Source organism: Pagrus major, chromosome 14, assembly GCF_040436345.1.
Source record: "Pagrus major chromosome 14, Pma_NU_1.0".
Classification (NCBI taxonomy): domain Eukaryota; kingdom Metazoa; phylum Chordata; class Actinopteri; order Spariformes; family Sparidae; genus Pagrus; species Pagrus major.
The window spans coordinates 13,095,823-13,167,911 of NC_133228.1; the positions used below are offsets into that span (position 1 = coordinate 13,095,823).

Below are 72,089 nucleotides of genomic sequence, written 5' to 3' on the forward strand. Positions count from 1 at the left end.
ATTTTTCATGTTTTCTTGAAAGCACTGGTGTACATGACACAGTGGATGTCAGGGTGACACGTGCACAAACATTCAGAGGTCCTCCACATCGCTCCAGTGTCCTGTTCTGTCGCTCGGTGCCTCAAACAACATCATCCAATACTCTGCAAACTTGTTCCGGATGGAGAAGCCTCTCTTGGAGGAGTTGTAGCTCCCCAGCCGGTAGCCAGAAACCCGGAACTATCCAGGCAGAGTTCACTGCGCTTATTGCTGCGTTGCTCGATTTGGTCTGAATGAGGCCTTAGTGCATCTGTTAAATAAATCACTTATATAAATACCTGCAGTTTAAGTGTAGGAGTTCTTAAGAAAACAACTGGAACTACTAAAGGCTAAACAGAGCATATTCACATTAATGTGGGAGCGTCAAAGTAGAAAGGCACATACTGTAACTATTTCCTTTGCCTCCATCCAGCCTCTCTTGACGGTGCTCAGCCACCTTGTGTTCGCAGACTGTCACATCTCGCTCCTTTTTGCTTTCTCTTTTGCAAAAACACACACGTGCACATACGTTTGCAAAAAACTCCCACATGCACGGTCCCATATCAGCGTCTGCGCCAGTGAAAACACGGCGAACCACTTGCCAATCAAGTGACTGGAGGACAGGCAGCTCAGGCGGGTCAAAGGCCGCTGGAATGTTTATACGTCTAATCACGAACGAGGAACTGTGTCTGTGTATGAACCTCTGGCATTACCATAAGCCTCAAACAGGCTGATCAGCCCAGAACAGAGGTAACGGTCATTCCTTCATCAGTCTGAAATTGAGCCGTCTCTCTCCTTTCATTAGTTTCTTTTTCCCATCTCCTCTATCCTTCTTCTACCTCAGTGTCACAGGTGTTTCCAAGACCACGAGCAGCTGAAAAAGTTGGTTTTGAATGTTAAAGGGACAGTTCAACCCAAAATCAAAAATGGCGCTATGGTAGGTTGGTAGGTTAGGATGTGGTTTGATCGGCTTCGACAGTGCTGGCAAAATTAGCAAACAAGGTGTCGAAACAAAAAACTGCCATCAGATTAAATTCAGATTGTTATTCTTGTTGGTGCACAGACATATGTGTCACATAGAAATCTCTTAACTGTTCATCTTTGGCAGAACACTTTGTTTTTATGTGGGCTCCATAGCTCATAGTAAGAAGCTGATTGAGAAAATATGTTTCCAGGGCCTTTAAAGTGCTGTAAAAAAGGGCAAATGGCCGGAAATAGACATACCGTTCCTCATTGCTTGGTAAGTGTCTTTAATAACCCCAGGCTTCCTCCCCTTACTCCGTCCCTCTCTGTGAGAAGTATATCACTCTGTGTCCTTGGTTAATGTCTTTCATAACCCCTGACCTCCTTTCTCATTCTCAAGCCTTTGCTCCGCTTGTCGGCTAAGCGAGACGAGTAGTGAAGTTGTCATCTTCGCTGCTGAAATGGGTCAACATTTATCTGCAGCCGGCTGGAGCGGGATTCGGCCCGAGGACGCGGAGAAATCACTGACTCACCCATCTCCGTCTGCGTGGAGGAAGCAAGAAGTAGCCCTGTTCTCACTATCTGTACCGTAGATCAGAACAATTACACTCACTAATGCTTTTCTTCAACTGTGCGTGCACCGGCCCTTTGCAGAAAGGGTCTCATCTTTAAAGGTGCTATATGTAAGAAATGGCCACCTGTTGAATTCATACTCCCAACAAACTGGGGCAGCATATCACTCACTGCTAACTGTACTTTATTCTGACTGTAGCTGCCATTAGGTTGTTAGCTCAGGTAGCCGTGCAGCTAGCTGGACTACTGGGTGAGTCTTGAGACTGACGTTTTCAGGCTTGGGGCTAGCTGGTTAGCATGCTAATTCAGTAGAAATCTCTGCCACACAGTACATAGCTGTCCAAACTGTTTTTTCCTCACATTCTGTTGATAATTTTAGTTAATTTCTGAATGTTTTAAAAGGTGCAATATGTAAGAACTTTCAAAAGTGTTGGTTGATGGTCTTGTCAGTCAACATCTGCAGGTGAGGCTAGGTGAACCATTGCTGAAAGGTCAGAAAGCACCACACTTGAATATGCAGCCTGTATGCCACCTAGGGGGATTCACTGAACACATGACTCCGATTAAATCTCATTTGACGTCAATTTGAGCTATTTATAACAAAAAAACACTTATTGTGAGTGAAAGAATTTGCACGTTATCTGTCAAGATTAAGTTTGACTCCCAAGGCAAGTTACATTAAAACTCTCGACACACAGTATAGGATTCAGTCTGTAAGTGTTACTACAAGGATCTTAATCATCCCACCTCTTCTCTGCTGGATTGTATGTCATTCTGTAACAAAACTCTTCAAACAATGAAGAAACTCATTACTGCTAATGCGTCTCTTTGGCAGACAGTTTAGCTCACAGGCAGGTACTTTATCAACCGGTGCGATGGCTCGATGACAGGCTGCGTGTCAGAACCCACCTCCAACTGAAACATCCATACAGTCAGTCACTTTTCACATTGCTTACAGTAACTGGTATTAAAAAACAGCCCAGAGGTACATCCGACGCAAGTTATTTATGATGGAGGTTTTTATACGCGGCTGTCGTTAAACATTCTCATCAAAATTGCATGAATTAGTCACAGGAGGCGAAGCTGGCTCGATTTTTAATACAGATCGGATGCTGCCCCTCAGCAGTGTAATTACACCAGGGTTTTTATGCTTCATTATATTTTATATTGGTTAAGAAATGCCTCTCCTGCTCATGTACAGCTGTTTTAAATGTGGAAGTGGACTTGCATGATGGATTTGGCCTCAGATTAGCAGTGTGATGTACTCATTAACAACACTGTGTGGTGCAGGAGCTGTTTTCTGTTTTCTCTCAGATAAGGAACTCAAAGTCAAAACATGGCTGAAGGTAATATGGTGGATGCTTATAAAAAAAACTAATCATTCTGCTTTAACTAATTAGTGGAAACCATCTCTTTACATTACACTGAGAGGAGTAGGAGTTAAGGGACTGTCACTGTGTGTTGGCTCCATCTAGTGGTGATCAGTGGTCAGTACAATAACAGAAAAGAGAAAAGTCTCAGTCCCATACTAAAGATTAATTCTAATTGATAGCATACAATGTGTTCAAAATGTAAAGTCACAGAATTAAATTTATTGAGATCAGACAGTAGGCTATGCACACGACAGTTGCCAGTTGTGGAATGTAACTGAGTACATCTACTCAACTGCTATACAAGTACAAATTTGAGGCTCTTGTACTCGAGCATTTCCTTTTATGTAACTTTAAAATTAAAACTACTTGACTTCATCTCAGAAACAAATATTGTAATTTATACTCCACTACATTTGTCCAGAGTTGGCAAAAGTACACACACTGTTTACTCGAGTAGAAGTACAGATACTGACACCGATACTGATTAATATATTTGGAAATGATATACATTTGCAGTGAAACTAACTGAATCTCAGTACAATTTATTCAAGTACTGTTCTTAAGAACAATTTTGAGGTACTTTACTTGCGTATTTCCCTTTTCTACTTCTTTATACTTCCTCTTAACTACATTTATTTGACACATTTAGTTACTAGTTACTTTGCAGATTCAGATTACTCAGTGTTTGGAGCCTAACAATTGTGACATGTAACCAATCAGTTAGTGTTTTAGGTGGGGCATTGTATGAGAGGGTCCTACATCAGAGCCAAAGAAGCACATTTTTAGATTTAGTTTATTTTATCAGCAATCTGACAGAAAAATCACAGATACTGATAATCGGAAAAATGTTGAATATTGGCTCCAATAATCGGCCAGGCAAATGAGCGGTGTACCCCGATTTAAACCAGTGCAAGTATGCCAGTGGTTTCTTTGATTAAAACGTAAAAGAAAAGTTGGATAAACATAGAAAGGAAAACAAAGTTTATAAAAAGTCTGGCAGAATATGATACAGAAAATTATAAAACAACAAAATACATACATTAAAGCTCTTACACATCCATAATATGAATATTGCAGCTAATGTATCTTTTGTTTCATCATCTTCTTTTGCTTTATCACAAACAAAGGGGAGTCCCCTGCTTGTTCACAGTATGTTTAGGAAATTTCCCATTCTAAGACAAAAATGTGTGGAACATTTAAGGACGAAAGAAAAACCCACTGATGTAACTTTCACTCATCTTCACTTATTTCATCATAAATACACTTCATATCTTTGCACCAATCCCCATGTTTTTCTACACTTTGATGAAATATGCTGACATGATGAACTCCACCACAGAGAAGAGCAACCAAAAATAAAAACAAAAACAAAAATCAGGTGTACTCTGCAGGGTCTGAAAGAACGGTGTAGTTGCCTGCCTTTGCCTCCGGACTGTAAACCACCGTAGGGATATCTTCCTTCCGATTCAGCCGACACAAGATGGCGATACACAAAGCAACTGACAAGACCTAAAAGACAGTGAGACAGTTCTTACTTCCTATGTCTCTTGTTATTTGATCCTTTGACAATACAGAGCTGCAACTTCAGAAAGAGACAGAGGGTGGCAGAAAAGACAAAGTGTTGACAGATTCTTTCTTATAGCCCAAACAACTGTGAAGCTGTGAATTAAGTGTAAATGAGAGCTTAAGTGCACAGTGGAATAAAAGGAGCAGATGAGAGCAGTTTAGTAAGATGGCGGGTAGGTGGGAACAATCATGATAGACACATATAGACTGACAGTACATACCCAGAGTAATATGATGCCCGCCATTACGACCAGTGCAAAATTTATGATAATCATCACTTGCCCAATCAAGTGTGGAAGGCATGGCTGAAAAAGGAGAGCGGATCAATCAGTGTAATGTTTTATACAGATATACAAACTTGTAAATACAGATATGAACATCTTAGTTAAAAAGGTTTTTATTACCTCCTCATAAATCATCATGGGCCCATACTTGTTCAGGCTGCTCATTCTCGGAGCTAAAACCTAGAAATCATAAGACATTCATCATTAGGTGCATGACTACCAAACAGGTACTACTGTTACCATTTAAAGGGTTTGGTACAGAAGTTAAGAAGCGATCACACTCACACATGGATTAGTGGACTCGTCATGGCAAATGCAGTGTATCGAGATGTTGTAGCCCCAATCCTGGTAGCCCTGCTCCATTCCACAACACTGCAACTGAGAAGCAAGGTGAAAGGAAGAGAAGAAAATGAAAATACATAGAGGGACTTTTTCACTGCAAAACATATACTGACCCCACCTCCTGAGTCCTCTTACTAATAATCTGTTTTAAACTTGAACTTAAACGCACATACACACTCACACCAGGTTACTTACTTCGGTCTGCAATTCCTCGAATTCTTTCAAAAAAGCCTCACTAGCATTTGCCAGTGGCAGCATTTCCCTGTAGTGCATCTTTACTCCTTCAGCCATCTGCACAACAACACAAAGTGATATTAAAGTGAGACAACTGACGATTCATAAAATGTTAGCGCTTTCTTTTTTTTTTAAGAAGCGCATTTGTGATTCACAAAATGCATTCAGTCCAAATAAAAATGAGCAGCAGCTGTAAATGTCACATATTACATAAGTCAGCTTGAGTGTTCAACCAGCTCACACAGGTAGGCTAGTTTAAGCGTTAGCATTTGCTTACGCTAGCTCAAATCAGCCAGCAACAGCAGGCGTTTCAGCTGAAAAAAATCCACGTAGTTTTGTTTATTGCTTGTTACCCGATATGAATTTTGAGGGCTAAATCTGCCTCCGGTATTAGTGTGAATCATAAATGTGACATGAGAGAAATGCAGCTTTAGTGGCACGTTCTTTAAGCATCATGTATTTTGCCATTATGTGCATATTTCGAGAACATTCTGTGGTCTTTTCCTTGAAAAACATATCATCTGTAAACATTAAAAAGTCAGCTAGGGTGTTCAACTAGCTCACACAGTTAGTTTAAATGTTATCATTTGCTTTCGCTAGATATGATTTAAGCCTGTTTATTTCTTGTTACCCGATGTGTGAATTTCGTCACCACGTCTTTAAGCATAATGTATTTAGCCACCATATGCATATTTAAGGCCATTCTACAGGCTTTTCCTTTAAAACCACTCAGCTGTAAACATTAAAAAGTCAGCTTGAGTGCGTAACTAGCTCACACAGTTAGTTTTAGCTACAGCTAAACTAACTCGGCTAGCAACAGGCGTCATTTCAGGTGAAAAAATCCACACCATCAGCTCCAAAAAAGACGCCTGCTTTTGTTTACGTCTTGTTCCTGCCTAAACCTGTCTCCTTCATTACTGTAAACCTTAAGTATGTCATGTGGGAATGGAAAACAGGTGTGGCAACCTTAACGGTAAGCAGGGTGGCATTTAGCCAACCTTTTACTCCACCTTTGCCCCTGCCTATAGCGCTCTGAAGTACTTCAAGAAGCTTTCTATAAAATCAATAAAGCCATTTCCTGATGGCTGATCCTGCTAGCTTACATAGTATGTATGAGTTCTTGTGAGTGCAAATATGCCCTAGTTCACAAAGAAATTTCACAAAAGAGCAACACAAATCGAAGTGTACTTTGAAATACCTTTGGTAGCACCACCAGTCCTCCAATTTCACTTACAATCAAGTACAGACTGCTCAGGATCATTGCAACAGCAAACTGAGACACACGCACAAACATACAGGATACATGCATGAGCAATCAGATTCTGGGAAAAATACTTTGTTGTTTGATTATTGCTACAAGAACTAGAACTACTAAAATGAATAATAACATGTGTTTTTCTTTACCCACCACTATTAGCGCCCACTTCTTCTCTTTGCAGGCACCGTACAGGCCAATGCTGGCGACAAGAAGAGTTCCAATGGAAAAAATATACATGGCACGTATGCCTGGAAGCATGTTCTCTACCTGCAGAGAGAACAAAGAGAACCATGACAGCACAATGGATGGATGGATGGATGGGTTAGATACTGATTTAGGTGCCTTCATTTACTGTTGATGCATGTGTTACCTCTTCATCATCGTGGAACTTTCCGTGGCTGAACAGAGTCAGTGCCAACAGCAAGGCACTCATGATCTGCAACAGCACACACACACATACAGCCCAAATTACTCACTGTTAAAAGGGGCATAACCCCCTAACCCTAACCCATGCTAACCAGCTAGCCCCTGCCTGTCCTTTCCCGTAATACCTCTTCCGAGCTCCCAGTCGGGACCACTAGCTGCACGGCTAGCTGAGCTAACTAGCTCACGGCAGCTACAGTTTTCAGCAGTTAGCAGTTGCTCTGGTGATATGCTGCCCCCCCATTTTGTTTGTAGCACTTATTCAAGAAGTAGCCAGTTCTTACATTGCACCTTAAGTATGAACATGAGTTAGTATGAAGATTTGATTGGCCAAGACGCACAGGCGACACATTAAAGGATAAAACCTAAATAAAAGAGAAACATGAAAAAAAAAATGAAAGTAAGATGTCACCTCAGTCACTGGTTGAGCAGGTGACATCTGCGTTTAGATCTTTGGGAAAGACGTCAGTGAATAGGGTCAGAAATTGTGCATGGTTGACTTAATCACTTGTTGAGAAATTGACTTATTGCTCATTGATTCAGCTGACCTAGCCAAGATGACTGTGCTGACCCTCCACGTCGGCTGCTACAGGCTCAATACCTGTGTTAATCTTACTGAGGCATTACAAAGTCTGTTTCTGTTGTAAGAGCTCCGGGAAAAATCGTCAGAGCGTGTTGCTCCCACAGCTTGTGAAGCGTCAAACTGTATAATGAATCAATGAGCAGTAAACAACAGGGAGGTAACCACCAGCCTCCCAGAACAACAGTGACAGTTAGAAAACACCTGGAGGGACACATGAACAGGCAAAACCACATGTTGCATAATTCAGTTCCCATCTGCTTGGGGTGCATGGGAACTGATAGTTTTCACCTTGTGAATCTGTGTGTGCGCATGTGTCATCACGGCAAAATGAGGTCCTGAAAACACCCAACTACCACAGAAGTAGTTTTAAGTGTTTTGCCAGATGTTTGTTTTATAAAAGAGTTACTTAAGTTTCCTTGGGCAGTTACAGGATTGTACAGAATTTAGAAATATGGCAGAACGTAGTAAAATGATCCTCTAAGACTGAGTCATTGAGATTGTGCCAATAATATGTTGTGTTTGTGAACATTATGGTTCCTTGATTAACACACTGCTCAGCGTGATGTTGCTCACAAATAGCAACTAGACAGATCAATGACTGTAGTTGTGTTGAGGTATCAGATTATTGACATTTAGAATGAGCAACAAAGTTTTCCTCTTCACATACAACAAGATGAAATTTCCCTGTGCACTGTCGATCATACTCACATTACCACACACACACACACCTAAACACAGGCAACTATGTGCGGGACAGCACTCATGAGCGTGTGCACACACACACACACAGTATATTTTGTATTGCTTACTACTTTACCACTTTTCCAACATTTTACACTAAATTGAAGCCTTTTTTGGCTGCAGAAGAAGCCGCATGTAACTTGATAAATTGCATCCAGTGATTCAGGGACCCTAGCAAAGACTCAGCCGGATGGACCAGTCCATTCTGCATACTCTCAGCTAAGGGAAAAAAGTTGGTCTATCAATCACTAAAAGGAATGCGGAACAAAAGTGAAATGGAAACAAACTTTGCAAGAAAATCATGACTATATGAAGCATATGACTTAATTGTCACTCAGGTTTCCACTCCATCGAAAAGTCAAGCATATCAGATCTATGTGGAGTGGTGAGGAGACTGTAAACGTCCTCAGTCCAGAAATAAAATGATGCTAAACCTCGCTGCAGTGCTACTTTGATGGCTGTGCATGTTGCACCTTCTCCTCCACTACTCCTCCACTAAATTTAATAATTATTTCACTTTACCCTTGTCCACTGCAAAGCTTTAGAAAAACAGATTACAACATAAATGTAAATGTTATGCTAATTTTTATTTTTCAGATTTATTAAATATTTGTTGATGTGGGAAAACTGGAGCACCCGGAGGAAACCCACGCAAGCATTGGGAGAACATCCATTGTCCACATGGCCCTGGGACCACTGAGCCACCATGCTGCCCTACTGAATGTCAATGACATTTGTTTTTTTTCTCAATATTTATTGAAATTGGAGAAACCGGAGTACCCGGGGTAAACCAAGGGAAGCATTGGGAGAACATCCATTGTCCACATGGCCCTGGGACCACTAAGCTACCATGCAGCCCTACTGAATGTCAATGACATTTGTTTTTTTTCTCAATATTTATTGAAGTTGGAGAAACCGGAGCACCCGGGGTAAACCAAGGGAAGCATTGGGAGAACATCCATTGTCCACACGGCCCTGGGACCACTGAGCCACCATGCTGCCCTACTGAATGTCAATGACATTTGTTTTTTTTCTCAATATTTATTGAAGTTGGAGAAACCGGAGTACCCGGGGTAAACCAAGGGAAGCATTGGGAGAACATCCATTGTCCACACGGCCCTGGGACCACTGAGCCACCAAGCTGCCCTACTGAATGAGGATAACATTCATTCTCCATGCTGAAAGGGAGAAGGGCACCCAGGGGGGTGTGGACACTGAAAACCATGCTCGCTTTCAAACTCTGCTGCAGACTCTACAGGTGTTCTGAAACAGAATCTGCTTTTTTCTCGTCCTGACATCTTCAACACCAAGTGGTCGAATGGCAGTTGCAAAAGAGTATCAAGTCCATCGCTGAAGTCACAAGGCTGGTCATGTCTGAGCTCCATGTCAGTTCTAATGCAGGTGAGAGGATCACCTGGTTCATCTGAATGACATATGGAGCAAACAGCCATGAGCTGATGGGCCTCACCTGCATATGAGTTAGTGTCTTTCTCATTTACCAGGTGAGTCATCGTAATGAAGGGGTGTTTCAGGGCTTGCTTTGGTGTGATTCTTTTGCTAGGATCCAGATGTAGACATGATTTTAGGAGGCTTAAAAATGCCATTGTATCTCCATTCCCAAGAGTATGTAAGTCTCTGCTTGGTTGGCATTTATGTACTGCATCCTCCAAATCCGTGAACATGTCGGAAAAATAGCAAGAAAGCTGGGGTTGGAGACCTGTTGCCTTCTCGTATTCCTTTGGTGATTTCAGTCTCCACCCTGGACTGCCGGAGCCCTCCACCCTGCTGAAATACTGCAAACTGTATATTCCAGCACTCAGCAAGTGGTCCTCTGGCTGACCCAGCAGCTGCACCATGGTTTTCATCAAATCATATGGACACTCTTTATGGGAGAGGGGCTGACCAAAGCACAGACATGCCATGACACATCCGACTCCCCACATATCAATAGCTTCAGACAATGGGAGACCCAACATGACCTCTGGAGCCCTGAATCCAAAAGGCTGCACTATTTCCCCAACCTCCAACGCGTTCACTGGACAGGCCACACCAAAGTCAATCAGCTTCACCCTGTAGGGCTGATCTTTGTGATTGACAAGCATTATGTTGTCAGGTTTCAAGTCTGTGTGAAGCATGCCGATACCCTTCAGGGCATCAAATGCTACTAGAAGCTGGTGAATCACAGGGCGAATCTCATTAAGTCTAAATGGGTTCTTGTACCTCTCAACCATCAAGTCAAAAAGGCTCCTGTCCAGCATCTCAAAGGCCAGGCAAGAGAGGTTGTTGAACCTGAAACTTTCCAGGAACCGTATGATGTTGTTTTTCTCTGGATCAAGAGCTCTGATTTCTTCTAGCATATGCACCTCATTCTGATTGAAATCTTCGTCATCCTCTGTGTGGATCTTAACTGCTACACTTTCGTTCGTTGTTAAATTGAGACACTTGGCAACTTTGCCAAAACATCCCTCTCCAATTAAGTCCATTACCAGGTAACTGGTTGAGTTGCTGACGAGTATACTATTCTTCTGTACCTGAAATGTCCAGCTCGGCTCAATATTGTCTGCCTCACTGTTATTTATATTGTGAGATCCAGTGACTGAATCTCTAGTGTCAGTGGCTTCATTTCTACCACTGAAATGCTCAGTAAATGAATCTTCTTCCCAGAGACTGGCAGGAGATGGATCTCTCTGTGTTTTGATAAAAACGTCTCTTTCATAGGCATCCATGGTGGCTGGTCCTGACTCAATGTTTGCATTGTTACGACTGGAACACCTAGTGCCTAAATGTTGACCAGTGTAACTGTCCATGTCTGAAGATATATCACTGAGACTCTCAAGCTTTGTATTGTTACCACCGGAACACCTAGTGCCTAAATGTCGACCAGTGTAACTGTCCATGTCCGAAAATATATCACTGAGACTCTCAAGCTTTGCATTGTTACCACCGGAACACCTAGTGCCTAAATGTCGACCAGTGTAACTGTCCATGTCCAAAAATATATCACTGAGACTCTCAAGCTTTGCATTGTTACCACCGGAACACCTAGTGCCTAAATGTCGACCAGTGTAACTGTCCATGTCCGAAAATATATCACTGAGACTCTCAAGCTTTGCATCGTTACCACCGGAACACCTAGTGCCTGAATGTCGACCAGTGTAACTCTCAATGTCTGCATCGTTACCACCGGAACACCTAGTGCCTGAATGTCGACCAGTGTAACTTTCAATGTCTGCATCGTTACCACCGGAACACCTAGTGCCTGAATGTCGACCAGTGTAACTCTCAATGTCTGCATCGTTACCACCGGAACGCCTAGTGCCTGAATGTCGACCAGTGTAACTCTCAATGTCTGCATCGTTACCACCGGAACACCTAGTGCCTGAATGTCGACCAGTGTAACTGTCCATGTCTGAAGATTCATCACTGAAACTCTCAATGTCTGCATCGTTACCACCGGAACACCTAGTGCCTAAATGTCGACCAGTGTAACTGTCCATGTCTGAGTATTCATCACTGAAACTCTCAATGTCGGCGTCATCAACACTGAAACTCTCAGATGATGAATCGTTTTCACAGACGCTGGCAGAAGATGAATCTCTCTGTAAATCTGTTTTGAAAGCTCTAGGGTCTGACTCCATGTCAGTTTTAGAGTGGATGAGGGAATCGCCTGCTCCTTCTGGATCCTGCATGCAGCAAACAGCCATGAGCTGATGGGCCTCACCTGCATATGAGTTAGTGTCTTTCTCATTTTCCAGGTGATTCATCGTAAAGAAGGGATGTTTTAGGGCTTGCTTGGGTGTGATTCTCTTGCTAGGATCCAGATGTAGACACGATTTTAGGAAGCTTGAAAAAGCCATCAAATCTTCAGGCTCAAGAGCATATCTTTGAGATGCATTCTTTGAGTATCCCTGTACTGCATCTTCCAAATTCTTGCCGGAAAACCTCTGTGATACTATGGGGACAACACCTTCTGCCATCAGGTATTCCGCTGGTGATTTCAGTCTCCACCCTGGACTGCCGGAGCCCTCCTCCTTGCTGAAATATTTCAAGCTGCCTATTCCAGCACTCAGTAAGTGGTCCTCTGGCTGACCAAGCAGCTGCACCATCATTTTCATCCGATAGTATTCACAGTTTCCAGGGAAGAGGTTCATACCGAAATACAGAAATGCCATGACACATCCGACTCCCCACATATCAGCAGCTTCAGACAATGGGAGGCCCAAAATGACCTCTGGAGCCCTGTATGAACGAGCTTGCATTGCCATCCCAGCCTTCAGTTGGCTCACTGGACAGGCCAGACCAAAGTCAATCAGCTTCACCTTGTAGGGCTGATACTTGTGATTGACAAGCATTACGTTGTCAGGTTTCAAGTCTGCATGAAGCACGCCGATATCCTTCAGGGCATCAAATGCTACTAGAAGCTGGTAAATCACAGGGCGAATTTCGTTGAGACTCAACGGTGTACTTTTTCTCTCCTTCATCAGGTCAAAAAGGCTCTTGTCCAGCATCTCAAAGGCCAGGCAAGAGAGACTGTTGAACCTGAAACTTTCCATGAATCTCACAATGTTGTTTTTATCTGGATCAAGAGCTTTGATTGCTTCGAGCATTTCCACCTCCCTTTGATTGATGTCATCAGTGTCGTGCAAGTGGACCTTTACTGCTTCTGTATTGCAAGTTGTTAAATTGAGACACTTTAGAACTTGGCCAAAAGATCCCTCTCCATTAGAGTCCATTATCAGGTAACGGGTTGAGTTGCTGACAAGGATGTCATTCTCCGGAAATCCATTGTCACTTGTGTCTGATGATGGAGTTGACAAAGACATTTTTCAGTCAAATGTTTCCAAATACTGCAATTATAAGAAATACTTATCTGAATACGTTTCACAAAAAACTTGTGTCCTCAATGTGATCGTGATCCAAATGTTATTGACTGAATTCAGATGCAGTCTTCTTAATATGTAATTCCCTTTCATCTTGAAGATGAAAGCAATCTTGAAGATGAAAGCAATTTTGAAGATGAAAGACATTCTGGAAGTTGATGTTCCAGAATGTCTGCCATCATGAAAAGGACAAACATTCTGGAACTTTATGAAATCAGGAATACGTCACGTTGTGATGTCAGCAGCGATGTCAACTGTGATGTCATACTGACAACTGAGTAAATTCAGAAAAAAATATAGTTCATATTATGTGGAACTCTCATGTTATACTGACTACAGTAAAAGTAGAACTACTGATTCAACTTCTTTACTCAAGTAATAGTGAGTAAGTACAGGCTCTAAAATATATTCAAAGTATTAAAGTAAAAAGTATCCCTCTGAAGAACATTTCTACTGGCCATTTTCTGTGCTAAGCTAACTGAACCTTTGTCACTACACACCTTTTCTCCCGATTCGAGTCTCCCTCACTCAAAAAAAATGAATGAGGTGGGTTATGCACATAATGTTAATTTTTTTATTTTCAGTTAACACAAAATACATGTCTTTGATAAGTTAAAATATTTTTTCAATTTAAGTCCATGTAATTGTGTCTCTCGTTATCTCTAATATTGATTTTACTTTTTGAGTTTGGATAAAATTTCTTTTCACCTGCACCTGTTTTTGAAGTATTTTCATATTGAGCATGACCATATTTTGTGTTTGTGGTACATCTTCTATATTTGTGACGTGCTTGTGTAGTTTGAGCAGGTGGGTCTTGCATATCTTAGCTAACGTAAGGCATGAACCAGGTCAGTTTGTTTTTTCTACCCCCAAGCCCAAACCGTAAACATATGTTAAAGCTGTGAAACCATACCACAGTCTGTCAAAATCAATCTATAACGTAATATTCAGTCTATGAACATTCTCTCACTGCAGGTGATAGCAGCACTATTCCCAGACAAACACACCTGAGTCTGTTCTGGCAACCCCTGACCACAAAGAAAGCTGTTTTTAAAATGACATGTCTGCAATTGACTTAAAAAAGGCTGCTTCACATCTTGGTCATCTTTTATTGGGCCATAACGTACGTTTGCAGTATTAACCAACTTGACCGAACAGGTATTAGCCTAAATTAGTGTGAGCTATTTGGTAACATAGAGGAAAAAATGACTGCTGCGTCCCCAGAGCTGTGCTATGCTAAGTTGTGAGATTTAGTGTGCCTTTTTACCCAGTCAAAATTTCCGAAATGAAATCACACACTCTTCCCTTTAGGTGATTAAGAAGGTATCTTAAGGCAGCTCTTTTCAACCTTATATTCATTTTTGAGTTTATGACTGGCCATAACATTATATGCAGGTATATTAACTGTAAACTAACCTTTTGATTTTTGTGTCACATTCTCTTAGCGGTGCAACACACATTTCTTTGTACAGTACTCAGCTAAATGGGCTTATTTTTCAAGTTTTTCCAAGTGTGACGGACAGTCAATGCCTTAATGAGAAGCTATGTATTGTGGTCCTACAATGTTGTGCTGTCAGTAAAGATTATAAATACATATTGTTACATTTCAACATTGGTATGGATTTTGTTTTTAATTACACCTACAGAAGTCAAGTGCCTACATTAATGTCGAAGTGACCGCAACAATAAAGAGCCACTGTACATTTAGCCTGCAAGTGTTGTTTCTCACATTGCTGAGTTGCATTTGTGGTGAATTTATGATTTGCAGTTCAAAAGAATGTGTTTAGTGGCACTTCTATGATATACTGTGTTGAACTTACTGTGATATTGTATTATGCTTGCTCTATATGGATGGAATCAGTGAATCTTTAGCCCAAAAGACACTGGGAAATGAGACTATTTCAAAACGGAAGGAACCATCCATATATTTGTGGTCAACTTAAAAGTTTACTTTATTACTTTATACTTGAAATATGAAGTGCCCCAGCCCAGAACAGCTCAGTACAACTTAAAAAACAATATAACTGGCTAGAATGCATAGAAGTCATGATAAGGAATGAGGCAGGTTAAAGGAAATGCATCTATTGTATCTGGTGAGGATGCTGTAATAAGTGCACCAATAATTATTTAATGCACATCATTAAAAATGTATTTTGGTCAATTTTCTATCTCTTTCTGTAATTATCATGTTGTAACATTTCAGGTCCTGAATGAAAGTTTATTGCTGATACGCATAACAGGTATGAGTCATGAAATTTTACAAGTGTGTAGTTGAGATCAAAATGTGGGCCAAGTCCGAGGCGAGGAAGGGGGCAGGAAGTAGGGACTGTGGACAGATTTTGTCACCGCGATAGTGTCACAACTACGCAAGACCTTACAGTTGTTTAGTTGAGATTAAAGTGCAGGAGTTTGAAAATGGGTGTGGTCCCATACATGAGTACTCGTGTAGTAATGTAGTAATCACTACTGAGTAGCCATGGGTCGGAATGTCAACACGTTGATGGTGGTGTTATCCCAATGGTCTCAAGTTAAATCCATGTGCACGTTAAGATTTTGTTTACATTCCTTGTTCTGGTTTAGTTTTGCTTTTGGTTTTAAAGAGGCACTGTATAGTTTTGGAAAGCAATTCAGAAACTCAGAGATGTAATATTTACAATACAACAATGTAATAGTTAATTAGTTAATCAATGAAGACTTTTCTCTTCTGATTAAAATGTCATCCTTAAAACTACATAGTGCTCCTTTAAAGATGAAGTTGATATATAATCAGAAAATATCTTTGTGGTGCTACAAAAACAGCGAAAACTAAACAATTTATCAATTCTTTATTCAGTCAATCAGTAGAGATTCTCAGCAAATACTGTGACAATGGATTCATCTTTGAAGTCATTCTTCAAGAGAAATGAATAAGAAAGAGATAAGGTGAGATAGAACCGACTGATTGATTTATCCTGAGGGCAATTGTTGCGCAACAGCTGCAGCCTACAATAAATAAATAGTAAGATAAATAAACAGGTTAAGAATAAGGGTCATAAAAATATGAAAAGGTTCAAACATGTCAAAACAAATGCCACACATATTTCTAGCTTCCCAATTTTGAGGATTTCCTTCTTTCCTTTTTCATATATGATAGTAAACTCAATATCTTTGGGTTTTACACTGTTGTACAAACAAACGAACCAATTGGATTTGGGGGCCATATTTAACTATTTTCATTATTATTATTATTACTTTTACATTTAAGGTGTACCAAACAATGTGTCAACTACATAGGCTTATACTCAGCAGATGAATTAATAATGAAAATAATAGATAACTGCAGAGTTTCTTTGCAACTTGGTGAAAACATCATAGTTGCGACATAATAACGCGTAATAGGCATAATATAATATTATGAGTTACCAACAAGCAGTCATACACACATAGTCCAAGTCACTGTCACACCACATGATCAAATGTTACTTTACTAATGAAACTGTATTAATTATAACACATTTCCTTGTCCTGCAGCAGTTTGTTTTTCTACACCACCATGCGTCGTGCGTTTTTCCAAAATGTCTATTCCACGAATACGAAAAACAACTTACCGCGATCAAACTTGTCACGATGATGTAGCTCCGCTTCAAACATACGTTCACTTTCCCCATTTTGTTTGTGGCGACAGATATGTGCAGCACAGTTCAGAGGTTTCCAACAGAACAAACCGACATGCCACGGAGAGAGACAGCCCAGAGATTGACAGAGACAAAACGCACTCCTTGCTGCGTACTGTAGCCTGGTGTTTATGAGTGTCCGTGGAGTTAAGAGGGGGGGTTCCCCCATGTTGTGAAGGCCCTCCCTTCCCATCTGGAAAGGAGGGCTGGGTATGTGTGTGGGTGGGTGGAGTTGGAGAGGCAGGGGTGAATGGTTTTTGTGCAATCTGCTCAGAAATAGTTGAACTTTATTTAACTTTTTTGTGTGTGTGTCTTAGGGGCACCTTATGGCCCTTGTCTGCAGATTAAAGTTTTTAAAGTAAAAAAAAAACAAAAAGCAGAAATCAGTTAACATTCTTACACTTCAGGTTGCAAAACTATCTTTCTCCACAATCGCTTAACTGGGAGGGCCAGGTTGTTGAGTCTCATTCCCAGGTCGATGAATACTAACGCTTGCATTAAGGAATGTAAAGGACTGAGTTGAATGTTGTTCCAAAGAAACTGTCATGCCAAGTTCTGTTATGTTTGAACCATTAGACAGTCATGTTATGTTCAACTATTCTACTGCTGTATACTGTTGGTGAAATAGATTAGATATGTGGTATTTTCTGATATTTTCCCTCGTCTCAAAGTTTATGTTATTTTTTTTATGGGTTTTGGGTTAAATGCCTGAAAGTCTGTGGTTATCACAGGTTGAAGATATTAAGATATACACGTTTTGCTCTTCAGCATAAAATACGTCATTAATCAATCAACCAATTAGCGCCAACTCACAACAAAAGTCATCTCATGACTCAATGGTGGGCAGACATCTGTCTGGACCGGTTGAGTGACAGAGAGAGAGAGAGAGAGAGACCTACAATTTGATTATAAAGCGCTTACAGAAGTTGTCACAGACATTAAACATCATCACACTGAACACAGAGACTCATCTACTCACTAGTCCGTCTTAACAGGCCGACTTTAATTACAAAATATTTTAACTTTAACTTAACAACTTGTAGATTGATCAATTTATATAAAACATCTACAGTAATTGTGTAGTAAGATCCTTAGTGGTGGTGACATTTAAGCCATGCAACCGCAATGTCGTCTGTTTATAGCCGAACAGGAATGATCACAAAAGTGGTGTTCATCTATGATGATTATCTTGCTGAACAAAGTGCAACTATCATAAAGTTGTGTTTACAACAGAGCTTATTTTTGGCAATAATCCAAGATCCAATTGAAAAATCCCATAGGGTTTTTGTCGAGGGAACCAGAATGTTGAGGAATCTGTCTGGCAGCAACAGATAATGTGGGCCCATGTGCACATATGCAATAAATGTGTTCTTGAAGGGCTGTTAGTGTGCTGATTTAACTAATTTCAGCTCTTAAAAGGAACTGAAAGAAAGTACAAAACCTGAAGGCGGGGCATCACATTTTTTTTATTTGTGTGTGTGCGACTGAACTTGCCTTCTGTTCAATCCCCATAAAGCACTTTTTGTCTGCTGTTGTCTTGGATGAACAAAGGAACTAGTGAGTGGCTGCATCCCATGACCTTTTCTGAGTGTGCCCCACATGCATACGAAAGATGCTCACACTATCCATCTATCTATCTATCTATCTATCTATCTATCTATCTATCTATCTATCTATCTATCTATCTATCTATCTATCTAGCTATCTAGCTATCTATCAAAACAGACACAGATGCAGATTGCTGAAACCTTATTAGTCCCTGGGGTTCCTCCAAAAACAGTTTCCATTGTTCAGAGTGGAGCATTTCCTGATGGAGAAAAGAAACATCTGGAGAAAATGATCAACACACACGCCAATGCTGACAACACACACACAGCTTTCTTAGTCCTAAAGGTTCAGTCACCATTGTATGTCCACAAAATCTTTGGCAGACACGTGTGTTCGTTGGTCCGCGTTCACACATCTGCAGGACATGAAAACACAAAGACATTCTGTGACGCAAAGGATGTTGGTGGGCAGGGAGGATACAAAGTGCGGAAAAAGCACTTTACTGGAGGTGCTAGGACCAGTTCTGCTGTCTGGAGATTAATGTTGCGCAACTATATTAACATTGAGCAACATTTTTGAGAAAATGTGGGAACGCTTCAAGACTTAAATGATACAGATTTGAAATGTAGAGTGTTCTGAGAGAATGTTGTTGACGTTGTTACGAGAAAAGACCCACACTGCAGATGATCTTTAAAGAAGTATTTCATTGCACAAAACAGGGCTGTCTATGCAGTAGAAAGATATAAGAATATTTTTTAAATTGGTGCTACATGACCGGTGAAAACAGAGAGAAAGAGCTGTAGTATTCCTGTTTGCTTAAAAGGTAGAAAACCTACAACTACCAGAACGTACTGTGCTGCACTGGACCAATAAAGACACTCTGATGGGTGACGTACTGCAGGCTGGGTGGTGCTTCGTATTCACCTGTTTGAAACAGTGGGCAAACAATGGGCCCTATCTTACGCCCAGCGTAAAACGGCGCACAGCGCAACAGACCCTTGCTTTGAATGGACTAAGAAGCTGACCGCAATTTTAATGAACTGAAACCCCCTTCCTGCTTGACAATCAAGTGCTTGAACTATTTGACCCCTCCCTTCGAAACTTCATGACAACAGACGCATTCCAACTACAGAGTGGGAGACTTGCTGACCTTGGTACACCCAGATAGAAAGAAAAAATCATATCTCTTGGTCTGGTGCTTTACATTAAGGATAGACCGCCAGGGACTGGACATGTTGCTTGCCACCAAGGGGACTGGCCAGGCAGGCATGAGATTGGAGTCTACTTGGGATTTGGGACAGAGAACCAGGCTGCTGACTGTCTGTCACATCTGCCACTCCCTACTGATACAGCTGCAGTGGAGGGACCTAATATGGTGGTGTCTGTACTACCAGCTCTATGTGAGTGACTTCACTTTTTTTCTCAAAGCAATGCCCTGCACTCACTCTCTTGCTTGGCAAGACTGTAAGGAGATGGAGGAAAAAAGGACGCAGATCCAACGCTGGCACCATACTTCCTGTATGCTCCTCCACAAGCTCTACCCCTCAGATGCCCCTGTGAAGAGAGGTGAGCATCGCTACATTGTCTCTGTTTCTCTGCGTGCTACGGTGAACCACATAGCGCATGACCCCAAACACCCCTGTCTTTAGGCTTAAACTTAGGGAAGGCGATTCTGGAGAAAGATAGTTGATTGTTGAGCCTCATTCCCAGGTCAATGAATACTGAATATTTGACAACCAGGGACAACAGTCAACTATCTTTCCCCAGAATCGCCTTCCCTATCTTCAAGGTAAAAGGTCCTAATCTTTTGGACACTGGTTCACCTCTGTGTCTCCTACGAATGACTGGTTAGGGCAGCTGTCCAGATAAAGCCACCTCTGTCTCCAAGGCAACCAAGGCCAATAGATATGATGCCTTGGACTCTTACAGACAGACTGTCTCTGGATTGTGTTACATATGACCGCAGGATCACACAACGTGACTTAGGACAACGTAGGTAAACATAGTTTCTTGTTTAGATTTGTGTACCCAATAGAGTCCTTACATCTGTGAAGATAAGTGAAGAGTAACCTTATTTGGACACTAAGCAAGTCTCTGGGGTCTCTCGGGGGTGAAATACTCTCTGTTCAGGATGAACAGGAAATGAGTTGTCCAGTTCCTAAGAATATGTTGATTTGTGGTATTTTCTGATTGTATGTGTATCCCTCTGGTTCCAGTCTTTATGCTAAGCTAAGCTAACCTGCTGCTCTTAGCAAGACAGTCAATCAGCATCACACTCTATCCCTCACATTTTCATGTTTATGGGAGGTGTGTGCCTGGGTGAAGTTTTATACTGTACATTTTGTAATTCAAGTATTTGTAGATAGAAAACGGGGCGAGCACTCTGTTCCGTCACTTGCTCCCATTGTTTTTGATTACTTTGGCACTGCTGACACTCCAGCTGTGCGTTAACTGCTGCGGGGGGAACAAATCCTTTTACAGAAATACATTGACATCATCACTAAAGCATGGTATTTAAGAACCTAATTTGTAAAATAGCAATAAAAACATCACAACATGGTAAAGAAGGTATTTTCCCTTCCTCAAAATTATCAGCAGATGTAATATCCTCCCTCAGTCCCAAGCGGGGACAATTTCAGGGCCCTTGTCCAGAGCAGCTGAGAAGCAGCAGCATCAGTATTAAAAACATAACACGGTAGAGGATCATCTTGCTGTTTTCTCTCTCTAAGGTTTACAGAGTTATGTAACTCATCTGTATCTACAATAAGAGCTGAGAAATAGTGTATGTGCTTACATATGTTGCTCAAAATTCCCAGCATTAACTTCTGTATTCTAGATATGCTTACATGCTAAGACAAGAATATACAGTCAACAATATATCACATCACTCAGCGGGTGACGATTTGATTATTTTGTCAGTACAAGATGAATCATTTCCAGCAATTTCTCAAGTTATTTTAAGGAATTGCTGAAATTCAATAACCAGCTCTTCTCAGAAAGAAGAAGATGTGTAAAATCCCCCAGTTCCAGTGAACTAAACCAACTCGGTGACTAATTTTCCTTGCAGCTTTTTCCGTCAAGTTTCTCCACTTATCATTTTCTCATTTCAACTCTTATGTCTCATATGTTTAACGGTAATACTGTTTGGGAAGTGAAGTCCCTCCCTATCTGACCTGTTTAAAGTTCATGGTGTCTAGTCTGGGCTGAGAGCCATCCTCCATAAATCCTAATTATAATAATTGTTTCCCATCAATGACTGTGATCTCAGCAGATCGAGTTTCGATTGCCATCAAATTCAGTTGGCTGGAATTTTGTCTGAGCACTTTAATATAAATCATATGAAATGATTGAAAGCTCAAGAACAACTGCTATCACATCAATTGTAGTAGTAGTAGTAATAATAATAATAATAATAGTATTATTATTATTATTATTATTATTATTATAATTATTATATTAATAATAATAATAATTATTATCAGTAATAATAATTATTAATGTTATTATTATTATTATTATTATAACCCCATCATTTTCTAATCATTTTACTTTAAAATGGTTAGATAATAATAAGGCTAGTAGATAAAGTAGTATGAATAATTCAATGTTATTATTTAATAAGGTTACTAAGGTTAATAAAGTTATTATTATTATTATTATTATTATTATGTACTTTGATCAGCATTTATAGCACTATTAATATTATTGTCAAAGGTTAACTTTAACTGAGTGTCTGTCCCTTTAAGAGAAATCACGTGACGGTCACATGACCCGGAAGAAGACTGATTTGTTTCAGCGTTGTTGTGTTTACATCAACCGCCTCTCGTTTACACACCGCATGCAGCTTCGCTGGGTGAATGAGTAGCATAAAAACGGTTAAGTCTTTGTTATTTCTTCAAAGCAAACTCATGTTCCCGTTTAAAGACACTTACGTGCGTTACTTTCTTTGTTAGAGCAGGTACAGCTCTCTGTATCCACAGACGAGGTAGGATATATGTGTATGATATTATTGTAAACAAATGGGCTATTAAGCATGTATAACCTATGCGTAAGCGGAAATAAAGCTCCTCTCATCTTTTTAAGCCTTCTGACATTGCTTTTGAAGGTGTGCCCAACCCTCACTGCCTTTAACATTTTCTTTCTGTCCTTCTCAGCAACAAGAATAAGTGACAACTCTGCAGTGTTTGGATGAAGTGACCATGAGGCAGGACAGTGATGCTGTGAACGTCCCTGCATGCTTCATATCAAACCATGAAGGTTTTCTTGGGAGCATCAAGAACTTAATCAGAGACTTTGTGGTGACTGAGATAGACATCACTGGACAGCGTGTTAATACAGCAGCAGACACACAGACAGCAGCCTGTGCCTCCTCACATCAAAACAATGAAACCAGAGCAGAATTTGAAGAGGACAGTCATTACTTAGTCTCACACGATGCTGATGATTCAGCTGATTGTGGGGACGATGTCACCATACCTAGTCCAGGCAGTTTTGATTTAAGCGTGATTTTAGGCCAGTCAGTCAGCGACGAGCTCGAGCAGTTTGTGTTGACTCTCAAAGATGAGAAGCCGACCAAGCAGGAGCTCTCTCTGGGATGCTTCCCCGACAAGCACCACCGAGCAAACGTCCATCGGGCCGTCAGACACCGCTTCCCCTTCCTCATGACCGTCACCATTCAGCCTGAGATCAGGGTGAGGGAAGACCCGGACTACAGAGAGCTCTCCCAGCTGGTCACAGAGGACGAGGCGGAGGACTTCTTCAGGTTCATAGATGCCAAAGTGCGAGGCTCGTCCTACACATTCGGCCCTGATGACAGCAAGGAGCACAGGACGGTGGTCCACCACTTCTTGAGCCGAAGGTTTGGCAAACTGGTGGAGACTAAAAGCTTCAGTGACCAGGGGACGACTGCGATCTCGGTTAGGCTGAGGGAGCAAGGGAGGCCGAAGAAGAGAACAGCAGAGGAACGCAAAGAAGAAGACGTTTACACCGGTGAGGTGTATGATTGCAACAGTTTCTTCAAATAAAACTTCTAATGTCAGAAAGAAAAAAAAAAAACCTGTACTAAAAATATACAAATTACTGTGAAATAACACTGAAAAAAACAGCAGATATTCACATTTAAGAAGCTGGAACCACCAAATATTTGCCACTCTAATCAAATATAAAAATCCATTAATCTACTAATAGTTTCAGCTCTAGTAAGGTGACCATAATTTCACAAAATATGTGCGTTTTGCCCTGGTTATATCTGCCTCTTTGTTCAGACTCGGGACTCATATCAGTTGGCGTTTGTTATCAGTGTGTTTTTTTTTTTAAATACAGGAAAAGCTTGGAAAAGTATCACAAAGTACACATAGGACAATACTTTTTCTGTTTTTTCTACTCAGTCAGTTGACTCTCACAAGGTCACTCAGCATACATCCTCGCAGTCACACATCAACTGATATCATGAAATATTTTTAAACAAAATCATACAGAAGTACAAGCCAGTGCCCGTACACTGGGTGATTCACCAATTTCCACCACTCATCCTTTTTAATTTCTCATTTCTCATGTAAGGACGTTTAAAATAGAAATGAGTCTTTTTTTTATCTTGTTTATTTCTTAGAAATCAGCAAAAATTCAAATCTGTTTTCCTGTAAGTGCTGTGTTGTGTGTCTGTCCTGTAGGTTTCACTCTGTGTAAGGAGAACCTGGAGACTCTTGAGGCCATCAGCTACATGGCAGCAGCCCTCGGGGTCCTGCCGTCAGATTTCACCTATGCTGGGATCAAGGATAAGAGAGCCATCACATACCAGTCCATGGTGGTCAAGAAGGTCTCACCTCAACGGTAGTTCTGCATTCCTTTCATGGATTTGGTTGATTTGCGGAATTGTTTTCCCTACTCAAGATAAAAAGTTAAACCAGTCCTTGGATGTTAAGGTTCTTGAGTTCACTTTGAAGCCTCAAAATCAGTTTGAAACTCCGTCCTTCCTTCGTTTCCAACAACTTATTATTTATTTTTATCACCAGGTTGAAAGAGAAGACTGCAGAGTTCGAGAAGAGAGGGATGCGTCTGTCTCAGATCCGCTCCGTCGGCGAGCCTCTCAGGCTTGGACGACTGCAGGGGAACCACTTCGACCTGGTGGTCCGCGACCTGAGACCACACGGGGCCATTGACACACACACTAACACACACACTCGCCTGGCAGGGCTGGTACAGGAAGCAGTGGAGAATGTCGAGGTAGTTTTCATATATGCTCAGAACAGCATACACTATCACATTTATCACATTACTCTTGTGCTGACAAATTAAAGGTGCATTATGTAAGATGTGGCAACCTGTCAAGTTCATACTCATAGGGGGCAGCATATCACCAGAGTAACTGCTAACTAACTGCTTGTTTTTGCAGTTAGCTGTGCAGCTAGCAGTTTGGACTAGGAGCTCGGGGACCATTGGAGTATTAACGTTTACGTGGTTAGCATGCTAACTTTAGTAGATATCTTTGCAACACAATGTCTTTAGTTTAGGTTAAATGCTTACATACAAACAAGTCTTGTATAGGCATGGGACAACATGAGAACTCCCAAAAAAGTTCGGTTCACAATATTAGCACAATAATCATCAAAATATGGTAGAACTCTTAAAATGGTGCTAAAACAAAGTGGAATCGCTTTACCTTTTTTTTGGTGAAACCAGTAGTTTTATGGAATCACCAATGGGACACATCTTTTTGGTAAACAACTGTTCAGTAGTAGTAGTGGTAGTTGGAAGTGGGAGCTCGGGGAACCAGAGGATTGTTGGTGTTTACATGATTAGCACGGGAGCTTTGGTTGGGCTAGCTGGTTAGTACTTACTAGTTAGTAACTTCAGTAGGTATCTCTGCAACACAGTAGGCTACATATACGTCATTAAATCAAGGCTGTTATGTTTCACATTATATTGATGATTTATTTAATGTTTGAATGATTATATATATATATATATATATATATTGCACTTTAAGAACAAATTATAAAAATCACACCTACATTACCCACAATACAACTTAACCAACCTTAGCTAATTTATCAGATAGCATGCAGCTTCCTCTGGAGTCACAAAAGCCTTTATACAACTTTTTTCACTTACACAGTAGTACTCCCCAAGACCTGTAAACACACTTTAATGTGGAAAACTGGTGGAGTTACCCTACAAGTATGCTACAATACAAACAGAAAGCTTCTGCCACGTTTATCTGGTTTGTTGCTCTTTGCAGGCCAGAGGTTTTGTAAACTACTATGGACCACAGAGGTTTGGGAGCGGGCAGAGCGCTCAGTCTGACCGTGTCGGGCTGGCTTTACTCAAAGAAGACATGGTAAGTTATGCAGACGATTATTACAGACATGAGCCAGATGTTTTTCTTTTCTTCATGCTGTGAAATGTGTTGTGGGTCAGGTGGGTGCCGTGCGTCTCTTCTTCACTCCAGAGGAAGGCGACGATCCTCAGAGCCACGCAAAGAGACACTTCCTCGAAACAGGTGAGCCTGAGAATTAGACTGAACATGTTAGTTTCACTTCTCTTGTAAATGTTAAAAGATGATGTGAAAGTTGCTGCCGAAGAAGATTCCACAAAGTTTCCAGGAACTATGAGAGAACATGCCTTTACAGTAACCTCCCAGTTTCAATTCAATTTACAATTTATTTCAACATATTTTGTAGACAATCCATCATATTTTTGTGGTGCTGAGAACAGCTAACGTAGAAAGAGGTTTTAGAGGTTTCATAAGCTGATATAGGGGATATTAAATGTTGTAAATGACCATAAAGTAAATCCACCATGACCTTAATGCAAATCCACTTTCAGCATCTGTAAATCCAACACGCTGTAGGTACTTTACACTCTTTGTCACACTCTCTCGTCTTTCAGATAATGCTAAGGAGTCTCTGGCTCTGATGCCGTTGTCGAAGGCCAGGGAGCGACTCATGCTCCGGGCCCTGAACCGCTACGGCACAGGTCCAGATGGTTGTGCCCAAGCGTGGCTCAGCCTGCCCCACAGCATGAGAGTCTTCTACCCACACGCCTACTGTAGCAGGTCAGCTGCAAGAAGGATAACATTAACCCTTTGAACTAATCCGCCAGTGCCTACATTGGATTTAACATCACCACAAATGACTGTCAATGCAACAAGCCGTAATCTGTTCCCAATGCTTTAAGTGTTTAATGGTGCTAATTGTTGATCTGTTTGTGTCTGGCAGAGTGTGGAACGAGGCCGTGGCACACAGGCTGACGACTCTGGGCCATCGTGCCAGGCGAGGAGACCTGGTGTGGAGGCAGGAAGGGCAAAAGAAAGCAGAAGACACTGGAGAAACCAGCTTACCTGAGGCAAGAGAGGACAGATGATACATTTCATGTCACAGTTTCTCACAGAAAACAGGAAAGAGGAAATGAAACAGTAGAGAGATAAGAAGTTTAACTGCAGATCTTTAAGTAGATATTAGGCCCGTTTGAGATGAACTGCGCCTTGGCTGTAAAGTGGAGAAGAGCAGTCGACAGCTGCAAGAGGTGGAGACAAAAAGCTGCCATCAAGTTGGACAGTTTTCTGTCAGTCTGACAGGAAGTCACAGAAACACTCAGATCCTGTTAGACCCCCAAGAGTGCTGATTCTGATGTGTCTGATATTTTCAGTTTGTATGCAGTCTTCACTTATTAATTATGACACTGTAGCCTCCATTTTACATACATTCTCATGTTCATCATATCAGTTTGCTGCTGTATATAATTCATCTGAGCAGACATGTTCTTCTCAACACAGAAATAAATTTAAAACATTCATAGTCAAACACTGAGTAAAAGAAATGCATGACAATAGTACCTGCCCTTTTCTAAACACTTCCTCGTGGTGAAACCATCCAGCGCCTCAGGAAGTTTTCCTTATCTGAATGGAGGGTCTAAGGACGACAGTCAAACTGTGATTTGTAATACTGAGCTGTATAATTAAAAAATTTACTTGACTTGTTTTTTTTAGGGGTTTTACTTGTGACCTCTTGCAGGAAACGCTCTGAATGTTTGGAGAAGTTGGCACATTTTGCAAACATGTCAGTGCTGACTTTCCTTCTTTGCTTTTTCAGATCCATGTGGTGACCGACCAAGAGGAGCAAGAGGGAGTTTATACACTAGGACAAGTATGTAGTAGGGAATTAGTTCTACTTTAAAATTGGACTATTTCTACTTTTCTCACGACTGTTGCTAATATATTTTTAATCATCCTGTCAGGTGTTGTTACCGATGCTGGGAAACACCGTGAGGTATCCAGAAAACGCAATGGGGACTTGGTTCCAGGAGAGACTGGCCAGAGACGGACTGGACGAGTGTCGCTTCAGAGTCAGCAGCCTCAAGCTAAACCTGCCCGGCTGCTATCGCCCCCTGCTGGCCTTTCCACGCAACCTCCGCTACCAGCTGCAGAGAGCAGCCTGCGAGGAAGGAGCAGGGGAGGCGACGGGAGGCAGCAGCAGCAGAAGAAGTGACAGGCAGCTGAACGGCACAACAGTAGGAGGGAAGCGGGACTCGCTCGCTCTCACCTTAAACTTCGACCTGGACTCCTCCTGCTATGCTACTATCTGCCTCAGAGAGATCATGAAGTGTGACCCCTAGGGGTCAGAGGACATTGTTCCTGTTGTATTTCTACATACGTTTTCTTGTTTTGTAGTGGAAACGAGCTTTTTGTAACCCATCGTTGTGATACATCATGAGGAGCCTTTTGGTTTATTGTTAAGTAATGAGCGTAAGACTGATAAAACAATGTGAAACGAGATCCAAAAAAAAAAAAAAAAAAAAAGTAAAACCGTGTAAGCAGTATTTGTGTTTTGTGCCATGAATAAAATGATAAAGACTCCGTCCAACAAGGTTCTGCTTTTTAAAAAGTAAATATGTAACCTTTACTCTGACTCTTATCACTCTTATTTTTAAACACAGGATGAGACACCGAACATGTTGACGATCTGACCTACGAGTACTCAGTCGCCATTGCTCCATTATTACATGATCATTCAGTAGTGTACTCATAGGTTGTACCACACACATCGCAAAACTCAGCCTTAACACATTAATGTCTACAGTAGAATTTCATAACTTCTTTTACAGCACTTAAAGCTTTGATGATATCAATGTATAATATTATATTATTATATAAGTATCCTCCCTGATGTCCTGTGTATCTGCCTGAACTCTTCTTATTGGAACTACAAATGTGTTTTAAAGTGAAGATACTGTACGAAACATTACATTGATTGATTCACCCTCCTGTTTCAGCCGTGCCTTCCATACTTGATTGAAGACATAATGATTTCCATAGATACTAATTGGTTATAATGGAGGGTATCACATTACTCTGGATGTGTACTGTCAGTCTACATGTGTCTATCATGATTGTTCCTGCCCTCTTATTAAACTAGTTTAGGGCTGGCAAGTTATTCTAGAAGCATTTTTTGTTTTATTTCTGGAAAATCTCTCAACATCTCAACGGCAATCAATAAATCAAATGTTCTGGCAAATAAAAGAGAAAAAAAACAGTATCTGTGGCTATTGCAGACAGCTAATAAGCCAATCAAATTGTTTCTCTCAGCTCATATAATAAAATATAAAATAATTGGACAGGCTATGACATCCTCCTCGTTACCCTTTGTGCAGGTGAATATCTATGGCCCTGCCCATAGCTTGGAAATATCAATATAGACTAAATGTGCTGCATATTGAAACATCCATTAATTTGTTATTTGTGCTTTGCCTTCTGTGATGTCAACTTGTCTTCACTGATAGAATCTTTGTCTTTACTGCCCCCCTCTGTCTCTTTCTGAAATTGCAGCTCTCTTTAAATCCAATTATTGTCATAGGATGAAACAACACAATATGAAAAGGAAGTAAGAACTGTCTCTGTTTCACTGTCTTTTAAGTGTTGTCACTTGCTTTATGTATTGTAATTTTGTGTCGGCTGAATTGGAAGGAAGATGCCCAGAAGTTGAACTACATTGTTCCATCAGATGCTGCAGAGTACACCTGATTTCTTTGTTTTTATTTTTTGCTGCTCCTCATAATGGTGGAGGTCATCAAGGTCAGCTTATGTAATAAAGTGGAAAAAGTTATATCAGTGGGTTCTTATTTCTTTCTTAAATGTTTTTGAGGAGCTTAACACAAAAAATAAATAAATAAAACTTGAAACAATCACTTTCTCACCCTTGGACACACATTTTTGTCTTAGAGCAGATACTGTGAAAGAGTAGGCTGCTCCCCTTTGTTTGTGATATTCAAAGAAGATGATGAATTATAAGACACATAAACTGCATATTAAGTCTTTTCTATTGAGTCCAGTTACAGAATAATGGAGGACTATGTCCATTAATCAGAAGAGATTTGTTTCACCTTCATTTCCAAGTCAAACTGTGTTAACTAAAGACATTTGAACTCTCCAGTGTCATTTTCGTCACAGAATCATAATTTAGCACATTTAATCTGAAATGGTAAAACTGCAAATAATTCAAATGAGATGGTTAAGGGGACATGCGATTGCAGGAATATTCACAATGGGGATGTATTAGAGCTTTAGAGCTCTGTATTCTGTTGTGGCCTCTTAACATGTCTCAGATGAGTTCTTAAAAGTTCAGCCCCTCAACACTTCTCAGGTGGTTTAATTTAAAGGTGCACGATGTTGTTTTGGGAAAAATACATTTGTATATATATATATATGTACATATATATGTACAAACATATATACACACACATATATATATGTGTGTGTGTATATATATATATATATATATATATATATATGCCACCTTTCCACCACCAAACAGTATTCTGGGGACCTTATTCTCCTCTGAGAACAGCTTGTTTTATCAGTTATGAAAAAAATAAATATTTCTAAGTTTGTATCATTACCTCATTCAAGAAAAATCACCATTTTTTTGTGACTACACCCCGAGGTTTTCTTCAATAGCTCCTAGGTCATTTGACCCATCGACTCGATGCCCACATGTCTTGTTATACTGGTAGAATGAGACACAGCAGTTTTTATTGGATTTTAGTGGAATTTCTATTTTTCAGGAATATTTGAATGAAAAATCACCATTTTTGGCGAATACACCGACCGATTGTTTCAATAGCTCCCAGGTCATTTGAGCCATCTACTCGAATTCAATGCCGACATGTCTTGTTATACTGGTAGAATGAGACACAGCAGTTTTTATCGGATTTTAGTGGAATTTCTATTTTTCAGGAATATTTTTTTCCAAAAATCACCATTTTTGGCGAATACATCGCCCAATTTTTTCAATAGCTCCCAGGTCACTTGAGCCATCGACTCGAAATGAAGACGATATGTCTTGTTATACTGGTAGAATGAGACACAGCAGTTTTTATTGGATTTTAGTGGAATTTCTATTTTTCATGAATATTTTAAAGAAAAGTCGCCATTTTTAGCCAATACACCACCCGATTTTTTCAATAGCTCCCAGGTCGTTTGGCCGATTGACTCGAAATCGATCAGAAATGTGGTCCCATACTGGTAGGATGAGACACAGCAGTTTTTATTGGATTTTAGTGGAATTTGGATTTTTCATGAATATTTTAAAGAAAAGTCACCATTTTTAGCGAATACACGACCCCATTTTTTCAATAGCTCCCAGGTCGTTTGGCCGATTGACTCGAAATCGATCAGAAATGTGGTCCTATACTGGTAGAATGAGACACAGCAGTTTTTATTGGATTTTAGTGAAATTTGTATTTTTCATGAATATTTTAAAGAAAAGTCACCATTTTTAGCCAATACACCACCCCATTTTTTCAATAGCTCCCAGGTCGTTTGACCAATTGACTCGAAATCGATCAGAAATGTGGTCCTATACTGGTAGAATGAGACACAGCAGTTTTTATTGGATTTTAGTGGAATTTGTATTTTTCATGAATATTTTAAAGAAAAGTCACCATTTTTAGCCAATACACCACCCGATTTTTTCAATAGCTCCCAGGTCGTTTGACCAATTGACTCGAAATCGATCAGAAATGTGGTCCTATATGGCTAGAATGAGACACAGCAGTTTTTATTGGATTTTAGTGGAATTTGGATTTTTCATGAATATATTAAAGAAAAGTCGCCATTTTTAGCCAATACACCACCCCATTTTTTCATTAGCTCCCAGGTCGTTTGACCAATTGACTCAAAATCGATAAGAAATGTGGTCCTATATGGGTAGAAAGAGACACAGCAGTTTTTATTGGATTTTAGTGGAATTTGTATTTTTCATGAATATTTTAAAGAAAAGTCACCATTTTTAGCCAATACACCACCCGATTTTTTCAATAACTCCCAGGTCGTTTGGCCGATTGACTCGAAATCGATCAGAAATGTGGTCCTATATGGGTAGAATGAGACACAGCAGTTTTTATTGGATTTTAGTGAAATTTGTATTTTTCATGAATATTTTAAAGAAAAGTCGCCATTTTTAGCCAATACACCACCCCATTTTTTCAATAGCTCCCAGGTCGTTTGGCCGATTGACTCGAAATCGATCAGAAATGTGGTCCTATACTGGTAGAATGAGACACAGCAGTTTTTATTGGATTTTAGTGGAATTTGGATTTTTCATGAATATTTTAAAGAAAAGTCACCATTTTTAGCCAATACACCACCCGATTTTTTCAATAGCTCCCAGGTCGTTTGACCAATTGACTCAAAATCGATCAGAAATGTGGTCCTATATGGCTAGAATGAGACACAGCAGTTTTTATTGGATTTTAGTGGAATTTGGATTTTTCATGAATATATTAAAGAAAAGTCGCCATTTTTAGCCAATACACCACCTGATTTTTTCAATAGCTCCCAGGTCGTTTGGCCGATTGACTTGAAATCGATCAGAAATGTGGTCCTATACTGGTAGAATGAGACACAGCAGTTTTTGTTGGATTTTAGTGGAATTTGGATTTTTCATGAATATTTTAAAGAAAAGTCACCATTTTTAGCCAATACACCACCCCATGTTTTCAATAGCTCCCAGGTCGTTTGACCAATTGACTCAAAATCGATCAGAAATGTGGTCCTATATGGGTAGAATGAGACACAGCAGTTTTTATTGGATTTTAGTGGAATTTGTATTTTTCATGAATATTTTAAAGAAAAGTCACCATTTTTAGCCAATACACCACCCGATTTTTTCAATAGCTCCCAGGTCGTTTGACCAATTGACTCGAAATCGATCAGAAATGTGGTCCTATATGGCTAGAATGAGACACAGCAGTTTTTATTGGATTTTAGTGGAATTTGGATTTTTCATGAATATATTAAAGAAAAGTCGCCATTTTTAGCCAATACACCACCCCATTTTTTCATTAGCTCCCAGGTCGTTTGACCAATTGACTCAAAATCGATAAGAAATGTGGTCCTATATGGGTAGAAAGAGACACAGCAGGTTTTATTGGATTTTAGTGGAATTTAGATTTTTCATGAATATTTTAAAGAAAAGTCGCCATTTTTAGCCAATACACCACCCGATTTTTTCAATAGCTCCCAGGTCGTTTGGCCGATTGACTCGAAATCGATCAGAAATGTGGTCCTATATGGGTAGAATGAGACACAGCAGTTTTTATTGGATTTTAGTGAAATTTGTATTTTTCATGAATATTTTAAAGAAAAGTCGCCATTTTTAGCCAATACACCACCCGATTTTTTCAATAGCTCCCAGGTCGTTTGGCCGATTGACTCGAAATCGATCAGAAATGTGGTCCTATACTGGTAGAATGAGACACAGCAGTTTTTATTGGATTTTAGTGGAATTTGGATTTTTCATGAATATTTTAAAGAAAAGTCACCATTTTTAGCCAATACACCACCCGATTTTTTCAATAGCTCCCAGGTCGTTTGACCAATTGACTCAAAATCGATCAGAAATGTGGTCCTATATGGCTAGAATGAGACACAGCAGTTTTTATTGGATTTTAGTGGAATTTGGATTTTTCATGAATATATTAAAGAAAAGTCGCCATTTTTAGCCAATACACCACCTGATTTTTTCAATAGCTCCCAGGTCGTTTGGCCGATTGACTTGAAATCGATCAGAAATGTGGTCCTATACTGGTAGAATGAGACACAGCAGTTTTTGTTGGATTTTAGTGGAATTTGGATTTTTCATGAATATTTTAAAGAAAAGTCACCATTTTTAGCCAATACACCACCCCATGTTTTCAATAGCTCCCAGGTCGTTTGACCAATTGACTCAAAATCGATCAGAAATGTGGTCCTATATGGGTAGAATGAGACACAGCAGTTTTTATTGGATTTTAGTGGAATTTGTATTTTTCATGAATATTTTAAAGAAAAGTCACCATTTTTAGCCAATACACCACCCGATTTTTTCAATAGCTCCCAGGTCGTTTGACCAATTGACTCGAAATCGATCAGAAATGTGGTCCTATATGGCTAGAATGAGACACAGCAGTTTTTATTGGATTTTAGTGGAATTTGGATTTTTCATGAATATATTAAAGAAAAGTCGCCATTTTTAGCCAATACACCACCCCATTTTTTCATTAGCTCCCAGGTCGTTTGACCAATTGACTCAAAATCGATAAGAAATGTGGTCCTATATGGGTAGAAAGAGACACAGCAGGTTTTTTTGGATTTTAGTGGAATTTAGATTTTTCATGAATATTTTAAAGAAAAGTCGCCATTTTTAGCCAATACACCACCCGATTTTTTCAATAGCTCCCAGGTCGTTTGGCCGATTGACTCGAAATCGATCAGAAATGTGGTCCTATACTGGTAGAATGAGACATAGCAGTTTTTATTGGATTTTAGTGGAATTTGTATTTTTCATGAATATTTTAAAGAAAAGTCACCATTTTTAGCCAATACACCACCCGATTTTTTCAATAACTCCCAGGTCGTTTGGCCGATTGACTCGAAATCGATCAGAAATGTGGTCCTATATGGGTAGAATGAGACACAGCAGTTTTTATTGGATTTTAGTGAAATTTGTATTTTTCATGAATATTTTAAAGAAAAGTCGCCATTTTTAGCCAATACACCACCCGATTTTTTCAATAGCTCCCAGGTCGTTTGGCCGATTGACTCGAAATCGATCAGAAATGTGGTCCTATACTGGTAGAATGAGACACAGCAGTTTTTATTGGATTTTAGTGGAATTTGGATTTTTCATGAATATTTTAAAGAAAAGTCACCATTTTTAGCCAATACACCACCCGATTTTTTCAATAGCTCCCAGGTCGTTTGACCAATTGACTCAAAATCGATCAGAAATGTGGTCCTATATGGCTAGAATGAGACACAGCAGTTTTTATTGGATTTTAGTGGAATTTGGATTTTTCATGAATATATTAAAGAAAAGTCGCCATTTTTAGCCAATACACCACCTGATTTTTTCAATAGCTCCCAGGTCGTTTGGCCGATTGACTTGAAATCGATCAGAAATGTGGTCCTATACTGGTAGAATGAGACACAGCAGTTTTTGTTGGATTTTAGTGGAATTTGGATTTTTCATGAATATTTTAAAGAAAAGTCACCATTTTTAGCCAATACACCACCCCATGTTTTCAATAGCTCCCAGGTCGTTTGACCAATTGACTCAAAATCGATCAGAAATGTGGTCCTATATGGGTAGAATGAGACACAGCAGTTTTTATTGGATTTTAGTGGAATTTGTATTTTTCATGAATATTTTAAAGAAAAGTCACCATTTTTAGCCAATACACCACCCGATTTTTTCAATAGCTCCCAGGTCGTTTGACCAATTGACTCGAAATCGATCAGAAATGTGGTCCTATATGGCTAGAATGAGACACAGCAGTTTTTATTGGATTTTAGTGGAATTTGGATTTTTCATGAATATATTAAAGAAAAGTCGCCATTTTTAGCCAATACACCACCCCATTTTTTCATTAGCTCCCAGGTCGTTTGACCAATTGACTCAAAATCGATAAGAAATGTGGTCCTATATGGGTAGAAAGAGACACGGCAGGTTTTATTGGATTTTAGTGGAATTTAGATTTTTCATGAATATTTTAAAGAAAAGTCGCCATTTTTAGCCAATACACCACCCGATTTTTTCAATAGCTCCCAGGTCGTTTGGCCGATTGACTCGAAATCGATCAGAAATGTGGTCCTATATGGGTAGAATGAGACACAGCAGTTTTTATTGGATTTTAGTGAAATTTGTATTTTTCATGAATATTTTAAAGAAAAGTCGCCATTTTTAGCCAATACACCACCCGATTTTTTCAATAGCTCCCAGGTCGTTTGGCCGATTGACTCGAAATCGATCAGAAATGTGGTCCTATACTGGTAGAATGAGACACAGCAGTTTTTATTGGATTTTAGTGGAATTTGGATTTTTCATGAATATTTTAAAGAAAAGTCACCATTTTTAGCCAATACACCACCCGATTTTTTCAATAGCTCCCAGGTCGTTTGACCAATTGACTCAAAATCGATCAGAAATGTGGTCCTATATGGCTAGAATGAGACACAGCAGTTTTTATTGGATTTTAGTGGAATTTGGATTTTTCATGAATATATTAAAGAAAAGTCGCCATTTTTAGCCAATACACCACCTGATTTTTTCAATAGCTCCCAGGTCGTTTGGCCGATTGACTTGAAATCGATCAGAAATGTGGTCCTATACTGGTAGAATGAGACACAGCAGTTTTTGTTGGATTTTAGTGGAATTTGGATTTTTCATGAATATTTTAAAGAAAAGTCACCATTTTTAGCCAATACACCACCCCATGTTTTCAATAGCTCCCAGGTCGTTTGACCAATTGACTCAAAATCGATCAGAAATGTGGTCCTATATGGGTAGAATGAGACACAGCAGTTTTTATTGGATTTTAGTGGAATTTGTATTTTTCATGAATATTTTAAAGAAAAGTCACCATTTTTAGCCAATACACCACCCGATTTTTTCAATAGCTCCCAGGTCGTTTGACCAATTGACTCGAAATCGATCAGAAATGTGGTCCTATATGGCTAGAATGAGACACAGCAGTTTTTATTGGATTTTAGTGGAATTTGGATTTTTCATGAATATATTAAAGAAAAGTCGCCATTTTTAGCCAATACACCACCCCATTTTTTCATTAGCTCCCAGGTCGTTTGACCAATTGACTCAAAATCGATAAGAAATGTGGTCCTATATGGGTAGAATGAGACAAAGCAGTTTTTATTGGATTTTAGTGGAATTTGTATTTTTCATGAATATTTTAAAGAAAAGTCACCATTTTTAGCCAATACACCACCCGATTTTTTCAATAGCTCCCAAGTCATTTGGCCGATTGACTCGAAATCGATCAGAAATGTGGTCCTATACTGGTAGAATGAGACACAGCAGTTTTTATTGGATTTTAGTGGAATTTGTATTTTTCATGAATATTTTAAAGAAAAGTCGCCATTTTTAGACCATACACCACCCGATTTTTTCAATAGCTCCCAGGTCGTTTGGCCGATTGACTCGAAATCGATCAGAAATGTGGTCCCATACTGGTAGAATGAGACACACCATTATTTTTATTGGATATTAGTGGAATTTGTATTTTTCATGAATATTTTAAAGAAAAGTCACCATTTTTAGCCAATACACCACCCGATTTTTTCAATAGCTCCCAGGTCGTTTGGCCGATTGACTCGAAATCGATCAGAAATGTGGTCCCATACTGGTACAATGAGACACAGCAGTTTTTATTGAATTTTAGTGGAATTTGTATTTTTCATGAATATTTTAAAGAAAAGTCGCCATTTTTAGCCAATACACTACCCGATTTTTTCAATAGCTCCCAGGTCATTTGTCCGATTGACTCGAAAACGCTCCCAAATGTGCTCCTATACGGGCTGAACGAGACACAGCAGTCCCCATCGGATTCCGGTGGAATTTGTATTTTTGGTGAATATTTTAAAGAAAAAAGTGGCCCATTTTTTCAATAGCTTCCAGGTCTTTGGACCGATTGACTCGAAATCGCTCCCAAATGTGCTCCTATACTGGCTGAACGAGACACAGCAGTCCCCATCGGATTCCGGTGGAATTTTGTATTTTTGGTGAATATTTTACTGAAAAGGGACAATGTTTCATGAGACTGGCTTAAGGCTGGAGTTAGGGTTAGGGTTATGTGGCTAGGGTTAGGGTTACGGTCGTCTTTGGACCGATTGACTCGAAATTCGTCACAAATGTGGTCCTCTACTGGCGGAATGAGGGACAGCAGTTCCCATTGGATTCCGGTGGAATTTGTAATTTTGGTGAATATTTTAAAGAAAAAAGTGGCCATTTTTCATGAAAACCTCGGCCCATTTTTTCAATAGCTGCCAGGTCTTTGGACCGATTGACTCGAAATCGCTCCCAAATGTGCTCCTATACTGGCTGAACGAGACACAGCAGTCCCCATCGGATTCCGGTGGAATTTTGTATTTTTGGTGAATATTTTAGTGAAAAGGGACAATGTTTCATGAGACTGGCTTAAGGCTGGAGTTAGGGTTAGGGTTATGTGGCTAGGGTTAGGGTTACGGTCGTCTTTGGACCGATTGACTCGAAATTCGTCACAAATGTGGTCCTCTACTGGCGGAATGAGGGACAGCAGTTCCCATTGGATTCCGGTGGAATTTGTATTTTTGGTGAATATTTTAGTGAAAAGGGACAATGTTTCATGAGACTGGCTTAAGGCTGGAGTTAGGGTTAGGGTTATGTGGCTAGGGTTAGGGTTACGGTCGTCTTTGGACCGATTGACTCGAAATTCGTCACGAATGTGGTCCTCTACTGGCGGAATTAGGGACAGCAGTTCCCATTGGATTCCGGTGGAATTTGTATTTTTGGTGAATATTTTAAAGAAAAAAGTGGCCCATTTTTTCAATAGCTTCCAGGTCTTTGGACCGATTGACTCGAAATCGCTCCCAAATGTGCTCCTATACGGGCTGAACGAGACACAGCAGTCCCCATCGAATTCCGGTGGAATTTGTATTTTTGGTGAATATTTTAAAGAAAAAAGTGGCCCATTTTTTCAATAGCTTCCAGGTCTTTGGACCGATTGACTCGAAATCGCTCCCAAATGTGCTCCTATACTGGCTGAACGAGACACAGCAGTCCCCATCGGATTCCGGTGGAATTTTGTATTTTTGGTGAATATTTTACTGAAAAGGGACAATGTTTCATGAGACTGGCTTAAGGCTGGAGTTAGGGTTAGGGTTATGTGGCTAGGGTTAGGGTTACGGTCGTCTTTGGACCGATTGACTCGAAATTCGTCACAAATGTGGTCCTCTACTGGCGGAATGAGGGACAGCAGTTCCCATTGGATTCCGGTGGAATTTGTAATTTTGGTGAATATTTTAAAGAAAAAAGTGGCCATTTTTCATGAAAACCTCGGCCCATTTTTTCAATAGCTTCCAGGTCTTTGGACCGATTGACTCGAAATCGCTCCCAAATGTGCTCCTATACTGGCTGAACGAGACACAGCAGTCCCCATCGGATTCCGGTGGAATTTTGTATTTTTGGTGAATATTTTAGTGAAAAGGGACAATGTTTCATGAGACTGGCTTAAGGCTGGAGTTAGGGTTAGGGTTATGTGGCTAGGGTTAGGGTTACGGTCGTCTTTGGACCGATTGACTCGAAATTCGTCACAAATGTGGTCCTCTACTGGCGGAATGAGGGACAGCAGTTCCCATTGGATTCCGGTGGAATTTGTATTTTTGGTGAATATTTTAAAGAAAAAAGTGGCCATTTTTCATGAAAACCTCGGCCCATTTTTTCAATAGCTTCCAGGTCTTTGGACCGATTGACTCGAAATCGCTCCCAAATGTGCTCCTATACTGGCTGAACGAGACACAGCAGTCCCCATCGGATTCCGGTGGAATTTGTATTTTTGGTGAATATTTTAGTGAAAAGGGACAATGTTTCATGAGACTGGCTTAAGGCTGGAGTTAGGGTTAGGGTTATGTGGCTAGGGTTAGGGTTACGGTCATCTTTGGACCGATTGACTCAAAATTCGTCACAAATGTGGTCCTCTACTGGCGGAATGAGGGACAGCAGTTCCCATTGGATTCCGGTGGAATTTGTATTTTTGGTGAATATTTTAAAGAAAAAAGTGGCCCATTTTTTCAATAGCTTCCAGGTCTTTGGACCGATTGACTCGAAATCGCTCCCAAATGTGCTCCTATACTGGCTGAACGAGACACAGCAGTCCCCATCGGATTCCGGTGGAATTTGTATTTTTGGTGAATATTTTAGTGAAAAGGGACAATGTTTCATGAGACTGGCTTAAGGCTGGAGTTAGGGTTAGGGTTAGGGTTTTGTGGCTAGGGTTAGGGTTACGGTCGTCTTTGGACCGATTGACTCGAAATTCGTCACAAATGTGGTCCTCTACTGGCGGAATGAGGGACAGCAGTTCCCATTGGATTCCGGTGGAATTTGTATTTTTGGTGAATATTTTAATGAAAAAAGTGGCCATTTTTCATGAAAACCTCGGCCCATTTTTTCAATAGCTTCCAGGTCTTTGGACCGATTGACTCGAAATCGCTCCCAAATGTGCTCCTATACTGGCTGAACGAGACACAGCAGTCCCCATCGGATTCCGGTGGAATTTGTATTTTTGGTGAATATTTTAGTGAAAAGGGACAATGTTTCATGAGACTGGCTTAAGGCTGGAGTTAGGGTTAGGGTTATGTGGCTAGGGTTAGGGTTACGGTCGTCTTTGGACCGATTGACTCGAAATTCGTCACAAATGTGGTCCTCTACTGGCGGAATGAGGGACAGCAGTTCCCATTGGATTCCGGTGGAATTTGTATTTTTGGTGAATATTTTAAAGAAAAAAGTGGCCATTTTTCATGAAAACCTCGGCCCATTTTTTCAATAGCTTCCAGGTCTTTGGACCGATTGACTCGAAATCGCTCCCAAATGTGCTCCTATACTGGCTGAACGAGACACAGCAGTCCCCATCGGATTCCGGTGGAATTTGTATTTTTGGTGAATATTTTAGTGAAAAGGGACAATGTTTCATGAGACTGGCTTAAGGCTGGAGTTAGGGTTAGGGTTATGTGGCTAGGGTTAGGGTTACGGTCATCTTTGGACCGATTGACTCAAAATTCGTCACAAATGTGGTCCTCTACTGGCGGAATGAGGGACAGCAGTTCCCATTGGATTCCGGTGGAATTTGTATTTTTGGTGAATATTTTAAAGAAAAAAGTGGCCCATTTTTTCAATAGCTTCCAGGTCTTTGGACCGATTGACTCGAAATCGCTCCCAAATGTGCTCCTATACTGGCTGAACGAGACACAGCAGTCCCCATTGGATTCCGGTGGAATTTGTATTTTTGGTGAATATTTTAGTGAAAAGGCACAATGTTTCATGAGACTGGCTTAAGGCTGGAGTTAGGGTTAGGGTTCCGCTTGACCGATTGACTCAAAATTGACCACAAATGTCGCCGGTACTGGCGGAAAGAAGAAACAGCAGTTTTTATTGGATTCTGGTGGAATTTGAATTTTTGGTGAATATTTTAAAGAAAAAAGTGGCCATTTTTCATGAAAACCTCGGCCCATTTTTTCAATAGCTTCCAGGTCTTTGGACCGATTGACTCGAAATCGCTCCCAAATGTGCTCCTATACTGGCTGAACGAGACACAGCAGTCCCCATCGGATTCCGGTGGAATTTGTATTTTTGGTGAATAATTTAGTGAAAAGGGACAATGTTTCATGAGTTTGGCTTAAGGCTGGAGTTAGGGTTAGGGTTATGTGGCTAGGGTTAGGGTTACGGTCGTCTTTGGACCGATTGACTCGAAATTCGTCACACATGTGGTCCTCTAGTGGCGGAATGAGGGACAGCAGTTCCCATTGGATTCCGGTGGAATTTGTATTTTTGGTGAATATTTTATCGAAAAAAGTGGCCATTTTTCATGAAAACCTTGGCCCATTTTTTCAATAGCTTCCAGGTCTTTGGACTGATTGACTCGAAATCGCTCCCAAATGTGCTCCTATACTGGCTGAACGAGACACAGCAGTCCCCATCGGATTCCGGTGGAATTTGTATTTTTGGTGAATATTTTAGTGAAAAGGGACAATGTTTCATGAGACTGGCTTAAGGCTGGAGTTAGGGTTAGGGTTATGTGGCTAGGGTTAGGGTTACGGTCGTCTTTGGACCGATTGACTCGAAATTCGTCACAAATGTGGTCCTCTACTGGCGGAATGAGGGACAGCAGTTCCCATTGGATTCCGGTGGAATTTGTATTTTTGGTGAATATTTTAAAGAAAAAAGTGGCCATTTTTCATGAAAACCTCGGCCCATTTTTTCAATAGCTTCCAGGTCTTTGGACCGATTGACTCGAAATCGCTCCCAAATGTGCTCCTATACTGGCTGAACGAGACACAGCAGTCCCCATCGGATTCCGGTGGAATTTGTATTTTTGGTGAATATTTTAGTGAAAAGGGACAATGTTTCATGAGACTGGCTTAAGGCTGGAGTTAGGGTTAGGGTTATGTGGCTAGGGTTAGGGTTACGGTCATCTTTGGACCGATTGACTCAAAATTCGTCACAAATGTGGTCCTCTACTGGCGGAATGAGGGACAGCAGTTCCCATTGGATTCCGGTGGAATTTGTATTTTTGGTGAATATTTTAAAGAAAAAAGTGGCCCATTTTTTCAATAGCTTCCAGGTCTTTGGACCGATTGACTCGAAATCGCTCCCAAATGTGCTCCTATACTGGCTGAACGAGACACAGCAGTCCCCATTGGATTCCGGTGGAATTTGTATTTTTGGTGAATATTTTAGTGAAAAGGCACAATGTTTCATGAGACTGGCTTAAGGCTGGAGTTAGGGTTAGGGTTCCGCTTGACCGATTGACTCAAAATTGACCACAAATGTCGCCGGTACTGGCGGAAAGAAGAAACAGCAGTTTTTATTGGATTCTGGTGGAATTTGAATTTTTGGTGAATATTTTAAAGAAAAAAGTGGCCATTTTTCATGAAAACCTCGGCCCATTTTTTCAATAGCTTCCAGGTCTTTGGACCGATTGACTCGAAATCGCTCCCAAATGTGCTCCTATACTGGCTGAACGAGACACAGCAGTCCCCATCGGATTCCGGTGGAATTTGTATTTTTGGTGAATAATTTAGTGAAAAGGGACAATGTTTCATGAGTTTGGCTTAAGGCTGGAGTTAGGGTTAGGGTTATGTGGCTAGGGTTAGGGTTACGGTCGTCTTTGGACCGATTGACTCGAAATTCGTCACACATGTGGTCCTCTAGTGGCGGAATGAGGGACAGCAGTTCCCATTGGATTCCGGTGGAATTTGTATTTTTGGTGAATATTTTATCGAAAAAAGTGGCCATTTTTCATGAAAACCTTGGCCCATTTTTTCAATAGCTTCCAGGTCTTTGGACTGATTGACTCGAAATCGCTCCCAAATGTGCTCCTATACTGGCTGAACGAGACACAGCAGTCTCCATCGGATTCCGGTGGAATTTGTATTTTTGGTGAATATTTTAGTGAAAAGGGACAATGTTTCATGAGACTGGCTTAAGGCTGGAGTTAGGGTTAGGGTTATGTGGCTAGGGTTAGGGTTACGGTCGTCTTTGGACCGATTGACTCGAAATTCGTCACAAATGTGGTCCTCTACTGGCGGAATGAGGGACAGCAGTTCCCATTGGATTCCGGTGGAATTTGTATTTTTGGTGAATATTTTAATGAAAAAAGTGGCCATTTTTCATGAAAACCTCGGCCCATTTTTTCAATAGCTTCCAGGTCTTTGGACCAATTGACTCGAAATCGCTCCCAAATGTGCTCCTATACTGGCTGAACGAGACACAGCAGTCCCCATCGGATTCCGGTGGAATTTGTATTTTTGGTGAATATTTTAGTGAAAAGGGACAATGTTTCATGAGACTGGCTTAAGGCTGGAGTTAGGGTTAGGGTTATGTGGCTATGGTTAGGGTTACGGTCGTCTTTGGACCGATTGACTCGAAATTCGTCACAAATGTGGTCCTCTACTGGCGGAATGAGGGACAGCAGTTCCCATTGGATTCCGGTGGAATTTGTATTTTTGGTGAATATTTTAACGAAAAAAGTGGCCATTTTTCATGAAAACCTCGGCCCATTTTTTCAATAGCTTCCAGGTCTTTGGACCGATTGACTCGAAATGGCTACCAAATGTGCTCCTATACTGGCTGAACGAGACACAGCAGTCCCCATCGGATTCCGGTGGAATTTGTATTTTTGGTGAATATTTTAGTGAAAAGGGACAATGTTTCATGAGACTGGCTTAAGGCTGGAGTTAGGGTTAGGGTTATGTGGCTAGGGTTAGGGTTACGGTCGTCTTTGGACCGATTGACTCGAAATTCGTCACAAATGTGGTCCTCTACTGGCGGAATGAGGGACAGCAGTTCCCATTGGATTCCGGTGGAATTTGTATTTTTGGTGAATATTTTAACGAAAAAAGTGGCCATTTTTCATGAAAACCTCGGCCCATTTTTTCAATAGCTTCCAGGTCTTTGGACCGATTGACTCGAAATCGCTCCCAAATGTGCTCCTATACTGGCTGAACGAGACACAGCAGTCCCCATCGGATTCCGGTGGAATTTGTATTTTTGGTGAATATTTTAGTGAAAAGGGACAATGTTTCATGAGACTGGCTTAAGGCTGGAGTTAGGGTTAGGGTTATGTGGCTAGGGTTAGGGTTACGGTCGTCTTTGGACCGATTGACTCGAAATTCGTCACAAATGTGGTCCTCTACTGGCGGAATGAGGGACAGCAGTTCCCATTGGATTCCGGTGGAATTTGTATTTTTGGTGAATATTTTAACGAAAAAAGTGGCCATTTTTCATGAAAACCTCGGCCCATTTTTTCAATAGCTTCCAGGTCTTTGGACCGATTGACTCGAAATCGCTCCCAAATGTGCTCCTATACTGGCTGAACGAGACACAGCAGTCCCCATCGGATTCCGGTGGAATTTGTATTTTTGGTGAATATTTTAGTGAAAAGGGACAATGTTTCATCAGACTGGCTTAAGGCTGGAGTTAGGGTTAGGGTTTTGTGGCTAGGGTTAGGGTTACGGTCGTCTTTGGACCGATTGACTCGAAATTCGTCACAAATGTGGTCCTCTACTGGCGGAATGAGGGACAGCAGTTCCCATTGGATTCCGGTGGAATTTGTATTTTTGGTGAATATTTTAACGAAAAAAGTGGCCATTTTTCATGAAAACCTCGGCCCATTTTTTCAATAGCTTCCAGGTCTTTGGACCGATTGACTCGAAATCGCTCCCAAATGTGCTCCTATACTGGCTGAACGAGACACAGCAGTCCCCATCGGATTCCGGTGGAATTTGTATTTTTGGTGAATATTTTAAAGAAAAAAGTGGCCCATTTTTTCAATAGCTTCCAGGTCTTTGGACCGATTGACTCGAAATCGCTCCCAAATGTGCTCCTATACTGGCTGAACGAGACACAGCAGTCCCCATCGGATTCCGGTGGAATTTGTATTTTTGGTGAATATTTTAGTGAAAAGGGACAATGTTTCATGAGACTGGCTTAAGGCTGGAGTTAGGGTTAGGGTTATGTGGCTAGGGTTAGGGTTACGGTCGTCTTTGGACCGATTGACTCGAAATTCGTCACAAATGTGGTCCTCTACTGGCGGAATGAGGGACAGCAGTTCCCATTGGATTCCGGTGGAATTTGTATTTTTGGTGAATATTTTAAAGAAAAAAGTGGCCATTTTTCATGAAAACCTCGGCCCATTTTTTCAATAGCTTCCAGGTCTTTGGACCGATTGACTCGAAATCGCTCCCAAATGTGCTCCTATACTGGCTGAACGAGACACAGCAGTCCCCATCGGATTCCGGTGGAATTTTGTATTTTTGGTGAATATTTTAGTGAAAAGGGACAATGTTTCATGAGACTGGCTTAAGGCTGGAGTTAGGGTTAGGGTTATGTGGCTAGGGTTAGGGTTACGGTCGTCTTTGGACCAATTGACTCGAAATTCGTCACAAATGTGGTCCTCTACTGGCGGAATGAGGGACAGCAGTTCCCATTGGATTCCGGTGGAATTTGTATTTTTGGTGAATATTTTAAAGAAAAAAGTGGCCATTTTTCATGAAAACCTCGGCCCATTTTTTCAATAGCTTCCAGGTCTTTGGACCGATTGACTCGAAATCGCTCCCAAATGTGCTCCTATACTGGCTGAACGAGACACAGCAGTCCCCATCGGATTCCGGTGGAATTTGTATTTTTGGTGAATATTTTAGTGAAAAGGGACAATGTTTCATGAGACTGGCTTAAGGCTGGAGTTAGGGTTAGGGTTAGGGTTTTGTGGCTAGGGTTAGGGTTACGGTCGTCTTTGGACCGATTGACTCGAAATTCGTCACAAATGTGGTCCTCTACTGGCGGAATGAGGGACAGCAGTTCCCATTGGATTCCGGTGGAATTTGTATTTTTGGTGAATATTTTACTGAAAAGGGACAATGTTTCATGAGACTGGCTTAAGGCTGGAGTTAGGGTTAGGGTTATGTGGCTAGGGTTAGGGTTACGGTCGTCTTTGGACCGATTGACTCGAAATCGCTCCCAAATGTGCTCCTATACTGGCTGAACGAGACACAGCAGTCCCCATCGGATTCCGGTGGAATTTGTATTTTTGGTGAATATTTTAGTGAAAAGGGACAATGTTTCATCAGACTGGCTTAAGGCTGGAGTTAGGGTTAGGGTTTTGTGGCTAGGGTTAGGGTTACGGTCGTCTTTGGACCGATTGACTCGAAATTCGTCACAAATGTGGTCCTCTACTGGCGGAATGAGGGACAGCAGTTCCCATTGGATTCCGGTGGAATTTGTATTTTTGGTGAATATTTTAACGAAAAAAGTGGCCATTTTTCATGAAAACCTCGGCCCATTTTTTCAATAGCTTCCAGGTCTTTGGACCGATTGACTCGAAATCGCTCCCAAATGTGCTCCTATACTGGCTGAACGAGACACAGCAGTCCCCATCGGATTCCGGTGGAATTTGTATTTTTGGTGAATATTTTAAAGAAAAAAGTGGCCCATTTTTTCAATAGCTTCCAGGTCTTTGGACCGATTGACTCGAAATCGCTCCCAAATGTGCTCCTATACTGGCTGAACGAGACACAGCAGTCCCCATCGGATTCCGGTGGAATTTGTATTTTTGGTGAATATTTTAGTGAAAAGGGACAATGTTTCATGAGACTGGCTTAAGGCTGGAGTTAGGGTTAGGGTTATGTGGCTAGGGTTAGGGTTACGGTCGTCTTTGGACCGATTGACTCGAAATTCGTCACAAATGTGGTCCTCTACTGGCGGAATGAGGGACAGCAGTTCCCATTGGATTCCGGTGGAATTTGTAATTTTGGTGAATATTTTAAAGAAAAAAGTGGCCATTTTTCATGAAAACCTCGGCCCATTTTTTCAATAGCTTCCAGGTCTTTGGACCGATTGACTCGAAATCGCTCCCAAATGTGCTCCTATACTGGCTGAACGAGACACAGCAGTCCCCATCGGATTCCGGTGGAATTTTGTATTTTTGGTGAATATTTTAGTGAAAAGGGACAATGTTTCATGAGACTGGCTTAAGGCTGGAGTTAGGGTTAGGGTTATGTGGCTAGGGTTAGGGTTACGGTCGTCTTTGGACCGATTGACTCGAAATTCGTCACAAATGTGGTCCTCTACTGGCGGAATGAGGGACAGCAGTTCCCATTGGATTCCGGTGGAATTTGTATTTTTGGTGAATATTTTAAAGAAAAAAGTGGCCATTTTTCATGAAAACCTCGGCCCATTTTTTCAATAGCTTCCAGGTCTTTGGACCGATTGACTCGAAATCGCTCCCAAATGTGCTCCTATACTGGCTGAACGAGACACAGCAGTCCCCATCGGATTCCGGTGGAATTTGTATTTTTGGTGAATATTTTAGTGAAAAGGGACAATGTTTCATGAGACTGGCTTAAGGCTGGAGTTAGGGTTAGGGTTAGGGTTTTGTGGCTAGGGTTAGGGTTACGGTCGTCTTTGGACCGATTGACTCGAAATTCGTCACAAATGTGGTCCTCTACTGGCGGAATGAGGGACAGCAGTTCCCATTGGATTCCGGTGGAATTTGTATTTTTGGTGAATATTTTAACGAAAAAAGTGGCCATTTTTCATGAAAACCTCGGCCCATTTTTTCAATAGCTTCCAGGTCTTTGGACCGATTGACTCGAAATCGCTCCCAAATGTGCTCCTATACTGGCTGAACGAGACACAGCAGTCCCCATCGGATTCCGGTGGAATTTGTATTTTTGGTGAATATTTTAGTGAAAAGGCACAATGTTTCATGAGACTGGCTTAAGGCTGGAGTTAGGGTTAGGGTTCCGCTTGACCGATTGACTCAAAATTGACCACAAATGTCGCCGGTACTGGCGGAAAGAAGAAACAGCAGTTTTTATTGGATTCTGGTGGAATTTGTATTTTTGGTGAATATTTTAAAGAAAAAAGTGGCCATTTTTCATGAAAACCTCGGCCCATTTTTTCAATAGCTTCCAGGTCTTTGGACCGATTGACTCGAAATCGCTCCCAAATGTGCTCCTATACTGGCTGAACGAGACACAGCAGTCCCCATCGGATTCCGGTGGAATTTGTATTTTTGGTGAATAATTTAGTGAAAAGGGACAATGTTTCATGAGTTTGGCTTAAGGCTGGAGTTAGGGTTAGGGTTATGTGGCTAGGGTTAGGGTTACGGTCGTCTTTGGACCGATTGACTCGAAATTCGTCACACATGTGGTCCTCTAGTGGCGGAATGAGGGACAGCAGTTCCCATTGGATTCCGGTGGAATTTGTATTTTTGGTGAATATTTTATCGAAAAAAGTGGCCATTTTTCATGAAAACCTTGGCCCATTTTTTCAATAGCTTCCAGGTCTTTGGACTGATTGACTCGAAATCGCTCCCAAATGTGCTCCTATACTGGCTGAACGAGACACAGCAGTCTCCATCGGATTCCGGTGGAATTTGTATTTTTGGTGAATATTTTAGTGAAAAGGGACAATGTTTCATGAGACTGGCTTAAGGCTGGAGTTAGGGTTAGGGTTATGTGGCTAGGGTTAGGGTTACGGTCGTCTTTGGACCGATTGACTCGAAATTCGTCACAAATGTGGTCCTCTACTGGCGGAATGAGGGACAGCAGTTCCCATTGGATTCCGGTGGAATTTGTATTTTTGGTGAATATTTTAATGAAAAAAGTGGCCATTTTTCATGAAAACCTCGGCCCATTTTTTCAATAGCTTCCAGGTCTTTGGACCGATTGACTCGAAATCGCTCCCAAATGTGCTCCTATACTGGCTGAACGAGACACAGCAGTCCCCATCGGATTCCGGTGGAATTTGTATTTTTGGTGAATATTTTAGTGAAAAGGGACAATGTTTCATGAGACTGGCTTAAGGCTGGAGTTAGGGTTAGGGTTATGTGGCTAGGGTTAGGGTTACGGTCGTCTTTGGACCGATTGACTCGAAATTCGTCACAAATGTGGTCCTCTACTGGCGGAATGAGGGACAGCAGTTCCCATTGGATTCCGGTGGAATTTGTATTTTTGGTGAATATTTTAAAGAAAAAAGTGGCCATTTTTCATGAAAACCTCGGCCCATTTTTTCAATAGCTTCCAGGTCTTTGGACCGATTGACTCGAAATCGCTCCCAAATGTGCTCCTATACTGGCTGAACGAGACACAGCAGTCCCCATCGGATTCCGGTGGAATTTGTATTTTTGGTGAATATTTTAGTGAAAAGGGACAATGTTTCATGAGACTGGCTTAAGGCTGGAGTTAGGGTTAGGGTTATGTGGCTATGGTTAGGGTTACGGTCGTCTTTGGACCGATTGACTCGAAATTCGTCACAAATGTGGTCCTCTACTGGCGGAATGAGGGACAGCAGTTCCCATTGGATTCCGGTGGAATTTGTATTTTTGGTGAATATTTTAACGAAAAAAGTGGCCATTTTTCATGAAAACCTCGGCCCATTTTTTCAATAGCTTCCAGGTCTTTGGACCGATTGACTCGAAATGGCTACCAAATGTGCTCCTATACTGGCTGAACGAGACACAGCAGTCCCCATCGGATTCCGGTGGAATTTGTATTTTTGGTGAATATTTTAGTGAAAAGGGACAATGTTTCATGAGACTGGCTTAAGGCTGGAGTTAGGGTTAGGGTTATGTGGCTAGGGTTAGGGTTACGGTCGTCTTTGGACCGATTGACTCGAAATTCGTCACAAATGTGGTCCTCTACTGGCGGAATGAGGGACAGCAGTTCCCATTGGATTCCGGTGGAATTTGTATTTTTGGTGAATATTTTAACGAAAAAAGTGGCCATTTTTCATGAAAACCTCGGCCCATTTTTTCAATAGCTTCCAGGTCTTTGGACCGATTGACTCGAAATCGCTCCCAAATGTGCTCCTATACTGGCTGAACGAGACACAGCAGTCCCCATCGGATTCCGGTGGAATTTGTATTTTTGGTGAATATTTTAGTGAAAAGGGACAATGTTTCATGAGACTGGCTTAAGGCTGGAGTTAGGGTTAGGGTTATGTGGCTATGGTTAGGGTTACGGTCGTCTTTGGACCGATTGACTCGAAATTCGTCACAAATGTGGTCCTCTACTGGCGGAATGAGGGACAGCAGTTCCCATTGGATTCCGGTGGAATTTGTATTTTTGGTGAATATTTTAAAGAAAAAAGTGGCCATTTTTCATGAAAACCTCGGCCCATTTTTTCAATAGCTTCCAGGTCTTTGGACCGATTGACTCGAAATGGCTACCAAATGTGCTCCTATACTGGCTGAACGAGACACAGCAGTCCCCATCGGATTCCGGTGGAATTTGTATTTTTGGTGAATATTTTAGTGAAAAGGGACAATGTTTCATGAGACTGGCTTAAGGCTGGAGTTAGGGTTAGGGTTATGTGGCTAGGGTTAGGGTTACGGTCGTCTTTGGACCGATTGACTCGAAATTCGTCACAAATGTGGTCCTCTACTGGCGGAATGAGGGACAGCAGTTCCCATTGGATTCCGGTGGAATTTGTATTTTTGGTGAATATTTTAACGAAAAAAGTGGCCATTTTTCATGAAAACCTCGGCCCATTTTTTCAATAGCTTCCAGGTCTTTGGACCGATTGACTCGAAATCGCTCCCAAATGTGCTCCTATACTGGCTGAACGAGACACAGCAGTCCCCATCGGATTCCGGTGGAATTTGTATTTTTGGTGAATATTTTAGTGAAAAGGGACAATGTTTCATGAGACTGGCTTAAGGCTGGAGTTAGGGTTAGGGTTATGTGGCTATGGTTAGGGTTACGGTCGTCTTTGGACCGATTGACTCGAAATTCGTCACAAATGTGGTCCTCTACTGGCGGAATGAGGGACAGCAGTTCCCATTGGATTCCGGTGGAATTTGTATTTTTGGTGAATATTTTAACGAAAAAAGTGGCCATTTTTCATGAAAACCTCGGCCCATTTTTTCAATAGCTTCCAGGTCTTTGGACCGATTGACTCGAAATGGCTACCAAATGTGCTCCTATACTGGCTGAACGAGACACAGCAGTCCCCATCGGATTCCGGTGGAATTTGTATTTTTGGTGAATATTTTAGTGAAAAGGGACAATGTTTCATGAGACTGGCTTAAGGCTGGAGTTAGGGTTAGGGTTATGTGGCTAGGGTTAGGGTTACGGTCGTCTTTGGACCGATTGACTCGAAATTCGTCACAAATGTGGTCCTCTACTGGCGGAATGAGGGACAGCAGTTCCCATTGGATTCCGGTGGAATTTGTATTTTTGGTGAATATTTTAACGAAAAAAGTGGCCATTTTTCATGAAAACCTCGGCCCATTTTTTCAATAGCTTCCAGGTCTTTGGACCGATTGACTCGAAATCGCTCCCAAATGTGCTCCTATACTGGCTGAACGAGACACAGCAGTCCCCATCGGATTCCGGTGGAATTTGTATTTTTGGTGAATATTTTAGTGAAAAGGGACAATGTTTCATGAGACTGGCTTAAGGCTGGAGTTAGGGTTAGGGTTTTGTGGCTAGGGTTAGGGTTACGGTCGTCTTTGGACCGATTGACTCGAAATTCGTCACAAATGTGGTCCTCTACTGGCGGAATGAGGGACAGCAGTTCCCATTGGATTCCGGTGGAATTTGTATTTTTGGTGAATATTTTAACGAAAAAAGTGGCCATTTTTCATGAAAACCTCGGCCCATTTTTTCAATAGCTTCCAGGTCTTTGGACCGATTGACTCGAAATGGCTACCAAATGTGCTCCTATACTGGCTGAACGAGACACAGCAGTCCCCATCGGATTCCGGTGGAATTTGTATTTTTGGTGAATATTTTAGTGAAAAGGGACAATGTTTCATGAGACTGGCTTAAGGCTGGAGTTAGGGTTAGGGTTATGTGGCTAGGGTTAGGGTTACGGTCGTCTTTGGACCGATTGACTCGAAATTCGTCACAAATGTGGTCCTCTACTGGCGGAATGAGGGACAGCAGTTCCCATTGGATTCCGGTGGAATTTGTATTTTTGGTGAATATTTTAACGAAAAAAGTGGCCATTTTTCATGAAAACCTCGGCCCATTTTTTCAATAGCTTCCAGGTCTTTGGACCGATTGACTCGAAATCGCTCCCAAATGTGCTCCTATACTGGCTGAACGAGACACAGCAGTCCCCATCGGATTCCGGTGGAATTTGTATTTTTGGTGAATATTTTAGTGAAAAGGGACAATGTTTCATGAGACTGGCTTAAGGCTGGAGTTAGGGTTAGGGTTTTGTGGCTAGGGTTAGGGTTACGGTCGTCTTTGGACCGATTGACTCGAAATTCGTCACAAATGTGGTCCTCTACTGGCGGAATGAGGGACAGCAGTTCCCATTGGATTCCGGTGGAATTTGTATTTTTGGTGAATATTTTAAAGAAAAAAGTGGCCATTTTTCATGAAAACCTCGGCCCATTTTTTCAATAGCTTCCAGGTCTTTGGACCGATTGACTCGAAATCGCTCCCAAATGTGCTCCTATACTGGCTGAACGAGACACAGCAGTCCCCATCGGATTCCGGTGGAATTTGTATTTTTGGTGAATATTTTAGTGAAAAGGGACAATGTTTCATGAGACTGGCTTAAGGCTGGAGTTAGGGTTAGGGTTATGTGGCTATGGTTAGGGTTACGGTCGTCTTTGGACCGATTGACTCGAAATTCGTCACAAATGTGGTCCTCTACTGGCGGAATGAGGGACAGCAGTTCCCATTGGATTCCGGTGGAATTTGTATTTTTGGTGAATATTTTAACGAAAAAAGTGGCCATTTTTCATGAAAACCTCGGCCCATTTTTTCAATAGCTTCCAGGTCTTTGGACCGATTGACTCGAAATGGCTACCAAATGTGCTCCTATACTGGCTGAACGAGACACAGCAGTCCCCATCGGATTCCGGTGGAATTTGTATTTTTGGTGAATATTTTAGTGAAAAGGGACAATGTTTCATGAGACTGGCTTAAGGCTGGAGTTAGGGTTAGGGTTATGTGGCTAGGGTTAGGGTTACGGTCGTCTTTGGACCGATTGACTCGAAATTCGTCACAAATGTGGTCCTCTACTGGCGGAATGAGGGACAGCAGTTCCCATTGGATTCCGGTGGAATTTGTATTTTTGGTGAATATTTTAACGAAAAAAGTGGCCATTTTTCATGAAAACCTCGGCCCATTTTTTCAATAGCTTCCAGGTCTTTGGACCGATTGACTCGAAATCGCTCCCAAATGTGCTCCTATACTGGCTGAACGAGACACAGCAGTCCCCATCGGATTCCGGTGGAATTTGTATTTTTGGTGAATATTTTAGTGAAAAGGGACAATGTTTCATGAGACTGGCTTAAGGCTGGAGTTAGGGTTAGGGTTTTGTGGCTAGGGTTAGGGTTACGGTCGTCTTTGGACCGATTGACTCGAAATTCGTCACAAATGTGGTCCTCTACTGGCGGAATGAGGGACAGCAGTTCCCATTGGATTCCGGTGGAATTTGTATTTTTGGTGAATATTTTAACGAAAAAAGTGGCCATTTTTCATGAAAACCTCGGCCCATTTTTTCAATAGCTTCCAGGTCTTTGGACCGATTGACTCGAAATCGCTCTCAAATGTGCTCCTATACTGGCTGAACGAGACACAGCAGTCCCCATCGGATTCCGGTGGAATTTGTATTTTTGGTGAATATTTTAGTGAAAAGGGACAATGTTTCATGAGACTGGCTTAAGGCTGGAGTTAGGGTTAGGGTTTTGTGGCTAGGGTTAGGGTTACGGTCGTCTTTGGACCGATTGACTCGAAATTCGTCACAAATGTGGTCCTCTACTGGCGGAATGAGGGACAGCAGTTCCCATTGGATTCCGGTGGAATTTGTATTTTTGGTGAATATTTTAACGAAAAAAGTGGCCATTTTTCATGAAAACCTCGGCCCATTTTTTCAATAGCTTCCAGGTCTTTGGACCGATTGACTCGAAATGGCTACCAAATGTGCTCCTATACTGGCTGAACGAGACACAGCAGTCCCCATCGGATTCCGGTGGAATTTGTATTTTTGGTGAATATTTTAGTGAAAAGGGACAATGTTTCATGAGACTGGCTTAAGGCTGGAGTTAGGGTTAGGGTTATGTGGCTAGGGTTAGGGTTACGGTCGTCTTTGGACCGATTGACTCGAAATTCGTCACAAATGTGGTCCTCTACTGGCGGAATGAGGGACAGCAGTTCCCATTGGATTCCGGTGGAATTTGTATTTTTGGTGAATATTTTAACGAAAAAAGTGGCCATTTTTCATGAAAACCTCGGCCCATTTTTTCAATAGCTTCCAGGTCTTTGGACCGATTGACTCGAAATCGCTCCCAAATGTGCTCCTATACTGGCTGAACGAGACACAGCAGTCCCCATCGGATTCCGGTGGAATTTGTATTTTTGGTGAATATTTTAGTGAAAAGGGACAATGTTTCATGAGACTGGCTTAAGGCTGGAGTTAGGGTTAGGGTTACGGTCGTCTTTTGAACGATTGACTCGAAATTCGGCACGAATGTGGTCCTCTACTGGCTGAACGAGGGACAGCAGTTCCCATTGGATTCCGGTGAAATTTGTATTTTTGGTGAATATTTTAGTGAAAAAAGTGGCCCATTTTTTCAATAGCTTCCAGGTCTTTGGACCGATTGAGTCGAAATCGCTCCCAAATGTGCCCCTATACTGGCTGAACGAGACACAGCAGTCCCCATCGGATTCCGGTGGAATTTGTATTTTTGGTGAATATTTTAGTGAAAAAAGTGGCCCATTTTTTCAATAGCTTCCAGGTCTTTGGACCGATTGACTCGAAATCGCTCCCAAATGTGCTCCTATACTGGCTGAACGAGACACAGCAGTCCCCATCGGATTCCGGTGGAATTTGTATTTTTGGTGAATATTTTAGTGAAAAGGGACAATGTTTCATGAGACTGGCTTAAGGCTGGAGTTAGGGTTAGGGTTAGGGTTAGGGTTATGGGGCTAGGGTTAGGGTTACGGTCGTCTTTTGACCGATTGACTCGAAATTCGGCACGAATGTGGTCCTCTACTGGCTGAACGAGACACAGCAGTCCCCATCGGATTCCGGTGGAATTTGTATTTTTGGTGAATATTTTAGTGAAAAAAGTGGCCCATTTTTTCAATAGCTTCCAGGTCTTTGGACCGATTGACTCAAAATCGCTCCCAAATGTGCTCCTATACTGGCTGAACGAGACACAGCAGTCCCCATCGGATTCCGGTGGAATTTGTATTTTTGGTGAATATTTTAGTGAAAAAAGTGGCCCATTTTTTCAATAGCTTCCAGGTCTTTGGACCGATTGACTCGAAATCGCTCCCAAATGTGCTCCTATACTGGCTGAACGAGACACAGCAGTCCCCATCGGATTCCGGTGGAATTTGTATTTTTGGTGAATATTTTAGTGAAAAGGGACAATGTTTCATGAGACTGGCTTAAGGCTGGAGTTAGGGTTAGGGTTAGGGTTAGGGTTATGGGGCTAGGGTTAGGGTTACGGTCGTCTTTTGACCGATTGACTCGAAATTCGGCACGAATGTGGTCCTCTACTGGCTGAACGAGGGACAGCAGTTCCCATTGGATTCTGGTGAAATTTGTATTTTTGGTGAATATTTTAAAGAAAAAAGTGGCCCATTTTTTCAATAGCTTCCAGGTCTTTGGACCGATTGAGTCGAAATCGCTCCCAAATGTGCTCCTATACTGGCTGAACGAGACACAGCAGTCCCCATCAGATTCCGGTGGAATTTGTATTTTTGGTGAATATTTTAGTGAAAAAAGTGGCCCATTTTTTCAATAGCTTCCAGGTCTTTGGACCGATTGACTCGAAATCGCTCCCAAATGTGCTCCTATACTGGCTGAACGAGACACAGCAGTCCCCATCGGATTCCGGTGGAATTTGTATTTTTGGTGAATATTTTAGTGAAAAGGGACAATGTTTCATTAGACTGGCTTAAGACTGGAGTTAGGGTTAGGGTTAGGGTTAGGGTTAGGGTTATGGGGCTAGGGTTAGGGTTACGGTCGTCTTTTGACCGATTGACTCGAAATTCGGCACGAATGTGGTCCTCTACTGGCTGAACGAGGGACAGCAGTTCCCATTGGATTCCGGTGAAATTTGTATTTTTGGTGAATATTTTAAAGAAAAAAGTGGCCCATTTTTTCAATAGCTTCCAGGTCTTTGGACCGATTGACTCGAAATCGCTCCCAAATGTGCTCCTATACTGGCTGAACGAGACACAGCAGTCCCCATCGGATTCCGGTGGATTTTGTATTTTTGGTGAATATTTTAGTGAAAAGGGACAATGTTTCATGAGACTGGCTTGAGGCTGGAGTTAGGGTTAGGGTTAGGGTTAGGGTTAGGGTTATGGGGCTAGGGTTAGGGTTACGGTCGTCTTTTGACCGATTGACTCGAAATTCGGCACGAATGTGGTCCTCTACTGGCTGAACGAGGGACAGCAGTTCCCATTGGATTCCGGTGAAATTTGTATTTTTGGTGAATATTTTAAAGAAAAAAGTGGCCCATTTTTTCAATAGCTTCCAGGTCTTTGGACCGATTGAGTCGAAATCGCTCCCAAATGTGCTCCTATACTGGCTGAACGAGACACAGCAGTCCCCATCGGATTCCGGTGGAATTTGTATTTTTGGTGAATATTTTAGTGAAAAAAGTGGCCCATTTTTTCAATAGCTTCCAGGTCTTTGGACCGATTGACTCGAAATCGCTCCCAAATGTGCTCCTATACTGGCTGAACGAGACACAGCAGTCCCCATCGGATTCCGGTTGAATTTGTATTTTTGGTGAATATTTTAGTGAAAAGGGACAATGTTTCATGAGACTGGCTTAAGGCTGGAGTTAGGGTTAGGGTTAGGGTTATGGGGCTAGGGTTAGGGTTACGGTCGTCTTTTGACCGATTGACTCGAAATTCGGCACGAATGTGGTCCTCTACTGGCTGAACGAGGGACATCAGTTCCCATTGGATTCCGGTGAAATTTGTATTTTTGGTGAATATTTTAAAGAAAAAAGTGTCCCATTTTTTCAATAGCTTCCAGGTCTTTGGACCGATTGACTCGAAATCGCTCCCAAAAGTGCTCCTATACTGGCTGAACGAGGCACAGCAGTCCCCATCGGATTCCGGTGGAATTTGTATTTTTGGTGAATATTTTAGTGAAAAGGGACAATGTTTCATGAGACTGGCTTAAGGCTGGATTTAGAGTTAGGGTTAGGGTTAGGGTTAGGGTTATGGGGCTAGGGTTAGGGTTACGGTCGTCTTTTGAGCGATTGACTCGAAATTCGGCACGAATGTGGTCCTCTACTGGCTGAACGAGGGACAGCAGTTCCCATTGGATTCCGGTGAAATTTGTATTTTTGGTGAATATTTTAAAGAAAAAAGTGGCCCATTTTTTCAATAGCTTCCAGGTCTTTGGACCGATTGAGTCGAAATCGCTCCCAAATGTGCTCCTATACTGGCTGAACGAGACACAGCAGTCCCCATCGGATTCCGGTGGATTTTGTATTTTTGGTGAATATTTTAGTGAAAAGGGACAATGTTTCATGAGACTGGCTTAAGGCTGGAGTTAGGGTTAGGGTTAGGGTTAGGGTTAGGGTTATGGGGCTAGGGTTAGGGTTACGGTCGTCTTTTGAGCGATTGACTCGAAATTCGGCACGAATGTGGTCCTCTACTGGCTGAACGAGGGACAGCAGTTCCCATTGGATTCCGGTGGAATTTGTATTTTTGGTGAATATTTTAGTGAAAAAAGTGGCCCATTTTTTCAATAGCTTCCAGGTCTTTGGACCGATTGACTCGAAATCGCTCCCAAATGTGCTCCTATACTGGCTGAACGAGACACAGCAGTCCCCATCGGATTCCGGTTGAATTTGTATTTTTGGTGAATATTTTAGTGAAAAGGGACAATGTTTCATGAGACTGGCTTAAGGCTGGAGTTAGGGTTAGGGTTAGGGTTATGGGGCTAGGGTTAGGGTTACGGTCGTCTTTTGACCGATTGACTCGAAATTCGGCACGAATGTGGTCCTCTACTGGCTGAACGAGGGACAGCAGTTCCCATTGGATTCCGGTGAAATTTGTATTTTTGGTGAATATTTTAAAGAAAAAAGTGGCCCATTTTTTCAATAGCTTCCAGGTCTTTGGACCGATTGACTCGAAATCGCTCCCAAATGTGCTCCTATACTGGCTGAACGAGACACAGCAGTCCCCATCGGGTTCCGGTGGAATTTGTATTTTTGGTGAATATTTTAGTGAAAAAAGTGGCCCATTTTTTCAATAGCTTCCAGGTCTTTGGACCGATTGACTCGAAATCGCTCCCAAATGTGCTCCTATACTGGCTGAACGAGACACAGCAGTCCCCATCGGATTCCGGTGGAATTTGTATTTTTGGTGAATATTTTAGTGAAAAGGGACAATGTTTCATGAGACTGGCTTAAGGCTGGAGTTAGGGTTAGGGTTATGTGGCTAGGGTTAGGGTTACGGTCGTCTTTGGACCGATTGACTCGAAATTCGTCACAAATGTGGTCCTCTACTGGCGGAATGAGGGACAGCAGTTACCATTGGATTCCGGTGGAATTTGTATTTTTGGTGAATATTTTAACGAAAAAAGTGGCCATTTTTCATGAAAACCTCGGCCCATTTTTTCAATAGCTTCCAGGTCTTTGGACCGATTGACTCGAAATCGCTCCCAAATGTGCTCCTATACTGGCTGAACGAGACACAGCAGTCCCCATCGGATTCCGGTGGAATTTGTATTTTTGGTGAATATTTTAGTGAAAAAAGTGGCCCATTTTTTCAATAGCTTCCAGGTCTTTGGACCGATTGACTCGAAATCGCTCCCAAATGTGCTCCTATACTGGCTGAACGAGACACAGCAGTCCCCATCGGATTCCGGTTGAATTTGTATTTTTGGTGAATATTTTAGTGAAAAGGGACAATGTTTCATGAGACTGGCTTAAGGCTGGAGTTAGGGTTAGGGTTAGGGTTATGGGGCTAGGGTTAGGGTTACGGTCGTCTTTTGACCGATTGACTCGAAATTCGGCACGAATGTGGTCCTCTACTGGCTGAACGAGGGACAGCAGTTCCCATTGGATTCCGGTGAAATTTGTATTTTTGGTGAATATTTTAAAGAAAAAAGTGGCCCATTTTTTCAATAGCTTCCAGGTCTTTGGACCGATTGACTCGAAATCGCTCCCAAATGTGCTCCTATACTGGCTGAACGAGACACAGCAGTCCCCATCGGGTTCCGGTGGAATTTGTATTTTTGGTGAATATTTTAGTGAAAAAAGTGGCCCATTTTTTCAATAGCTTCCAGGTCTTTGGACCGATTGACTCGAAATCGCTCCCAAATGTGCTCCTATACTGGCTGAACGAGACACAGCAGTCCCCATCGGATTCCGGTGGAATTTGTATTTTTGGTGAATATTTTAGTGAAAAGGGACAATGTTTCATGAGACTGGCTTAAGGCTGGAGTTAGGGTTAGGGTTATGTGGCTAGGGTTAGGGTTACGGTCGTCTTTGGACCGATTGACTCGAAATTCGTCACAAATGTGGTCCTCTACTGGCGGAATGAGGGACAGCAGTTACCATTGGATTCCGGTGGAATTTGTATTTTTGGTGAATATTTTAACGAAAAAAGTGGCCATTTTTCATGAAAACCTCGGCCCATTTTTTCAATAGCTTCCAGGTCTTTGGACCGATTGACTCGAAATCGCTCCCAAATGTGCTCCTATACTGGCTGAACGAGACACAGCAGTCCCCATCGGATTCCGGTGGAATTTGTATTTTTGGTGAATATTTTAGTGAAAAGGGACAATGTTTCATGAGACTGGCTTAAGGCTGGAGTTAGGGTTAGGGTTAGGGTTAGGGTTATGGGGCTAGGGTTAGGGTTACGGTCGTCTTTTGACCGATTGACTCGAAATTCGGCACGAATGTGGTCCTCTACTGGCTGAACGAGGGACAGCAGTTCCCATTGGATTCCGGTGAAATTTGTATTTTTGGTGAATATTTTAAAGAAAAAAGTGGCCCATTTTTTCAATAGCTTCCAGGTCTTTGGACCGATTGAGTCGAAATCGCTCCCAAATGTGCTCCTATACTGGCTTAACGAGACACAGCAGTCCCCATCGGATTCGGGTGGAATTTGTATTTTTGGTGAATATTTTAGTGAAAAAAGTGGCCCATTTTTTCAATAGCTTCCAGGTCTTTGGACCGATTGACTCGAAATCACTCCCAAATGTGCTCCTATACTGGCTGAACGAGACACAGCAGTCCCCATCGGATTCCGGTGGAATTTGTATTTTTGGTGAATATTTTAGTGAAAAGGGACAATGTTTCATGAGACTGGCTTAAGGCTGGAGTTAGGGTTTGGGTTAGGGTTAGGGTTATGGGGCTAGGGTTAGGGTTACGGTCGTCTTTTGACCGATTGACTCGAAATTCGGCACGAATGTGGTCCTCTACTGGCTGAACGAGGGACAGCAGTTCCCATTGGATTCCGGTGAAATTTGTATTTTTGGTGAATATTTTAAAGAAAAAAGTGGCCCATTTTTTCAATAGCTTCCAGGTCTTTGGACCGATTGACTCGAAATTGCTCCCAAATGTGCTCCTATACTGGCTGAACGAGACACAGCAGTCCCCATCGGATTCCGGTGGATTTTGTATTTTTGGTGAATATTTTAGTGAAAAGGGACAATGTTTCATGAGACTGGCTTAAGGCTGGAGTTAGGGTTAGGGTTAGGGTTAGGGTTAGGGTTATGGGGCTAGGGTTAGGGTTACGGTCGTCTTTTGAGCGATTGACTCGAAATTCGGCACGAATGTGGTCCTCTACTGGCTGAACGAGGGACAGCAGTTCCCATTGGATTCCGGTGAAATTTGTATTTTTGGTGAATATTTTAAAGAAAAAAGTGGCCCATTTTTTCAATAGCTTCCAGGTCTTTGGACCGATTGAGTCGAAATCGCTCCCAAATGTGCTCCTATACTGGCTGAACGAGACACAGCAGTCCCCATCGGATTCCGGTGGAATTTGTATTTTTGGTGAATATTTTAGTGAAAAAAGTGGCCCATTTTTTCAATAGCTTCCAGGTCTTTGGACCGATTGACTCGAAATCGCTCCCAAATGTGCTCCTATACTGGCTGAACGAGACACAGCAGTCCCCATCGGATTCCGGTTGAATTTGTATTTTTGGTGAATATTTTAGTGAAAAGGGACAATGTTTCATGAGACTGGCTTAAGGCTGGAGTTAGGGTTAGGGTTAGGGTTATGGGGCTAGGGTTAGGGTTACGGTCGTCTTTTGACCGATTGACTCAAAATTCGGCACGAATGTGGTCCTCTACTGGCTGAACGAGGGACAGCAGTTCCCATTGGATTCCGGTGAAATTTGTATTTTTGGTGAATATTTTAAAGAAAAAAGTGGCCCATTTTTTCAATAGCTTCCAGGTCTTTGGACCGATTGACTCGAAATCGCTCCCAAATGTGCTCCTATACTGGCTGAACGAGACACAGCAGTCCCCATCGGGTTCCGGTGGAATTTGTATTTTTGGTGAATATTTTAGTGAAAAAAGTGGCCCATTTTTTCAATAGCTTCCAGGTCTTTGGACCGATTGACTCGAAATCGCTCCCAAATGTGCTCCTATACTGGCTGAACGAGACACAGCAGTCCCCATCGGATTCCGGTGGAATTTGTATTTTTGGTGAATATTTTAGTGAAAAGGGACAATGTTTCATGAGACTGGCTTAAGGCTGGAGTTAGGGTTAGGGTTATGTGGCTAGGGTTAGGGTTACGGTCGTCTTTGGACCGATTGACTCGAAATTCGTCACAAATGTGGTCCTCTACTGGCGGAATGAGGGACAGCAGTTACCATTGGATTCCGGTGGAATTTGTATTTTTGGTGAATATTTTAACGAAAAAAGTGGCCATTTTTCATGAAAACCTCGGCCCATTTTTTCAATAGCTTCCAGGTCTTTGGACCGATTGACTCGAAATCGCTCCCAAATGTGCTCCTATACTGGCTGAACGAGACACAGCAGTCCCCATCGGATTCCGGTGGAATTTGTATTTTTGGTGAATATTTTAGTGAAAAAAGTGGCCCATTTTTTCAATAGCTTCCAGGTCTTTGGACCGATTGACTCGAAATCGCTCCCAAATGTGCTCCTATACTGGCTGAACGAGACACAGCAGTCCCCATCGGATTCCGGTTGAATTTGTATTTTTGGTGAATATTTTAGTGAAAAGGGACAATGTTTCATGAGACTGGCTTAAGGCTGGAGTTAGGGTTAGGGTTATGTGGCTAGGGTTAGGGTTACGGTCGTCTTTGGACCGATTGACTCGAAATTCGTCACAAATGTGGTCCTCTACTGGCGGAATGAGGGACAGCAGTTACCATTGGATTCCGGTGGAATTTGTATTTTTGGTGAATATTTTAACGAAAAAAGTGGCCATTTTTCATGAAAACCTCGGCCCATTTTTTCAATAGCTTCCAGGTCTTTGGACCGATTGACTCGAAATCGCTCCCAAATGTGCTCCTATACTGGCTGAACGAGACACAGCAGTCCCCATCGGATTCCGGTGGAATTTGTATTTTTGGTGAATATTTTAGTGAAAAGGGACAATGTTTCATGAGACTGGCTTAAGGCTGGAGTTAGGGTTAGGGTTAGGGTTAGGGTTATGGGGCTAGGGTTAGGGTTACGGTCGTCTTTTGACCGATTGACTCGAAATTCGGCACGAATGTGGTCCTCTACTGGCTGAACGAGGGACAGCAGTTCCCATTGGATTCCGGTGAAATTTGTATTTTTGGTGAATATTTTAAAGAAAAAAGTGGCCCATTTTTTCAATAGCTTCCAGGTCTTTGGACCGATTGAGTCGAAATCGCTCCCAAATGTGCTCCTATACTGGCTTAACGAGACACAGCAGTCCCCATCGGATTCGGGTGGAATTTGTATTTTTGGTGAATATTTTAGTGAAAAAAGTGGCCCATTTTTTCAATAGCTTCCAGGTCTTTGGACCGATTGACTCGAAATCACTCCCAAATGTGCTCCTATACTGGCTGAACGAGACACAGCAGTCCCCATCGGATTCCGGTGGAATTTGTATTTTTGGTGAATATTTTAGTGAAAAGGGACAATGTTTCATGAGACTGGCTTAAGGCTGGAGTTAGGGTTTGGGTTAGGGTTAGGGTTATGGGGCTAGGGTTAGGGTTACGGTCGTCTTTTGACCGATTGACTCGAAATTCGGCACGAATGTGGTCCTCTACTGGCTGAACGAGGGACAGCAGTTCCCATTGGATTCCGGTGAAATTTGTATTTTTGGTGAATATTTTAAAGAAAAAAGTGGCCCATTTTTTCAATAGCTTCCAGGTCTTTGGACCGATTGACTCGAAATTGCTCCCAAATGTGCTCCTATACTGGCTGAACGAGACACAGCAGTCCCCATCGGATTCCGGTGGATTTTGTATTTTTGGTGAATATTTTAGTGAAAAGGGACAATGTTTCATGAGACTGGCTTAAGGCTGGAGTTAGGGTTAGGGTTAGGGTTAGGGTTAGGGTTATGGGGCTAGGGTTAGGGTTACGGTCGTCTTTTGAGCGATTGACTCGAAATTCGGCACGAATGTGGTCCTCTACTGGCTGAACGAGGGACAGCAGTTCCCATTGGATTCCGGTGAAATTTGTATTTTTGGTGAATATTTTAAAGAAAAAAGTGGCCCATTTTTTCAATAGCTTCCAGGTCTTTGGACCGATTGAGTCGAAATCGCTCCCAAATGTGCTCCTATACTGGCTGAACGAGACACAGCAGTCCCCATCGGATTCCGGTGGAATTTGTATTTTTGGTGAATATTTTAGTGAAAAAAGTGGCCCATTTTTTCAATAGCTTCCAGGTCTTTGGACCGATTGACTCGAAATCGCTCCCAAATGTGCTCCTATACTGGCTGAACGAGACACAGCAGTCCCCATCGGATTCCGGTTGAATTTGTATTTTTGGTGAATATTTTAGTGAAAAGGGACAATGTTTCATGAGACTGGCTTAAGGCTGGAGTTAGGGTTAGGGTTAGGGTTATGGGGCTAGGGTTAGGGTTACGGTCGTCTTTTGACCGATTGACTCGAAATTCGGCACGAATGTGGTCCTCTACTGGCTGAACGAGGGACAGCAGTTCCCATTGGATTCCGGTGAAATTTGTATTTTTGGTGAATATTTTAAAGAAAAAAGTGGCCCATTTTTTCAATAGCTTCCAGGTCTTTGGACCGATTGACTCGAAATCGCTCCCAAATGTGCTCCTATACTGGCTGAACGAGACACAGCAGTCCCCATCGGGTTCCGGTGGAATTTGTATTTTTGGTGAATATTTTAGTGAAAAAAGTGGCCCATTTTTTCAATAGCTTCCAGGTCTTTGGACCGATTGACTCGAAATCGCTCCCAAATGTGCTCCTATACTGGCTGAACGAGACACAGCAGTCCCCATCGGATTCCGGTGGAATTTGTATTTTTGGTGAATATTTTAGTGAAAAGGGACAATGTTTCATGAGACTGGCTTAAGGCTGGAGTTAGGGTTAGGGTTATGTGGCTAGGGTTAGGGTTACGGTCGTCTTTGGACCGATTGACTCGAAATTCGTCACAAATGTGGTCCTCTACTGGCGGAATGAGGGACAGCAGTTACCATTGGATTCCGGTGGAATTTGTATTTTTGGTGAATATTTTAACGAAAAAAGTGGCCATTTTTCATGAAAACCTCGGCCCATTTTTTCAATAGCTTCCAGGTCTTTGGACCGATTGACTCGAAATCGCTCCCAAATGTGCTCCTATACTGGCTGAACGAGACACAGCAGTCCCCATCGGATTCCGGTGGAATTTGTATTTTTGGTGAATATTTTAGTGAAAAAAGTGGCCCATTTTTTCAATAGCTTCCAGGTCTTTGGACCGATTGACTCGAAATCGCTCCCAAATGTGCTCCTATACTGGCTGAACGAGACACAGCAGTCCCCATCGGATTCCGGTTGAATTTGTATTTTTGGTGAATATTTTAGTGAAAAGGGACAATGTTTCATGAGACTGGCTTAAGGCTGGAGTTAGGGTTAGGGTTAGGGTTATGGGGCTAGGGTTAGGGTTACGGTCGTCTTTTGACCGATTGACTCGAAATTCGGCACGAATGTGGTCCTCTACTGGCTGAACGAGGGACAGCAGTTCCCATTGGATTCCGGTGAAATTTGTATTTTTGGTGAATATTTTAAAGAAAAAAGTGGCCCATTTTTTCAATAGCTTCCAGGTCTTTGGACCGATTGACTCGAAATCGCTCCCAAATGTGCTCCTATACTGGCTGAACGAGACACAGCAGTCCCCATCGGGTTCCGGTGGAATTTGTATTTTTGGTGAATATTTTAGTGAAAAAAGTGGCCCATTTTTTCAATAGCTTCCAGGTCTTTGGACCGATTGACTCGAAATCGCTCCCAAATGTGCTCCTATACTGGCTGAACGAGACACAGCAGTCCCCATCGGATTCCGGTGGAATTTGTATTTTTGGTGAATATTTTAGTGAAAAGGGACAATGTTTCATGAGACTGGCTTAAGGCTGGAGTTAGGGTTAGGGTTATGTGGCTAGGGTTAGGGTTACGGTCGTCTTTGGACCGATTGACTCGAAATTCGTCACAAATGTGGTCCTCTACTGGCGGAATGAGGGACAGCAGTTACCATTGGATTCCGGTGGAATTTGTATTTTTGGTGAATATTTTAACGAAAAAAGTGGCCATTTTTCATGAAAACCTCGGCCCATTTTTTCAATAGCTTCCAGGTCTTTGGACCGATTGACTCGAAATCGCTCCCAAATGTGCTCCTATACTGGCTGAACGAGACACAGCAGTCCCCATCGGATTCCGGTGGAATTTGTATTTTTGGTGAATATTTTAGTGAAAAAAGTGGCCCATTTTTTCAATAGCTTCCAGGTCTTTGGACCGATTGACTCGAAATCGCTCCCAAATGTGCTCCTATACTGGCTGAACGAGACACAGCAGTCCCCATCGGATTCCGGTTGAATTTGTATTTTTGGTGAATATTTTAGTGAAAAGGGACAATGTTTCATGAGACTGGCTTAAGGCTGGAGTTAGGGTTAGGGTTATGTGGCTAGGGTTAGGGTTACGGTCGTCTTTGGACCGATTGACTCGAAATTCGTCACAAATGTGGTCCTCTACTGGCGGAATGAGGGACAGCAGTTACCATTGGATTCCGGTGGAATTTGTATTTTTGGTGAATATTTTAACGAAAAAAGTGGCCATTTTTCATGAAAACCTCGGCCCATTTTTTCAATAGCTTCCAGGTCTTTGGACCGATTGACTCGAAATCGCTCCCAAATGTGCTCCTATACTGGCTGAACGAGACACAGCAGTCCCCATCGGATTCCGGTGGAATTTGTATTTTTGGTGAATATTTTAGTGAAAAGGGACAATGTTTCATGAGACTGGCTTAAGGCTGGAGTTAGGGTTAGGGTTAGGGTTAGGGTTATGGGGCTAGGGTTAGGGTTACGGTCGTCTTTTGACCGATTGACTCGAAATTCGGCACGAATGTGGTCCTCTACTGGCTGAACGAGGGACAGCAGTTCCCATTGGATTCCGGTGAAATTTGTATTTTTGGTGAATATTTTAAAGAAAAAAGTGGCCCATTTTTTCAATAGCTTCCAGGTCTTTGGACCGATTGAGTCGAAATCGCTCCCAAATGTGCTCCTATACTGGCTTAACGAGACACAGCAGTCCCCATCGGATTCGGGTGGAATTTGTATTTTTGGTGAATATTTTAGTGAAAAAAGTGGCCCATTTTTTCAATAGCTTCCAGGTCTTTGGACCGATTGACTCGAAATCGCTCCCAAATGTGCTCCTATACTGGCTGAACGAGACACAGCAGTCCCCATCGGGTTCCGGTGGAATTTGTATTTTTGGTGAATATTTTAGTGAAAAAAGTGGCCCATTTTTTCAATAGCTTCCAGGTCTTTGGACCGATTGACTCGAAATCGCTCCCAAATGTGCTCCTATACTGGCTGAACGAGACACAGCAGTCCCCATCGGATTCCGGTGGAATTTGTATTTTTGGTGAATATTTTAGTGAAAAGGGACAATGTTTCATGAGACTGGCTTAAGGCTGGAGTTAGGGTTAGGGTTATGTGGCTAGGGTTAGGGTTACGGTCGTCTTTGGACCGATTGACTCGAAATTCGTCACAAATGTGGTCCTCTACTGGCGGAATGAGGGACAGCAGTTACCATTGGATTCCGGTGGAATTTGTATTTTTGGTGAATATTTTAACGAAAAAAGTGGCCATTTTTCATGAAAACCTCGGCCCATTTTTTCAATAGCTTCCAGGTCTTTGGACCGATTGACTCGAAATCGCTCCCAAATGTGCTCCTATACTGGCTGAACGAGACACAGCAGTCCCCATCGGATTCCGGTGGAATTTGTATTTTTGGTGAATATTTTAGTGAAAAAAGTGGCCCATTTTTTCAATAGCTTCCAGGTCTTTGGACCGATTGACTCGAAATCGCTCCCAAATGTGCTCCTATACTGGCTGAACGAGACACAGCAGTCCCCATCGGATTCCGGTTGAATTTGTATTTTTGGTGAATATTTTAGTGAAAAGGGACAATGTTTCATGAGACTGGCTTAAGGCTGGAGTTAGGGTTAGGGTTAGGGTTATGGGGCTAGGGTTAGGGTTACGGTCGTCTTTTGACCGATTGACTCGAAATTCGGCACGAATGTGGTCCTCTACTGGCTGAACGAGGGACAGCAGTTCCCATTGGATTCCGGTGAAATTTGTATTTTTGGTGAATATTTTAAAGAAAAAAGTGGCCCATTTTTTCAATAGCTTCCAGGTCTTTGGACCGATTGACTCGAAATCGCTCCCAAATGTGCTCCTATACTGGCTGAACGAGACACAGCAGTCCCCATCGGGTTCCGGTGGAATTTGTATTTTTGGTGAATATTTTAGTGAAAAAAGTGGCCCATTTTTTCAATAGCTTCCAGGTCTTTGGACCGATTGACTCGAAATCGCTCCCAAATGTGCTCCTATACTGGCTGAACGAGACACAGCAGTCCCCATCGGATTCCGGTGGAATTTGTATTTTTGGTGAATATTTTAGTGAAAAGGGACAATGTTTCATGAGACTGGCTTAAGGCTGGAGTTAGGGTTAGGGTTATGTGGCTAGGGTTAGGGTTACGGTCGTCTTTGGACCGATTGACTCGAAATTCGTCACAAATGTGGTCCTCTACTGGCGGAATGAGGGACAGCAGTTACCATTGGATTCCGGTGGAATTTGTATTTTTGGTGAATATTTTAACGAAAAAAGTGGCCATTTTTCATGAAAACCTCGGCCCATTTTTTCAATAGCTTCCAGGTCTTTGGACCGATTGACTCGAAATCGCTCCCAAATGTGCTCCTATACTGGCTGAACGAGACACAGCAGTCCCCATCGGATTCCGGTGGAATTTGTATTTTTGGTGAATATTTTAGTGAAAAAAGTGGCCCATTTTTTCAATAGCTTCCAGGTCTTTGGACCGATTGACTCGAAATCGCTCCCAAATGTGCTCCTATACTGGCTGAACGAGACACAGCAGTCCCCATCGGATTCCGGTTGAATTTGTATTTTTGGTGAATATTTTAGTGAAAAGGGACAATGTTTCATGAGACTGGCTTAAGGCTGGAGTTAGGGTTAGGGTTAGGGTTATGGGGCTAGGGTTAGGGTTACGGTCGTCTTTTGACCGATTGACTCGAAATTCGGCACGAATGTGGTCCTCTACTGGCTGAACGAGGGACAGCAGTTCCCATTGGATTCCGGTGAAATTTGTATTTTTGGTGAATATTTTAAAGAAAAAAGTGGCCCATTTTTTCAATAGCTTCCAGGTCTTTGGACCGATTGACTCGAAATCGCTCCCAAATGTGCTCCTATACTGGCTGAACGAGACACAGCAGTCCCCATCGGGTTCCGGTGGAATTTGTATTTTTGGTGAATATTTTAGTGAAAAAAGTGGCCCATTTTTTCAATAGCTTCCAGGTCTTTGGACCGATTGACTCGAAATCGCTCCCAAATGTGCTCCTATACTGGCTGAACGAGACACAGCAGTCCCCATCGGATTCCGGTGGAATTTGTATTTTTGGTGAATATTTTAGTGAAAAGGGACAATGTTTCATGAGACTGGCTTAAGGCTGGAGTTAGGGTTAGGGTTATGTGGCTAGGGTTAGGGTTACGGTCGTCTTTGGACCGATTGACTCGAAATTCGTCACAAATGTGGTCCTCTACTGGCGGAATGAGGGACAGCAGTTACCATTGGATTCCGGTGGAATTTGTATTTTTGGTGAATATTTTAACGAAAAAAGTGGCCATTTTTCATGAAAACCTCGGCCCATTTTTTCAATAGCTTCCAGGTCTTTGGACCGATTGACTCGAAATCGCTCCCAAATGTGCTCCTATACTGGCTGAACGAGACACAGCAGTCCCCATCGGATTCCGGTGGAATTTGTATTTTTGGTGAATATTTTAGTGAAAAGGGACAATGTTTCATGAGACTGGCTTAAGGCTGGAGTTAGGGTTAGGGTTAGGGTTAGGGTTATGGGGCTAGGGTTAGGGTTACGGTCGTCTTTTGACCGATTGACTCGAAATTCGGCACGAATGTGGTCCTCTACTGGCTGAACGAGGGACAGCAGTTCCCATTGGATTCCGGTGAAATTTGTATTTTTGGTGAATATTTTAAAGAAAAAAGTGGCCCATTTTTTCAATAGCTTCCAGGTCTTTGGACCGATTGAGTCGAAATCGCTCCCAAATGTGCTCCTATACTGGCTTAACGAGACACAGCAGTCCCCATCGGATTCGGGTGGAATTTGTATTTTTGGTGAATATTTTAGTGAAAAAAGTGGCCCATTTTTTCAATAGCTTCCAGGTCTTTGGACCGATTGACTCGAAATCACTCCCAAATGTGCTCCTATACTGGCTGAACGAGACACAGCAGTCCCCATCGGATTCCGGTGGAATTTGTATTTTTGGTGAATATTTTAGTGAAAAGGGACAATGTTTCATGAGACTGGCTTAAGGCTGGAGTTAGGGTTTGGGTTAGGGTTAGGGTTATGGGGCTAGGGTTAGGGTTACGGTCGTCTTTTGACCGATTGACTCGAAATTCGGCACGAATGTGGTCCTCTACTGGCTGAACGAGGGACAGCAGTTCCCATTGGATTCCGGTGAAATTTGTATTTTTGGTGAATATTTTAAAGAAAAAAGTGGCCCATTTTTTCAATAGCTTCCAGGTCTTTGGACCGATTGACTCGAAATTGCTCCCAAATGTGCTCCTATACTGGCTGAACGAGACACAGCAGTCCCCATCGGATTCCGGTGGATTTTGTATTTTTGGTGAATATTTTAGTGAAAAGGGACAATGTTTCATGAGACTGGCTTAAGGCTGGAGTTAGGGTTAGGGTTAGGGTTAGGGTTAGGGTTATGGGGCTAGGGTTAGGGTTACGGTCGTCTTTTGAGCGATTGACTCGAAATTCGGCACGAATGTGGTCCTCTACTGGCTGAACGAGGGACAGCAGTTCCCATTGGATTCCGGTGAAATTTGTATTTTTGGTGAATATTTTAAAGAAAAAAGTGGCCCATTTTTTCAATAGCTTCCAGGTCTTTGGACCGATTGAGTCGAAATCGCTCCCAAATGTGCTCCTATACTGGCTGAACGAGACACAGCAGTCCCCATCGGATTCCGGTGGAATTTGTATTTTTGGTGAATATTTTAGTGAAAAAAGTGGCCCATTTTTTCAATAGCTTCCAGGTCTTTGGACCGATTGACTCGAAATCGCTCCCAAATGTGCTCCTATACTGGCTGAACGAGACACAGCAGTCCCCATCGGATTCCGGTTGAATTTGTATTTTTGGTGAATATTTTAGTGAAAAGGGACAATGTTTCATGAGACTGGCTTAAGGCTGGAGTTAGGGTTAGGGTTAGGGTTATGGGGCTAGGGTTAGGGTTACGGTCGTCTTTTGACCGATTGACTCAAAATTCGGCACGAATGTGGTCCTCTACTGGCTGAACGAGGGACAGCAGTTCCCATTGGATTCCGGTGAAATTTGTATTTTTGGTGAATATTTTAAAGAAAAAAGTGGCCCATTTTTTCAATAGCTTCCAGGTCTTTGGACCGATTGACTCGAAATCGCTCCCAAATGTGCTCCTATACTGGCTGAACGAGACACAGCAGTCCCCATCGGGTTCCGGTGGAATTTGTATTTTTGGTGAATATTTTAGTGAAAAAAGTGGCCCATTTTTTCAATAGCTTCCAGGTCTTTGGACCGATTGACTCGAAATCGCTCCCAAATGTGCTCCTATACTGGCTGAACGAGACACAGCAGTCCCCATCGGATTCCGGTGGAATTTGTATTTTTGGTGAATATTTTAGTGAAAAGGGACAATGTTTCATGAGACTGGCTTAAGGCTGGAGTTAGGGTTAGGGTTATGTGGCTAGGGTTAGGGTTACGGTCGTCTTTGGACCGATTGACTCGAAATTCGTCACAAATGTGGTCCTCTACTGGCGGAATGAGGGACAGCAGTTACCATTGGATTCCGGTGGAATTTGTATTTTTGGTGAATATTTTAACGAAAAAAGTGGCCATTTTTCATGAAAACCTCGGCCCATTTTTTCAATAGCTTCCAGGTCTTTGGACCGATTGACTCGAAATCGCTCCCAAATGTGCTCCTATACTGGCTGAACGAGACACAGCAGTCCCCATCGGATTCCGGTGGAATTTGTATTTTTGGTGAATATTTTAGTGAAAAAAGTGGCCCATTTTTTCAATAGCTTCCAGGTCTTTGGACCGATTGACTCGAAATCGCTCCCAAATGTGCTCCTATACTGGCTGAACGAGACACAGCAGTCCCCATCGGATTCCGGTTGAATTTGTATTTTTGGTGAATATTTTAGTGAAAAGGGACAATGTTTCATGAGACTGGCTTAAGGCTGGAGTTAGGGTTAGGGTTATGTGGCTAGGGTTAGGGTTACGGTCGTCTTTGGACCGATTGACTCGAAATTCGTCACAAATGTGGTCCTCTACTGGCGGAATGAGGGACAGCAGTTACCATTGGATTCCGGTGGAATTTGTATTTTTGGTGAATATTTTAACGAAAAAAGTGGCCATTTTTCATGAAAACCTCGG

General features: G+C 42.0%; 2 protein-coding genes across 2 annotated transcripts; one reads left to right on the plus strand and one right to left on the minus strand.

The window, feature by feature from the left end:
* Positions 1-3,449: 3,449 nt before the first annotated feature.
* LOC141008040 (tetraspanin-8-like) lies at positions 3,450-17,034 on the minus strand. Its single transcript, XM_073480225.1, has 9 exons — positions 16,826-17,034; positions 6,982-7,047; positions 6,762-6,878; positions 6,552-6,626; positions 5,315-5,410; positions 5,063-5,155; positions 4,898-4,957; positions 4,715-4,798; positions 3,450-4,436 (listed from the first exon to the last, which is right to left on the minus strand). The coding sequence occupies exons 1-9, from the start codon at positions 16,883-16,885 to the stop codon at positions 4,302-4,304; spliced, it is 786 nt and encodes a 261-aa protein (XP_073336326.1). The 5' UTR covers positions 16,886-17,034; the 3' UTR covers positions 3,450-4,301.
* Positions 17,035-22,218: 5,184 nt separating this feature from the next.
* Positions 22,219-28,296, plus strand: pus7l (pseudouridine synthase 7 like). Its single transcript, XM_073480197.1, has 10 exons — positions 22,219-22,424; positions 22,594-23,428; positions 24,109-24,268; positions 24,451-24,661; positions 25,677-25,775; positions 25,856-25,937; positions 26,327-26,492; positions 26,656-26,782; positions 27,529-27,582; positions 27,674-28,296. The coding sequence occupies exons 2-10, from the start codon at positions 22,639-22,641 to the stop codon at positions 28,049-28,051; spliced, it is 2,067 nt and encodes a 688-aa protein (XP_073336298.1). The 5' UTR covers positions 22,219-22,424; positions 22,594-22,638; the 3' UTR covers positions 28,052-28,296.
* Positions 28,297-72,089: the final 43,793 nt, after the last annotated feature.

What these genes read in the sequence shown, in the direction of transcription:
- LOC141008040 (XM_073480225.1), bottom strand. Translation starts at nt 16,885, where the DNA reads ATGGGGAAAGTGAACGTATGTTTGAAGCGGAGCTACATCATCGTGACA. An exon ending in TCGAGGAATTGCAGACCGAA is followed by an intron (nt 5,156 to 5,314) that starts GTAAGTAACCTG and finishes CTTGCTTCTCAG; the next exon opens with TTGCAGTGTTGTGGAATGGA. An exon ending in ACGAGTCCACTAATCCATGT is followed by an intron (nt 4,958 to 5,062) that starts GTGAGTGTGATC and finishes TATGATTTCTAG; the next exon opens with GTTTTAGCTCCGAGAATGAG.
- pus7l (XM_073480197.1), top strand. Translation starts at nt 22,639, where the DNA reads ATGAGGCAGGACAGTGATGCTGTGAACGTCCCTGCATGCTTCATATCA. An exon ending in CTTTACTCAAAGAAGACATG is followed by an intron (nt 25,776 to 25,855) that starts GTAAGTTATGCA and finishes GTTGTGGGTCAG; the next exon opens with GTGGGTGCCGTGCGTCTCTT. An exon ending in CCACACGCCTACTGTAGCAG is followed by an intron (nt 26,493 to 26,655) that starts GTCAGCTGCAAG and finishes TGTGTCTGGCAG; the next exon opens with AGTGTGGAACGAGGCCGTGG.